This window comes from Bos taurus, unplaced genomic scaffold (genome assembly GCF_002263795.3).
Source record: "Bos taurus isolate L1 Dominette 01449 registration number 42190680 breed Hereford unplaced genomic scaffold, ARS-UCD2.0 Leftover_ScbfJmS_2217, whole genome shotgun sequence".
NCBI lineage: Eukaryota > Metazoa > Chordata > Mammalia > Artiodactyla > Bovidae > Bos > Bos taurus.
The window spans coordinates 187870-254491 of record NW_020191298.1 but is presented as its reverse complement, the minus strand read 5'-3'; the positions used below and the strand labels follow the sequence as shown (position 1 = coordinate 254491).

Below are 66622 nucleotides of genomic sequence, written 5' to 3'. Positions count from 1 at the left end.
GGGCACCCTTGTCTTGTTCCTGACTTTAGAGGAAATGCTTTCAATTTTTCACCATTGAGGATAATGTTTGCTGTGGGTTTGTCATATATAGCTTTTATTATGTTGAGGTATGTTCCTTCTATTCCTGCTTTCTGGAGAGTTTTTATCATAAATGGATGTTGAATTTTGTCAAAGGCTTTCTCTGCATCTATTGAGATAATCATATGGTTTTTATTTTTCAATTTGTTAATGTGGTGTATTACATTGATTGATTTGCGGATATTGAAGAATCCTTGCATCCCTGGGATAAAGCCCACTTGGTCATGGTGTATGATCTTTTTAATGTGTTGTTGGATTCTGATTGCTAGAATTTTGTTAAGGATTTTTGCATCTATGTTCATCAGTGATATTGGCCTGTAGTTTTCTTTTTTTGTGGATCTTTGTCAGGTTTTGGTATTAGGGTGATGGTGGCCTCATAGAATGAGTTTGGAAGTTTACCTTCCTCTGCAATTTTCTGGAAGAGTTTGAGCAGGATAGGTGTTAGCTCTTCTCTAAATTTTTGGTAGAATTCAGCTGTGAAGCCGTCTGGACCTGGGCTTTTGTTTGCTGGAAGATTTTGATTACAGTTTCAATTTCCGTGCTTGTGATGGGTCTGTTAAGATTTTCTATTTCTTCCTGGTCCAGTTTTGGAAAGTTGTACTTTTCTAAGAATTTGTCCATTTCTTCCACGTTGTCCATTTTATTGGCATATAATTGTTGATAGTAGTCTCTTATGATCCTTTGTATTTCTGTGTTGTCTGTTGTGATCTCTCCATTTTCATTTCTAATTTTATTGATTTGATTTTTCTCCCTTTGGTTTCTTTGATGGAGTTCTGGCTAATGGTTTGTCAATTTTATTTATTTACCTCTCAAAGAACCAGCTTTTGGTTTTGTTGATTTTTGCTATGGTCTCTTTTGTTTCTTTTGCATTTATTTCTGCCTCTAGACTTTTTAAGATTTCCTTCCTTCTACTAAACCCTGGGGCCTTCATTTCTTCCTTTTCTAGTTGCTTTTAGGATGTAGAGTTAGGTTATTTTATTTGATTGTTTTCTTGTTTTTCCATTTGGGAATTTTGTATGGCCTGTACTGGCTATGGAGAGCGTGTGTGCCCCTTAGGACTAGCTTTTAACAGTGTCCCACAGGTTTCGGGTTGTGTGTGTTGTCATTTTCATGTCCTTTCTATGCAAATTTGATTTCTTTTTTTGATTTCCTTCTGTGGATTTGTTTATTGAGCAGCGTGTTGTTCAGCTTCCATATGTTGGATTTTTAATTAGTTTTTTCCCTAGCCTGTAATTGAGATCTAATCTTACTGCAGTTGTGGTTCAGAAGAAGATGCTTGGGATGATTTCTATTTTTTTGAATTTACCAAGGCTAGATTTATGGCCCAGGATGTGATCTATCCTGTAGAAGGTTCCATGTGTGCTTGAGAAAAAAGGTGAAATTCATTGTTTTTGGATGAAATGTCCTATAGATATCAATTAGGTCTAACTGGTGTATTGTATCATTTAAAGTTTGTGTTTCCTTGTTAATTTTCTGTTTAGTTGATCTATCCATAGGTGTGAGTGGGGTATTCAAGTCTCCAACTATTATTGTGTTATTGTTAATTTCTCCTTTCATACTTGTTAGCATTTGTCATACATATTGCGGCTCTCCCGTGTTGGGTGCATATATATTTATAATTGTTATATCTTCTTCTTGGATTGATCCTTTGATCATTATGTAGTGACTATCTTTGTCTCTTTTCACAGCCTTTGTTTTAAAGTCTATTTTATCTGGTATGAGTATTGCTACTCCTGCTTTCTTTTGGTCCCTATTTGCATGGAAAATCTTTTTCCAGCCCTTCATTTTTAGTCTGTATGTGTCCCCTGTTTTGAGGTATGTCTCTTGTAGACAACATATATAGGGGTCTTGTTTTTGTATCCATTCAGCCAGTCTTTGTTTTTTGGTTGGGGCATTCAACCCATTTACATTTAAGGCAATTACTGGTAAGTATGATCCCATTGCCATTTACTTTATTGTTTTGGGTTTGAATTTATACACCGTTTTTGTGTTTCCTGTCTAGAGAATATCCTTTAGTATTTGTTGGAGAGCTGGTTTGGTGGTGCAGAATTCTCTCAGCTTTTGCTTGTCTGAAAAGCTTTTGATTTCTCCTTCATATTTGAATGAGATCCTTGCTGGGTACAATAATCTGGGCTGTAGGTTATTTTCTTTCATCATTTTAAGTATGTCTTGCCATTCCCTCCTGGCTTGAAGTGTTTCTATTGAAAGATCAGCTGTTCTCCTTATGGGAATTCCCTTGTGTGTTATTTGTTGTTTTTCCCTTGCTGCTTTTAATATTTGTTCTTTGTGTTTGATCTTTGTTAATTTGATTAATATGTGTCTTGGGGTGTTTTACCTTGGGTTTGTCCTGTTTGGGACTCTCTGGGTTTCTTGGAGTTGGGTTATTATTTCCTTCCCCATTTTAGGGAAGTTTTCAACTATTATCTCCTCAAGTATTTTCTCGTGGTCTTTCTTTTTGTCCTCTTCTTCTGGGACCCCTATGATTCGAATGTTGTAGCATTTAATATTGTCTTGGAGGTCTCTGAGATTGTCCACATTTCTTTTAATTTGTTTTTCTTTTATCCTCTCTGATTCATTTATTTCTACCATTCTATCTTCTAATTCACTAATCCTATCTTCTGCCTCTGTTATTCTACTATTTGTTGCCTCCAGAGTGTCTTTAATTTCATTTATTGCATTATTCATTATATATTGACTCTTTTTTATTTCTTCTAGGTCCTTGTTAAACCTTTCTTGCATCTTCTCAATCGTTGTCTCCAGGCTATTTATCTGTGATTCCATTTTGATTTCAAGATTTTGGATCAATTTCACTATAATCGTTCGGAATTCTTTATGAGGTAGATTCCCTATCTCTTCCTCTTTTGTTTGGTTTGGTGGGCATTTATCCTGTTCCTTTATCTGCTGAGTATTCCTCTGTCTCTTCTTGTTTAAATTGCTGAGTTTGGGGTGTCCTTTCTGTATTCTGGCAGTTTGTGGAGTTCTCTTTATTGTGGCATTTCCTCACTGTGTGTGGGTTTGTACAGGTGGCTTGTCAAGGTTTCCTGGTTAGGGAAGCTTGTGTCGGTGTTCTGGTGGGTGGAGCTGTATTTCTTCTCTCTGGAGTGCAATGAAGTGTCCAGTTATGAGTTATGAGATGTCTATGGTTTTGGGGTGACGTTGGGCAGCCTGTATCTTGGAGCTCAGGGCTGTGTTCCTTTGTTGCTGGAGAATTTGCTTGGTATGTCTTGCCCTGGAACTCGTTGGCCTTTGTGTGGTGCTTGGTTTCAGTGTAGGTATGGAGGCGTTTGACGAGTTCCTGTCAATTAATGTTCCTTGGAGTCAGAAGCTCCCTGGAGTCAGGGTTTGGACTTAAGCTTCCTCCTTACTGTAAAAACTTATTTTTACAGTAGTTTCAAAACTTCTTCTTCTATACAGCACCATTGATAAAACATCTAGGTTAAAGAAGAAAAGTTTCTGTACTGTGAGGGTCACCCAGAGAGGTTCACAGCGTTACATGGAGAAGAGAAGAGGGAGGAGGGAGTTAGAGGTGACCCGAATGAGATGAGGTGGAATCAATAGTGGAGAGAGTGGGCTAGCCAGTAATCACTTCCTTATGTGCACTCCACAACTGGACCACTCAGAGATGTTCACAGAGTTATACAGAGAAGAGAAGAAGGAGGAAGGAGACAGAGGTGGCCAGGAGGATAAAAGGGTGGAATGAAAAGAAGGGAGACAGTTCCAGCCAGTAATCAGTTCCCTAAGTGTTCTCCACCTTCTGGAACACACAGAAATTCCCAGAGTTTGGTAGAGTAGAGAGGAGTTAGGGAGGAGACACAGGCGACCTGGTGGAAAAAAAGGAGAGTCCAAAGGGAGAGAGAGCAGTCAAGCCAGTAATCTTGCTCCCTAGTGAAAAATGGGTACTGAAGATTGGGTTCTTAAAGGTACAAAATTGGTAACAAATACATAAAAGCAAAAATTAAAAATCTAGAGCAGAGTTTGGAATTTCAAAAATACGATGTTAAAGTAAATAAGAAGGAAAAGAAAGAGAGAAAAAATGAACAAACAAAAACAAACAAGGTCGCAAAAATTATAAAGAAAATATAGGTACAAAATTGATAACTAATACCAAAAAGCAAAAGTTAAAAATCTAGAGTAGAGTTTGGAATTTCAAAAATACAATGTTAAAAAAAAAAAAAAAAAAGAAAAAGAAAGAGAGGGAGAAAAAAAAAAAAGTAACAAAGTCGCAAAAATTATAAAGAAAATACAGGTACAAAAATGATATCAAATACCAAAAAGCATAAATTAAAAATCTAGAGTAGAGTTTGGAATTTCAGATATACAATGTTATATAAAAGAAAAAGAGAAAGAAATAGAGAAAAAAAAAAGTCACAGAAAATATAAAAAAAAAAAACTCTAGGTACAAAATTGATAACAAATACCAAAAAGCTAAAATTAAAAATCTAGAGTAGAGTTTGGAATTTCAAAAATACAATGTTAAAAAAAGAAGAAGAAGAAAAAAAAACAAGGTCAAAAAATTATAAAAAAAATATATATGTATGAAGTTTGCTGTAAAAAAAAAATAGGATCTTTTTCTTTTGCAAAGTTAATAGGTTATAAAAGTGAAAATTAAAGGAATAATAGAGGACTTAAATATTTTTTTAATTAAAAAATAGTAAGAAACAATGATCGTAAAAATAGTAAAAATATATCTAGGACTTTCTCTGGTTTTGTTGTTAATATTGTGGGTTCAGTTTGTTTTTGGCTAGTTCCTTTGTCCGACTTATATTTCTCAGGTCTATAGGCCCCTTCCTATGTAGTTGGTAGTAACCACAGGGTTTTAATCTATTGCCTATAGCTTCCAAGGTGGTTCCCTCTATTATAGCTTCTTCTGTTTGCTGGTCTCTTCAGTGTCTGGTTTCTGCCCTGACACAAAGGGGACAGTGGAGGACACTTTTTTTTTTAAGGCTCACTTGTTCAGTCACGCTGTGGGGAGGGAGGGATGCTGCAAACAAATAACACTGGCGTGTGCTCGCAGTGCCTCAGCCACACTGGATCTGCCCCTGCTCACGGTGCGTGTAGCCTCCCTGCCCACACTGCTCAGGCTCTAGGTTGCTCCGCCGGGAACTATCCGTGGCCGGCCCTGGGCTGCCTGCACCTCCCAGGTCCAAGCCGCTCAGGTTCAGGCACTCGGGTAGTCCTCAGAAACACAGACTCAGTTGGGCCTGCATTTTGTGCCCTTCCCAGGTCCGAGCAGCTCATGTGATGACGTGTTTGGCGAGCGCGATTGCTGCGACTTATTGCCTCCCTGCCGCTCAGTTATCTAGGTGTACAACTGGCCCACCTTCTCAGGCAGATGTTGACCATCCAGACCCCCAAGAAGTTTTAGTTAGCAAAGAAGCCTGCTTACAGTTTTATAGATAATGTCTCTCTGGGGCTGTGATTGCCCCCTTCTGGTTCTGGCTGCCTGTCACCGGAGGGGGAAGGTCTGCAGCTGGTATCTCTGTTCAGTTCTTTGTTCCATGTGCGGGCTTGGTGGTGTCTTAGGTTAGGGCTGGCTTTTCAGGTGGTAGATATCCCACATTCTGGTTTCCTAGCCCAAATTATTTTGCTCAGATAGTGCTCAGGGTATTCAGGCCAGATTCTTACTCTAAGCGATACAGCCCACGCCGCGCCTCCCTGCCCAGCCCCCACTTGCTAATGGTGTGTGCAGGCGTCTGCGCTGCTTCTCTGCTGGGGGAGTTACCACAGGGCTTGCAATCTGTGGGTTTTAATTGTTTATTTATTTTTCCTCCCTGTTATGTTGCCCTCTGTGCTTCCAAAGCTCGGCACAGATTCGGCAGTGAGAAGGTTTCCTGGTGTTTGGAAACTTCTCTCTTTTTAAGACTCCCTTCCTGGGACGGAACTCCATCCCTCCCTCTTTTGTCTCTTTTTTTGTCTTTTATATTTTTTCCTACCTCCTTTCAAAGACTTGGGTTGCTTTTCTGGGTGCCTGATGTCCTCTGCCGGCATTCAGAAGTTGTTTTTGTGGAGTTTACTTAGCATTTAAATGTTCTTTTGATGAATTTGTGGGGGAGAAAGTGTTCTCCCCATCCTACTCCTACGCCATCTTGGCTCCTCCCCTAATTTTTTTTTTTTAACAATTGATTGTGATGTTAGCTGTTGGTTTGTCATAAATAACCTTCATTATTTTGAAGTATTTTTTCCCCATATCAAGTTTATTGAGAGCTTTTATCATGAGTGGATATTGAATTTTGTCAGATGCTTTTTCTGCATCTCCTGAAGTAACTATGTGGTTTTTATCTTTCATTCTGTTGTTCCGGTGTATCACATTGATTTATCTGAGGATACTGAATCATCCTTGCATGCCTGGAATAAATCCTAGATGATCATGATGTATGATTACAAAGGGTCTTAAAAATAGCTCTAGTTCACTTGCTTATTGTTTCATTCTGTTGGGGTCTTAAATATTTCTGTACAGTTGCTGTCTTAATAATAGATTCAATAAATAATGCAAAAACAAAAACAAGCTAAACTCATGTCATCAGTGTGCAAACAAAAAATAAAAAGACAGCAGTATTAAGTGTGTATTAAGCAATATTAAGCAGTATTAATTTAGAATCTATTTAAAGACATGATCTCTTCAGTATTTTGATGTTGCCATTACAGGAAGAAAGACAGCTCCTTACACTGACTCAGTCTGAGGGTCAATATTTCAACAAGGCAAAATCTCCTTCTGTCTCAGGAAATCACTGGTTCAAGATGAAGACTTGGTTACTTATTTCAGTGCTCTGATTGATGTTCATAGGTGATGAACATGAATTTTTAAGAAGCTATATATATTTTTTCTGGGTAACTTTTTTCTATGGCCACAAAGGGGCAATGCTGCTTCAGAGATTACTGTAATGCTTGTCCCACAAACACATATTCTTCAAGTAGCCATAAAGGATCCCTTAAAAATCTACTAAATTATTATCTCCTATTATGGTTCCATTTACATCTATCAATCATGTATGAATGTATGTATGTTTCTATCTATTCATCCCTCTACCTAGGTAGTATCTATATATATTGTAGTCTAATAGTTTGAAAATATGGGTTTTAAAATCAACACTTCTCTTAATGATACATGTTGTCCTCAAGGATACGGCCACATTTAGCTTCTCTGATATAAATATATACCACACTGAGTTAATCTGTGCCTAGAGTTCATGTCCTCCATCTTTATGGGAAATGTAGTAGTGGTGTAAGTTCCAGTTCAAGTATCACCTCCATTAAAATTGTTATCTGGCTGAGTTGAGAAGCAGAGTTTATTGCTTTTTTCTTTGTCATATCTTAGAGATACACATTTCTCCTTAGTAGCTTTTATCTGATTGTACTTGAGTACTGGGCCTCAGTTGACTGAAGATGGGAACTATCTCTTTCCTTCTTGAGATACAAGTATTGAATATTAAGTAGTCACTTAGCTGCTGCTGCTGCTAAGTCACTTCAGTCGTGTCTGACTCTGTGAGACCCCATAGACTGCAGCCCACCAGGCTCCCCCGTCCCTGGGATTCTCCAGGCAAGAACACTGGAGTGGGTTGCCATTTCCTTTTCCAATGCATGAAAGTGAAAAGTGAAACTGAAGTCTCTCAGTCGTCTGACTCTTCATGACCCCATGGACAGCAGCCTCCAGGGTCCTCCGCCCATGGGATTTTCCAGGCAAGAGTACTGGAGTGGGGTGCAATTGCCTTCTCTGAGTCACTTAGCAGCACTCATTAAATATATATTGAGATTTCATTCATGAATGAATAAATGAAAAAGAAAACATATCAGAAGTCTAACAAACAATAAAAGTTCCCCTTTGAATGATGGAGTAGATGAGATTAGACTGAGGAATGAGAATTTTTATTATTTCTCCTGTTGGACTGTAATGATGTTTTCTTTGATTGAGATGACATCATATACAGAGACAAAATTCTGGGCACAAAAACATGTGCTCCTTATTTATTTTAACTTTACAAATAGATGTGGAAACAGTGTCAGAGTTTATTTTTGGGGGCTCCGAAATCACTGCAGATGGTGACTGCAGCCATGAAATTAAAAGATGCTTACTCCTTGGAAGAAAAGTTATGAGCAACCTAGACAGAATTTTAAAAATCAGAGCCATTAACTTGCCAACAAAGGTCTGTCTAGCCAAGACTGTGGTTTTCCTGGTAGTCATGTATGGATGTGAGAGTTGGACTATAAAGAAAGCTGAGCACCCAAGAATTGATGCTTTTGAACTGTGGTGTTAGTGAAGACTCTTGAGAGTCCATTGGACTTCAAGGAGATCCAACCAGTCCATTCTAAAGGAAATCAGTCCTGAATTCCTGATGTTGAAGCTAAAACTCCAATACTTTGGCCACCTGATGCAAAGAATTGACTCATTTGAAAAGATCCTGATGCTGGGAAAGATTGAAGGCAGGAGGAAAAGGAGACAACAGAGGATGAGGTGGTTGGATGGTATCACCGACTCAATGGACATGAGTTTGAGTGAATTCCAGAAGTTGGTGATGGACAGGGAGGCCTGGTGTGCTGCAGTCCATGGGGTCACAATGAGATGGACATGACTGAGTGACTGAACTGATATCTTCAATAGACTTTGATTTGTATTTGTAATTAAAAAAAAGAGAAATGCTCATCTTGTGATTTCATGGGAGTCCCTCTCTTCTCCATTGTAAAATAATGTAATCCCTGTTAAGATATCAAGTTTTCCTGCTACATCATTTTTAACCTTCTTGGAAATGTGAAGGAAAAGATGAGGAATAGAGGAGAGAAATTCTAAACTAATCATATTCCATGTATAAGGAGGGGATTTCTGCTTTTCAATGAAAGTAATTTTCAGCAAGTCTAAGATAGAGAAAATTGAGAAGTGCTTGCCATGAAAAAAATAGCTTTAGTTGAAAGTACTTTTGAGAAGGTGGGGCCTCTTGAAAGAATTAAAATTCATGTGAATCTTAAGTCAGAGTTCTAGCTGGCTGAGGAGACGAGAAGAAGAACCAGAGCTGTCATTGAACTTTGGTGCCAGGAACAATGGACAAGATATTGGAAGCATCATTCTTAATTCTGTGTCTTCAAGTAGACTGTGAGTTATGATGGAGAAACCCTAGGATATTTCATAATTTGGGGGAATGAGAAAATTGGAGTATTGACAAATTCATGCAGATAGAAACTTTAAGAAGGAAATATCAGTTTGTGGACCTAATGACTTTTTATCTCTTTAAGCAGGGGTGAGTGGACAACAGAAGGAAAAAAGTGACCAAGAGCAGGTGAAACAGAGCCCTCAACCTTTGACAGTCCAGGAAGGAGAGATTTCCATTCTGAACTGTAGTTATGAGAAGAGTGCATGTGACTAATTCCCATGGTACCAGCAATATCCTGGTAAAGGCCCTGCATTCTTGATAGCCATACGTTCAGTTGTGAATGAAATGAAGGATGGAAGACTCACAGTTTTTCTCAATACGAGTGCAAAACAGCTCTCATTGCACATTGCAACTTGCCAGCCTGGAGACTCAGCCACCTACTTCTGTGCAGCAAGTGCACAGTGCTCCCCAGACACCTGCAGCCTGTACCCAAACCTGCAGCCGAGGCTCCAGACACATCCTGAAGTGCAGATGAAATATACACACAGACACACACGGTTTGTTTGTGCATAAAAAGTCTTAATATAAGAAAATTGAAATTATACATTATTTATTCTTTCACCAAAATGGAGTTGATATAGAAAATCAACTGTGAAAAGATATCTCTAAAAACTCCCAAACATTTGGAAATTTGGCACTAAATTTAAAACAACTCATATGTATGTTTAAGAAGCAGTTACAATGACTATTAAAAAGTATTTGAAAGAAAATATAGAGAGAACACAAACATATACATATGTATGAGGCACAGCTAAAATAATACATAGAAGGAAATTTATCTTTTTTAAGTACTTTGTAAAGTGCTGTACTCAATATGCCAGCAAATTTGGAAAACTCAGCAGTGGCCACAGGACTGGAAAAGATCAGTTTTCATTCCAATCCCAAAGAAAGGCAATGCCAAAGAATGCTCAAACTACCGCACAATTGCACTCATCTCACACGCTAGTGAAGTAATGCTTAAAATTCTCCAAGCCAGGCTTTAGCAATACATGAAACGTGAACTCCCAGATGTTCAAGCTGGTTTTAGAAAAGACAGAGGAACCAGAGATCAAATTGCCAACATTCATTGGATCATCAAAAAAGCAAGAGAGTTCCAGAAAAACATCTATTTCTGCTTTATTGACTATGCCAAAGCCTTTGACAGTGTGGATCACAATAAACTGTGGAAAATTCTTCAAGAGATGGGAATACCAGACCACCTGACCTGCCTCTTGAGAAACCCGTATGCAGCTCAGGAAGCAACAGTTAGAACTGGACATGGAACAACAGACTGGTTCCAAATAGGAAAAGGAGTACGTAAAGGCTGTATATTGTCACCCTGCTTATTTAACTTCTATGAAGAGTACATCATGAGAAACGCTGGACTGGAGGAAGCACAAGCTGGAATCCAGATTGCCGGGAGAAATATCAATAACCTCAGATATACAGATGACACCACCCTTATGGCAGAAAGTGAAGAAGAACTAAAGAGCCTCTTGATGAAAGTGAAAGAGGAGAGTGAAAAAGTTGGCTTAAAGCTCAACATTCAGAAAATGAAGATCATGGCATCCAGTCCCATCACTTCATGGCAAATAGATGGGGAAAGAGTGGAAACAGTGCTGACTTTATTTTTTGGGCTCCAAAATCACTGCAGATGGTGAGTGTAGCTATGAAATTAAAAGGTGCTTTCTCCTTGGAAGGAAAGTTATGACCAATCTAGACAGCATGTTGAAAAGCAGAGACATTAATTTGCCAACAAAGGTTCATCTAGTCAAGGCTATGGTTTTTCCAGTGGTCATGTATGGATGTGAGAGTTGGACTACAAAGAAAGCTGAGCACTGAAGAATTGATGCTTTTGAACAGTGGTGTAGGGGAAGACTCTTGAGAGTCCCTTGGACTGCAAGGAGGTCCAACCAGTCCATCCTAAAGGAGATCAGTTCTGGGTGTTCATTGGAAGGACTGATGTTGAAGCTGAAACTCCAATACTTTGGCCACCTGATGTGAAGAGCTAACCCATTTGGGAAGACCCTGATGCTGGGAAGGATTGAGGGCGGGAGGAGAAGGGGACAACAGAGGATGAGATGGTTAGATGGCGTCACTGACTCCATGGACATGGATTTGGGTGGACTCTGAATTGGTGATGGACAGGGAGGCCTGGTGCGCTGCAGTTCATGGGGTCACAAGGAGTTGGATATGACTGAGTGACTGTACTGAACTGAACTGAATACCAAAGAAAAATGGTTGAAAAAAATTATCTAACCTTTCAACAAAAGAAGAGAAAAAGAACAAATAAAACCCAATATAATCTAAAAGAAGGATAAAATTAAAAATTCAGATTGGTGAACTCTAAAGCAAACAATAGAAATAACCATTAAATATAGTTAATTTTCTTAATATGAGTAGTAACACTGATCTATTCCTAGCTTGAATCATCAAGGGAATAATAAATATAATAAAAGAAAACATGTATTATACACATGAAAAAATCATATGCAGATTTGCAGTGTGAAAATGGTAATAAAGCAATATAATTAATAAATTTTTGCCACTGAGTAACACCATAGAAGTAGACTCACAAAGGGAGAAAGCTGGTTAATAAAATTGATCTGTTTTTAGGTAGAAGTATCAAGGGAAAAAAAGCAAAAGCATAAATTATGAATATAAGGAATGAAAAAGGAAACCATGCTACAGATGCTAAAAGGATAATTAAAAAATCATTGGCAAATTCATGTCACTGAGATAAGAGCATAGAAGTCAACCCATACAAGTGGGGAAAATTGATTTTTTTGACAAAAGTGCAAAGACATTTGAACAGAGGACAGTTTTATCAGGAAATGATACTGGGACAATTGGATATTTATACACAAATAATTGGAACTTGACCTAAATCTCACACCTTATATAAAACATTGAATTCAGTCTCAAAATGGATCATATATTCAAATGTAAAACTATAAATATTTTAGAAGAAGCCAGAAGAGAAAATCTTTATAAAGTAAGGTTAGGCAAAAAAAATTTTTTGACAGGACACCAAAAGCACAATCCATAAAAATAACTTAGATTTCATTAAAATGAAAAACGATTGCTCTGTGAAAGTTACTATTAAAAGAATGAAAAAGACAAACCACTGAATGGCAGGAAATGTTTGCAGACTATATTTCCACCAAAAGAGTGGTATTCAGAACAACATCAATAGCAGTTAGGGAAATGTAAATTAGAGACACAATGAGATAGCACTCCACAACTGTCATAAAGGCTAAAACTAAAAGTACTGACAATACCAAGTTCTGGCAACGATGCAGAGAAATTGGATCACTCATGCATTGCTGGTGGGTAAATGGTACAGTCATTCTAGAAGACGGTACATCAGTTTCATATAAAATTAAATATCCACTTTCCTTACAACTCACCAATCACACTTGTGGTATAATGCCTGAGAAATAAAAAACTTATGTTCATACAAAAATCTGTAGATGAATATTCATGGTAGCTCTATTTGTGATGGCCCCAAACTGGAAATATCTTCACTGGGTAAACTGATGAATAAACAGACATATTATTTATAGATCTTCCTCAACTTATGATGGAGTTACATTCTAATAAACATTTGTAAGTTGAAAATATTGTATTAAGGAGAAAAAAGCATTTACTACATCTAACCCTCTGAACATCTTATTTTAGCTTTATTATGCTCAACAGTTACATTAATTTACAGTTGGGAAAAATCGTCTAACACAAAGTTTATTTTATAGTAAAGTATAGAAAAATCTCATGTAATTTATTGACTGCTGAGCTGAGAGTGAAAAACAGAAAGGTTGTATGGGTACAGAAAGGTTGTTTATATCCTGATTCTGGGGCTGACTAGAAGCTCAGCTCACCCCCAGCATCACCTGAGAATATCATGCTGCATGGTGCTAGCCCAGGAAAACATCAAAATTCAAAGTATGCTCTCAACCGAATGCATATGGCTTTCTCACCACCAGAAAGTCAATAAGCACAAGTCAAACCATCCTTAGTTGAGAAAAGTCTGTAGTGATTAAAAGGAACAGACTACTGAGACATGCAATAAGCTACACTGATCTCAAGAGTGTTATGCTGAGTGGAAAAAAGTCTATCTCAGAAGGCTGCTTGATGTATAACACATTGGATAGTATGGTTATGATCCATAATGATTCCACACATAAGGTATGATTCTGCTTACATGACATTCTTAAAAGGAAAAATATAGAAATGAAAGGGAGATCAGTAGTTGCCAGGGGTGATCAGGGATTGCAGGGGTGAGAACGTGTGCAAAGGGACAATTTTTAGAGTGATGGAAGTTCTGTATTGTGATTTCTGTGACAGTTACAGGAACCCACACATGTGATAAAATTTTATAGAGTTATGCATCAAAAAAAGTGCCTGTAAAATCAGAGTAAGTTCTGTGTTTTGATAAAAATTTATCAATATCAATTTATTTATATTTATATCTGTAATTATTCTGTTTATATATATATATATATATATATATATATATATTCATTTTATCATGCTACTGCATAGGCTGCTGTGGGCATCCATGGTCTCTTCTTAGTTATAAATAATTGCTAACCAGGGCATCAGCTGCCTGTCAGCACTCCGAGGTGAAATGAGACAGGGGAGTAGACATCTCAACTAAATATACACTTTTACTCCTGCATCACTAGTTATCTTGTCCTAAAATTAAAGGATTGGCACTGTTTTAGAGAACTTGTCTGTACTTTCCTTTCTATTTGTCTATTTGCTTTTGACTATTTTATGTTAATTCTTCCATTAAAACAAAGAAACCAGATGGAAGATTGACAGTTATATTCTACATGATCTTGTAACAGTATACAGAACTTCAGTCACCAGCTTCTGTGGTATTGACAGGTACTAAGTGTCTGCAGCCTGTAGATACCAAGTTTGGCAGGAGTGCATTATAACATTGTGTCACAGAAAGATCTGGCATGCTTCTATTGACTTTATTTTACAAAGAGAAAAATAACGAGCCACTAACAAGTGAGACTGAACTCTTTGGGCCAATGACATAGAAAACGTGACATGAGGACAACTCTAAGACACATGATCTAAGAAGTATGATTCTAGTTTAGGAGGCAGCAGGTCTGAATCCCCTGATCCTTCTCAGAGTCTAATAAGTAAGACTCAATGTCAGCCTTACAGCTGGAAGACTCCACAAAATACTTTTGTGCAGTCTGGGAACTCACAGTACTTGAAATAATGGGAAAAGCTGTACAAAAATATTTTATTCCTGTTATAATTTCATAAAAACATAGATAACAGAATAGATTCTGAAAGTCAGAGGGACTGATTTGTTAGTGTTGATCTTAAAGTAATGTATGTACAGGAAAACCTAACTAGAGCCCTAGAACCCAGCAAACAAGAGATATATTAACTATTTCAATAAGACTGCCTTTCATTAAGAAAGCTGAAGGTATATGAGTTTCTTAAAAGAGTCATTAGACTCTGGATGGAGGAAAGGAGGCATAGGCTAAACGATGACTGTAAATAGATTATAAGGGTTCATAAAACTAAATTATGTTTTAAATGGGCTGGTAAAGTTATTCTGCTGAATAATTACCAATGTATGTCAACTTGTTTATTCTTCAGTTCTCCTCAACTCAAACCTTTCATGAGGATTACTTTTTTCAGGTCCCTTTCAGATATGCATAGGTCATTAGTGACCAGGTAATTCATGACCAGAGAAAGACAAGTAGACAAAATAAAGGTTTGTGGTGAGTCAGACTTTTTCTCATCTGTGCACAGACCACGTGGTCTATAAACATGATGACTCCTACTTCCTGTTGGGGGGAGTCACACAGGTACTGGGTACTATGTATATGTGCTGCCAGGCATTCAAAGACATTGAACTCTCAGCTTGAGGCAGAACTGAGCACATTTGTGCGGGGGAATCCATGCCTCATGCCACTCTCCAGTCAGCTCTGGGTGTTCCTGGCCGTCACCTTCTCTGGTAGGGATGTTTCCAAGCATGGGTCTGAGTGTCTGGGGTGAAAGGCCTGCACACAGACCCGTGGAGCTTCACAGGGACTTGGGGAGAAAAGGAGGGTTGGGGAAAAGCATATTTATTATGATTTCAATTTGGATTTTCTTTGGGTGCCAAATTAGCCTAATTCCTACATTATTTTGTTCACTACTTCAGCTCGGTTTTCTGTTTTTTTCCACAGGATCTGGTGTGGCCCAGAAAGTTATTCAAGACCAGCCATACATAACCAGTCAAATAGGGCAATCTGTCATTCTGAAATGTCAGTATGAATTAAGTCACAGTGGGTACACGCACTACTTTTTTTGGTACAAGCAGCTTCCCAGTGGAGAGATGACTTTCCTTATTCGTCAGGAATCTCTTGGCCCAAATGCAAGGAATGGCCGCTACTCTGTAAACCTTCAGAAAGCACAGAACTCCATCAGCCTTACCATTTCAGCCTTACAGCTGGAAGACTCTGCAAAGTACTTTTGTGCAGTCCGGGAACTCACAGTGCTTGAAGTAATGGGAAAAGCTGTACAAAAACCCCAGAGTGTAATAAGAGAGAGCCCTCCTGCTGCAGGACCCCAGCTGAAATGCACACCTGCAGACCTCAGACAAGAAATGGTAATCCTGTGGTTACTTCATCTGTGGTCTGGATCAGAGGATTTAATTCTAAACAAAAACTCCTTCCATGTCTTTTGGAAACAGGTGTTCAGAGTAACTTTCTACTAATACATTCTTGGTGTTGAATTTTTGACTTTCAAACAATTATACGGAACATGTGTTGTCTAAAGTTGAATACTTGCCCCATAATACATCAAAGAGGCAGCTTCACCTAAAGACCCTCATGTGACAAACATGGGTCTAGTCATAGTTATCTGGAATCATCATGAAAATCATTTCCTTAGTCCTTTCCTCTTAGACTTTGTGTCACTGAAGTTACAATCAGAAAAGCAGAACCACTAATGGTGTCGAATAGGAGATCAGTTATTGAGATTAGAATTCAGGCTATTGCTAGAGCTGGAGGAGTCTATACAAAGCTGTTATCTTTGTATCTGGTGTTGAGACTGAATTCTCTGGTAGCCAGCAAGAGTAACATTTGAGGGATAGTTGGGTGCAGACAAAAGCATGGAGGAACTGTGACTCATAAGGACATACTAGAACCATGAGGATAATAGAACCTGCATAACACACTAAAACTTGTCTCTTACCTCCTTTAGTGTCTCACAAGAATGAGGGACCTTGAGAAGAGTGTCACCTGCTGTTACATGCATACTTGGCCCAGGATAAACAGAAGATTTGGAGATCTGGTGCGAAGTGGAAGAGTTGTGTGTCATCAATAAGATGATGCAGTTGATCAGCAGCAACATGTGTGAGTTGCCACAGTGCCTGGAGCCCTGCACCAACCAGCAGAATATAAAAATATGGCTACTTCATGACAAGTATCTTCCAAATTGATTTCTAGATAGTTAGGTTGGGGCAGTACAAAGTTACTGCAATAGCTTAACTATTTAATTGATTTGTTAACTAGGCATCCATCAGTACCTCTTTTAACAACACAACTTTGTCATAAAGTCATCAGGAAAACTATTCTTCCTGCTGATATGATGCAATAACTCCTCATGCAACCAATATAAGTTAACTCCCTCCTGCAAAGATTATACCAAGTTCATTTATCCATTTTTTGGATGATGTTCTTTTCTCTTCTAGCTGAATCACACTCTTGCATTGAATCCTGAATCTTAATAACTGAGATACAATGAGATATAAGATTAACTTAAATTAGCACATTTTATTGGAGAAGGCAATGGCACCCTACTCCAGTACTCTTGCCTGGAAAATCCCATGGAACAAGGTACCTAGCAGTCTGCAGTCCATAGGGTCGCTAAGAGTCGGACACGACTGAGCAACTTCACTTTCACTTTTCATTTTCATGCATTGGAGAAGGACATGGCAACCCACTCAGTGTTCTTGCCTGGAGAACCCCAGGGACGGGGGAGCCTGGTGGGCTGCCGTCTATGGGGTCGCACAGAGTCCGACATGACTGAAGCGATTTAGCAGCAGCAGCAGCACATTTTATGTTACTACAGGCAAGCAAATGAGACAGGGGATTTAAAAATAATTAATGTATACATATCAATAACCTCAGATATGCAGATGACACCACCCTTATGGCAGAAAGTGAAGAGGAACTAAAAAGCCTCTTGATGAAGGTGAAAGAGAAGAGTGAAAAAGTTGGCTTAAATCTCAACATTCAGAAAATGAAGATCATGGCATCTGGTCCCATCACTTCATGGGCAATAGATGGGGAAATAGTGGAAACAGTGTCAGACTTTATTTTTTTTTTGCCTCCAAAATCACTGCAAATGGTGACTGCAGCCATGAAATTAAAAGATGCTTACTCCTTGGAAGAAAAGTTATGACCAACCTAGATAGCATATTCAAAAGCAGATACATTACTTTGCCAACAAAGGTCTCTCTAGTCAAGGCTATGGTTTTTCCAGTAGTCATGTATGGATGTGAGAGTTGGACTGTGAAGAAAGCTGAGCACCTAAAAATTGATGCTTTTGAACTGTGGTGTTGGAGAAGACTCTTGAGAGTCCCTTGGACTACAAGGAGGTTCAACCAGTGCATTCTGAAGGAGATCAGCCCTGGCATTTCTTTGGAAGGAATGATGTTAAAGCTGAAACTCCAGTACTTTGGCCACCTCATGTGAAGAGTTGACTCACTGGAAAAGACTCTGATGCTGGGAGGGACTGGGGGCAGGAGGAGAAGGGGATGACAGAGGATGAGATGGCTGGATGGCATCACTGACTCGATGGACGTGAGTCTGAGTGAACTCCGGGAGTTGGTGATGGACAGGGAGGCCTGGCGTGCTGCGGTTCATGGGGTAGCAAAGAGTCGACATGACTGCGTGACTAAACTGAACTGAACTGAACATGACCATAGAGTTATTATAAAATGTACGTACAATCGTATCACTTCCTGTTCATCTTTGGGTAATGAGGAACCATTAGAAGATATAAAGATAAAATTCTATATTAAGATATAAAGACAATGTACAGTTTTCCCCTAAATTAGTTCCAGTTTTGTCATTCCCTCTTTTCCACCACATACTCCCTAATGTACATCTACCACTTTAAAATTCTAACCATTTATAGACATATTAAGCTCTTTCCTAATTCAGAGACTTTACAGATGCTGTCCTCTTTGGCTAGAACGAATTTTTCATGTAATTGTGAAAATGAACATGTGTATTAATTATTCATGATCAGTTCAGGCCACACTGTTTCTTATCTAAAATCTCATAGGATAATAATTGTAACAGTTTATTATAAATATTCTTCTATCTGGTCCTCTTTTAAAACTGCTTTGACAAGAATATTAGCGAATAAGGGCTATCTTATACATGTATTCTGCAGAGTCATTTCCTACTAAGCATCTTGAGATCCCTTTTTGTCCATAGACCAAAGCAAAGCTAGGTCTCTTTCTCTTCGTTTAACAAATTTCTATTTCTCACCCCAAGATCCAGAGATAACATACAGTAAATATAATGGTGTGAGTTGGGAAAGGGCAACCTTCTCCAGTGGGTGACTATTCTGTCTTGGTTTGCATCCTTCTGTGTGAACTGCAGCAGGGCTCTTGATCTGCATGAAGATCAGGGAACTTTAAAAGCAACCCCAAGTGCTCTCCAGACCCCTTGCTCTTTTAGGATGGGGCAGAAGCCTTCGTTAACATAGCATTGCTAGATTTGTCTTCATTTTGGTGTCCAAATCCCACATGCCTGAGAAGAAAAACTTGTCCCAACAGTGTGCATTTCAAAAAACTTTGTTATCTCATGGTATTTTCATTTTCCAGCCATCCTAAACTTGCTTCTCTCTCTCTTTCCATATTATGCAGTAATTCAGATTCAGATTCACTTTTGACTCTGAAAGAAATGCTGAGATTTCTGTCATTCATATATTTTCATGACAATTCTGCAAAGACATTAAAAACCCTATAGTGGGATGGACAGCTGGCTCCCAAATGATAAGCCCACATCCTAATCACAGAAACTGTGAATGTGACTTATTTGGACAAAGAGACTTTGTAAAAGTAAACAAAGTTAAGGATAGAAAGATAAGGTCATCCTGGACTATTCAGGTAGGGCCTAAATCCAGTGACAATTTTTCTTTTAAGAAACACACAGGTGAGAAAGCCTTGTGAGGTCTTCTCGATGGAGGAGGAGGTTGGAGGTATACAGTCACAAGTGAAGGAACACTTGGAGTCACCTAAAGCTAGAAGAGGCACTGAAGAACTCCCTTCTAGAACATTCAGAAGGAGTATGTTTCTGTTGACACCTTGTCTCAGACTTCTGGCCTCTAGATTGGTTTAGTCGCTAAAACTCTTGCAGCCCCATGGACTGTAGCCCACCAGACTCCTCTGTCCATGGGATTTTCCAGGCAAGAATACTGAGTGGGTTGCCATTTCCTTATCCAGGGAATCTTCCCAACCCAGAGACTGAACCCAGGCCTCCTGCACTGCAGGCAGATTCTTTACCAACTGAGCTACCAAGGAAGCCCTTCCAGATTGTAAGGGAACCACTTTTTTTTTAAGAGCCATCAAATCTGTGATAACTTGTTATGACAGACTGGAGTTTTAACACAATTTTCCAAAAGCAACATTTCTAAATAGCTACAAGCAACTCCAGATTACTGTCATGGAAGGGTGTTTTTAAACTGATCTTTGGAATATTTTGAGTTCAAGCTCTCACACATGCAGACACATCCATTTATTTGTTATACTACAAATACTTGAATATCTACTATTTATCAGGTATTCAAGTAGTTTCTGGGGACATGGTGATGTTAATATACAAACATTAAGTGCATACCACATATCTAGGCCTTTAATTGTGACACCAAACAGGCAAAGTTCCTTGTTTTCATAGACCCTACATTGTAGAGAATCACCATTCAGTGGAATTTTATGAGATGGTGGAAACGCCCTATATCTGCACTATTTGATAGTCTCTGGTCAGGTGTGGGTACTTAGCCCTTGTTACATGGCCAGTATGATTGAGGAACTAAAATTTTAATAGTATTTAAGTTCAATTAATTTAAATTTAAGTAGCCTCATGTGGCCAGTAGCTGCTGTATAGGAGAGCTCAGTTCTTGAAGGTGATCCAGTACACACCCTCTAGATCATGAGGCCAGCCCCCTCATTTAACAGATCATACTATGGGCTGCTAAGTGCTGTGATAAGCGACAAATTCTGTGGAGCCATACAAATGTATTCTATCTGAGAGTTTTGCTTAAGGAAGTCTTAGAGAAAGTCATATCTGATAGATAAGGCTTCCTGTAAAATTATACTGATTTTTAAAAATCACTGGTATGTGGTACAATAACACAGTGGGACAATAAATATGAGCTCCAAGTTGTAAAATTCACAACCAGAATAATCTGTATAACAGAAAAATAGGTACTTATTATCTTCCATTTCATAATCTTAGGTTGTCTAACAATAAATTATGAGTTTTTTCTATACCTCTTCAACTGTCTATAATCTAATGCATTCTATTAGTACATGCAGAGACACACATGTATGATTCTGATGAAACTGGAAATGCGAAATGATACATTTTATTTCCTCCTGATGCCTTCAGTTCAGTTCAGTTCAGTTGCTCAGTCATGTCCGACTCTTTGTGACCCCATGGACTGCAGTGTGCCAGTCTTCCCTGTCCATCACCAACACATGGAGCTTACTCAAACTCATGTCCATCGAGTTGGTGATGCCATCTAACCATCTCATCCTCTGTCATCCCCTTCTCTTCCCACCTTCAATCTTTCCCAGCATCAAGGTCTTTTCCAATGAGTTAGCTCTTCCCATCAGGTGGCCAAAGTATTGGAGTTTCAGCTTCAGCATCAGTCCTTCCAATGACTATTTAGGACTGATTTCCTTTAGGATGGACTGGTTGGATCTCCTTGCAGTCCAAAGGATGCTCAAGAGTCTTCTCCAACACCACAATTCAAAAGCATCAATTCTTTGGCACTCAGCTTTCTTTATAGTTCAACTCTCACATCTATACATGACTACTGGAAAAACCATAGCTTTGACTAGATGGACCTTTGTTGGCAAAGTAATGTCTCTGCTTTTTAATATGCTGTCTAGGTTGGTCATAGCTTTGCTTCCAAGGAGCAAAGGTCTTTTAATTTCATGGCTGCAGACACCATCTGCAGTGATTTTGGAGCCCCCTAAAATAGTCTCTCAATGTTTCCATTGTTTCCCCTGATGCCCTAGTTTTAAATTTTAAAAATCCCATTTTAAAAGGCGAATTTTTCCTTCCTAAACAATATCAGCTTGAGTAAACTCTTTCTTTTCAAGCTTTGACAAACATACATACCACTTAAACTAGAAAGCATTCTGTGAAGAATTGTTTATAAAGTCAGCAATTTTAGATCCAGCCACAGGGGAGCAGCATCGGCAAACCCGCCCTGCTTTTTAAGATGTGTGAGTAAAATAGGGGTAAGTCTGATTGGCTGTCTCAAATGGCAGTCACTCCTTTCTCTTTTCTTTGCAGAAGGCAGTGTAGACCACAGAAACGTGTGTGGGGCTGGAAAAGCTTGTACAAGGGAAACCCTTTAGGAGCAGGCAGATTCAGCAACTCTTCCTGACAAGGGAGAAGAGGGAAATGCTGCTCATAGCACCAGTGTTGATCTTATGGATGGTAATACCACGTGAGTTTGGGATTTCCCTGATTGCTTCCAGGGAATTCTGCACAGTGAAATATTATCTGCAGGAAACTATAGGAATGAGGTTTTATTTTTATTTATTTATTTTTAAATTTTATTTTATTTTTAAACTTTACAATATTGTATTAGTTTTGCCAAATATCGAGATGAATCCGCCACAGGTATACCCGCATTCCCCATCCTGAACCCTCCTCCCTCCTCCCTCCCCAACCCTCCCTCTGGGTCGTCCCAGTGCACCAGCCCCAAGCATCCAGTACCGTGTATCGAACCTGGACTGGCGACTCGTTTCATACATGATATTATACATGTTTCAATGCTATTCTCCCAAATCTCCCCACCCTCTCCCTCTCCCACAGAGTCCATAAGACTGATCTATACATCGGTGTCTCTTTTGCAGTCTCGTACACAGGAATGAGGTTTTATGATAGAGAGCAGGATGTTGAGAAAAACTCAGAAACTAAAAAGTGGAAAGATGGAGGGAGTTGGGCAGGGAGACATGGAAAGGAGAAAAATACACAAGAAGAACGAGAGAGACCGTTGGAGCTGGGAGAACAGACATCTGATTCGACTTTCTCTGATACTTCTCACTGTTTTCTCAACAGAAGTGAACGGACAACAGATAAGTCAAATTCCTCAATTCTTGCCTCTACAAGAAGGAGAGAACTTCACCACGTACTGCAATTCCTCAAGCACTGTTTACAGATTACAGTGGTATAAGCAGAGGCCTGGGGGAAGTCCTGTCCTCTTGATGATATTAGCTAAGGATGGAGAAGTGAAGACGGAGCAGAGACTGACAGGTCGGCTTGGAGAGACCAGAAAGCACGGCTCCCTCCACCTCGTGGCTGCCCAGCTCTCAGATGTAGGAACCTACTTCTGTGCAGGGCACAGCACTCTGGAAGCACCTGCTGTCTGTCCCCAAACCTCACTGTGGGCTCCAGGGGTCGCTCCTCTACATCTCTCCTCAGGGCAGGGGCCAGAGAAAGCTGAAGTCACGATATCTATGAAGAAACTGAATTTTCAATAATAAAAAAAAATCCCTGGACTCAGACAGTATTACTAGATAATTCTACCAATCTTTTGAAGTATTAGCATGAATTATACACTATTTCTTACAAAAAAAAAAAAGGAGAAAAGAATTCATCACTCATTTTATGAAGTTAGAGTTACCCTGAAATTAAAATCAGACAAAGATCATAACAGAAAACTGCGGAGAAACATATTTAATGAATATAGACATAAAGTTTCTTAAAAATACTAGCAAGTAAAATTTATCTATATTAACAGAGTAATATAGCAAGCACAAATGAATTTTTTCAAGGATGCAAATTACTTCAATTTGAAAATAAGTTGATGAAATTCACCATATCAACAGGATAAAAGAAGAAAAATTACATCATATTAATCTATGTAGAATAAACTTTTGCCAAAATTCAACAGTCAACTATGGTGAAGACTTTGAGAAACATAGGCATAGTGGGGAATTTCCTCCATAGCTAGCAGTACGCTTACTAACAAAAGACTGTGTATTCCCTAAGACTGGGAACAAGGCAAGCACATCCACTTTCATCCCTCTCCTTCAGCACAGAGCTAAATGTCAGAACCAGTGCAATAAAGAAAGCAGATATAAAGACAGTCTTGGACCAGAAAAGAAGTTAAAATGCCAGGAAATATGATTATCTATATAGAAAATCTCAAAGAACATACCCCCCAAAACTCTCAGACCTATTGAGTTCAACACCATAGGAAATAAGATAAATGTATGTAATCAATTTTATTTCTACATATTAGCGATGGACATGTGGACCTCAAAATGAAAAGTATAATATCATTTGTAATGACTTGAAAAAAGACCCTGAGTGGTCTTTTTTGTACAGAAAACATGTACGGAATTTTTAAGCTGAAAACTACAAAACACTGATTAAAGAAATTAAGACAGATGAAGAGACATCATGAGTTTGCAAACTGGAAGTTTCAAAGCAGTAAACATGACAAGTCTCTCCAAATTAATTTATATACACATTATAAAACTCCTGTTAAAATCCATCTGGATTTAAAAAAACAAATACAGGCAAGATTATCCTAAAATTTATATGAACAGGGAGAGATCCTGGAATGATTTTTAAAATCTTGAAGAAATAAGAAGTCAGAACAATCAGTCAATCTGATTTCAGGCTAGAGTCATCGAGGTTATTTGGTACTGGTGCAGGGATAAACACACAGTTCAGTGGAAATGAACAGAGAACCCATAAATAGATCCACACAAATATACCCAACTGACCTTTTCTGGCAAAGCGCCAAATAAATTCAATAGAGGAAGGATAACCCTCTCAACAGATAGTGTTGGAGAAAGTTGAAATCCATTGGTAGGAAAAATTAACCTTGATTCAGGTCTCACACTTCATACATACATTCTTTAAAATGGATCACAGACTTAAATGTAAAATGTTAAATTATAAAAAAATTTTAGGGAAAAATACAGGACAAAAATTTGATATGTGTATGGGCCAAGAGCCTTTGGACTTGACAACAAAACAACAGTCTATAAAATTTTTTAAAAATGACAAACTAGACTTCAAAATTAAGATCTTTTGCCCTGAAAAACAACTGTAAGAGCATGAAAAGACAAGCTACCAACTGTGAAGAACAATTATTTGGAAACCATATATTCCACAAGGAATAATATATAGAATATATAAATAACTCTCAAAGCTAAACAGTATTTAAATAGGGAAAACATTTCACTTAGACCATGGGCAAAGAGCTATTTCACTACAGAACTATACAGATAGCAAATAAGCATATAAAATATATATTCAACATCATAAATCATTGAAGAAATACAATTAAAACCACAATAAGATATCACTAAGAGTGCAGTCTAGTGTGTGTGTGGTAGCAGCACAAGGTGGGGGCTTCCCAGGTGGCTGAGACGGTTCTGCCTGCAGTGTGGGAGACTTGAGTTAGATCCTGGGTCTGGAAGATCCTCTGGAGAAGGGAATGACAACCAACTCCAGTATTCTTACCTGGAGAACTCGACGAACAGAGGGGCCTGGCAAACTACAGTCCACGGGGCTGCAAAGAGTTGGACAAAACTGAGTGACTCAGGGAGGAGAGAAGGAGCACAAGGTGGATTTAATTTACATTTGTTGACGAGTAATGGTGTTGACATCTGCTGGATCATCGAAAAAGCAAGAGAGTTGCAGAAAAACATCTATTTCTGCTTTATTGACTATGTCAAAGCCTTTGAATGTGTGTATCACAATAAACTGTGGAAAATTCTGAAAGAGATGGGAATACCAGACCATCTGACCTGCCTCTTGAGAAACCTATATGCACGTCAGGAAGCAACAGTTAGAACTGGACATGGAACAACAGACTGGTTCCAAATAGGAAAAGGAGTATGTCAAGGCTGTATATTGTCACCGTGCTTATTTAACTTATATGCAGAGTGCATCATGAAAAATGCTGGGCTGGAATCAAGATTACTGGGAGAAATATCAATAACCTCAGATATGCAGATGACACCACCCTTATGGCAGAAAGTGAAGAGGAACTAAAAAGCCTCTTGATGAAAGTGAAAGTGGAGAGGGAAAAAGTTGGCTTAAAGCTCAACATTCAGAAAATGAAGATCATGGCATCTAGTCCCATCACTTCCTGGGAAATAGATGGGGAAACAGTGGAAATAGTGTCAGACTTTAGTTTTTTGGGCTCCAAAATCACTGCAGATGGTGATTGCAGCCATGAAATTAAAAGACGCTTACTCCTTGGAAGGGAAGTTATGACCAACCTAGATAGCATATTCAAAAGCAGAGACATTACTTTGCCAACAAAGGTCCATCTAGACAAGGCTATGGTTTTTCCAGTGGTCATGTATGGATGTGAGAGTTGGACTGTGAAGAAAGCTGAATGCAGAAGAATTGATGCTTTTGAACTGTGGTATTGGAGAAGACTCTTGAGAGTCCCTTTGACTGCAAGGAGGTCCAACCAGTCCATCCTAAAGGAGATCTGTCCTGGGTGTTCATTGGAAGGCCTGATGCTAAAGCTGAAACTCCAATATTTTGGCACCTCATGGGAAGAGTTGACTCATTGGAAAAGATCCTGATGCTGGGAGGGATTGGGGGCAGGAGGAGAAGGGGACAACAGAGGATGAGATGGTTGGATGGCATCACTGACTTGATGGACATGAGTTTGAGTGAACTCTGGGAGTTGGTGATGGACAGGGAGGCCTGGCATGGTGTAATTCATGGGGTCGCAAAGAGTCAGACATGACAGAGACTGAACTGAACTGAACTGAACTGAATGGTGTTGAACACATTTTCCTAAGCTTATTGGTCATTTGGGTGATTTCTTTTGAGGAGTACTACTTTGCATCATTTGCTTATGTATTTTTAGGTTGTAGATTATTTATTTTTAACATTTTAGAATGCATAGGTATGTTTGTTATTCTGTATTCAAGTTGTTTATCAGATACGTGCATGCATATGCACTCAGTCCACTTCAGTCATATCCTACTCTTTGCCACCCTATGGACAGTAGCCTGCCAGGCTTCTGTGTCCATGGGGATTCTCCAGGCAAGAATACTGGAGTGGGTTGTCATGCCCTCCTCCAGGGGATCTTCCCAAGCCAGGGATTGAACCCACGTCTCCTGTATCTCCTGCATTTCAGGCAGATTCTTTACCCACTGAGCCACCTGGGAAGCCTTTATCAGATATGCTATGCTAAGTCACGTCAGTCGTGTCCGACTCTGTGCGACCCCATAGACGGCAGCCCACCAGGCTCCCCCATCCCTGGGATTCTCCAGGCAAGAACACTGGAGTGGGTTGCCATCTCCTTCTCCAATGCATGAAAGTGAAAAGTGAAAGTGAAGTTGCTCAGTTGTGTCCGACTCTTAGCGACCCCATGGATTGCAGCCTACCAGGCTCCTCCATCCATGGGATTTTCCAGGCAAGAGTACTGGAGTGGGGTGCCATTGCCTTCTCCAAATTTCATATTATACAAGTATAAATTTTCTACTTCATTATCCACACCAAATCAGGCTCTAAAAACAGACCTTATTGGACTGGAATGTGTATGTTTTAACAGATCAGAAACTGCAAAGCACTTATGCACTATAACACAAATATTTTAACCCAGTCTATAATTTGTGTTTTCATTCTCTAGGTGGTGTGTTTTGAGAACAGATATATTTAATTTTGAAAGAGTGAAATTTAATATTTTTCCTTTTCTGATTGAGTTTGTATGTGTGCTTTGGAAGGAATCTAAGCTGTCAAACTTATAAAGAAATTCTCCTGTATTTTTAAGAAGTTTTATAGTTTCATTGATCACATTTAGGTCATGTATCCATCTAGAGTTAAGTTTTTTTATGTTATGAGGAAGGAGTCAAGATACTTTCAAAAGATGCAAATAGCCAGTTGCCAGAAATGCAATTAAAACCACAATAAGATATCACTGAGAGCACATGCTAGTGTTTGTGTGGTAGCAGCACAAGGTGGGGGCTTCCCAGGTGGCTGAGATGGTAAAGAGTCTGCTTGCTATGTGGGAGACCTGGGTTCAATCCCTGGGTCAGGAAGATCCCCTGGAGAAGGGCATGGCAACCCACTCCAGTATTTTGGCCTGGAGAATCACATGGACAGAGGAGACTGACTAGTTACAGTTCATAGCATCACAAAGAATCAGACATGACTGAGCAACTGACACTAGCTGTTATCCCAGAAAGACCATCTTTTCCCCCATAGAGTTGCATAGACAGTTTTGGAGAAAATCAATTGGTGATGTATACATATGGACCTAATTTGGATTTGATCCTGCTTATTCATCTTTATTTTATCCTCTTTCCAACAGAACATTCTATCCTAATTACTGGGGCTTCATATACATTTTGATATCTGGAAATGCAATTCAAACTTTCTTCTTTTTCAAGGTTTATTTTAGGTCTTTGAATTTCCACCAAACTTACAGACTTAGCTTCTCAACGTCTACCAAAAAACATTGCTAGTAGTTAGATTGGGCTTGTGTTGAATTTATGGATTCATTTGGGACGATTTACATCTTGATATATGGAGTATTATGTTATTCCATTTTATGCAGATCCTGACTATTTTTTTTTTTTTGGTAGAGAACTGTATACCTTGTGTTAAATTAATTCCCATGTATTTAATAAATGAAATTTAAATTTCACTTTCTAATGATTTCACTAGTATCTAGAAATAAAATTTATATTTGTGTTTAGTGACTGTATTGGAGAAGGCAATGGCACCCCACTCCAGTACTCTTGCCTGGAAAATCCCATGAATGGAGGAGCCTGGTGGGCTGCAGTCCATAGGGTCGCTAAGAGTTGGACACGACTGAGCGACTTCACTTTCACTTTTCACTTTCATGCTTTGGAGAAGGAAATGGCAACCCACTCCAGTGTTCTTGCCTGGAGAATCCCAGGGACGGGGGATCCTGGTGGGCTGCCGTCTTTGGGGTCGCACAGAGTCGGACACGACTGAAGCGACTTAGCAGCAGCAGCAGTGACTGTATTAATTCCCCTATTAATTCTAAGTCTGTAGTTTGCTTATTGACTCCTTTGCATCTTTTACATGCACCTATGAATAAAAATGGTTTATTTCTCCCTTTTCAGACTTAATACATCTTATTGCCTTTCCTGGCTTGTTGCCAGGCCCTTCAGGAAGACAGTGAATAGAAGCAGTGATAGTCTACCTGTCTTGTTTGTGATCCTTTAGAGACTAATATTGATTTTTGATATTTTCATTGATATTATTTATTAGATTCAGGAATTTCTCTTCCATTTCTGGACTGTTGAAAGTATTCATTATACAGAGGTATTAACCTTTTGTCAAGTCATCTGGATTTTCTGAAAGTAAGTTATGGACATTATTTTAGTTTTCATCAAGCAAAGGAAGATAACTTCACCTCATATGGCCTTAGAGATATAATCCTATAAAATTAAGAATTCTGAAAAAAGCCAATAGGCAAGAAAACATTTTTAGATTCCTCATGGTCATGCAGAGTATTTTTTGTTTTTCAGTATTGTTTAAAAGACGCTTGGTAGTGGTTTTTACCATCTTCTAAGAACAAAGGCAAAGAACCTAACAAACAAAAAAAATGTACTAGTAATTGCTTTTGTTCTACTTTTTGCTAATATAATGAAAGTGAAAATGAAGTCGCTCAGGCCTGTGTGACTCTTTGCGACCGCATGGACTATAGCCTACCAGGCTCCTCCCTCCATGGGATTCTCCAGGCAAGAGTACTGGAATAGGTTGCCATTTACCTTCTCCAGGGGATCTTTCTGACCCAGGGATCGAACCTGGGTCTCCCACATTCCAGGCAGACACTAAACTAATACATTCATACTTACTTTAAATAATTCATTTTTATTTGTTCTTATATTTTCATTAGTAGTGCTTGTTGGCTTACATGTGTGTGTGTGTGTGTGTGTGTGATTTGCCACAGAACAGGCTCCCAGTGAATACTTATGAATATTTGTTAAATGAATGAAGCCTGATTACCATGATGTTTACTCCCATGTCTTAAATATAATTTTCCTCCATCTTAGATTTTGAATGTTTTTTCCCTATTGTTGAACTTGCCCATAATTATAACCCTTTATTATCCTGTTAGAGTCTTTTTAACATGCTTTCCATAAAATTGGAAGATTGTTTTCAGAATAGTGGCTCAGCACAATTTCTTTCTTTCACTAAATTCAGGAATAAAGATTCAACTATTCACTCAGGAAACATTCTTGAGTTTCCAGACTGTAACAACCTCTCTTATAAATGCTTGAATTATGTGGACTTTTGAAGTAATCTTTAAATATGGGAAAGTTAAAGACAAATGGAAAAATGAAAGAGATGTCAACAATGAAGAATCATAATAGGGGTTTTACTGACATAAAACAATGAAAAATAATTTATGGCTAAGCAAACACAGGTGAGTACAAAGGTTTTACAACTTAGATTTTTTTTTTCTTTTGAACTTTTGGTTTTGTACTGAGGTATAGCTGATTAACAATGTTGTGATAGTTTCCAGTGAACAGTGAGGGGCTCAGGCATGCATGTACATGTATCCATTCTCCCCCAGTTCCCCTCCCATCCACATAATGTTGAGCAGAGTTCCATGTACTACAATAGGTCCTTGTTGGTAATCCGTTTGAAATATAGCAGTGTATACACGACCATCCCAAATTCCCTAACTATCCTTTTCTCCTTATGACAACCATAAGTTTGTTTTCTAAGTCTGTGAGTCTCATTCTATTTTGTAAGTAAGTTCATTTGTATCATTTCTTTTTAGATTTCACATATAAGGGATGCCATATGATATTTCTCCTTCTCTGTCTGACTTACTTCACTCAGTATGAAACTCTCTAGGTCCATCCATGTTGCTACAGATGGCATTATTTCATTCCTTTTAATGGCTGGGCAATATTTCATTGTAGATATACACCACATCTTCTTTATACACTCCTCTGTCAATGAACAATTAGGTTACTTCTTTTACCTTCAAATTTGAGCTTTCCATTCTGAAGCCTGTCTTTTCACCTTGCTTATAATTTCCTTTGTTGTGCAGAAGCTTTTAAGTTTAATTAGGTCCCGTTTGTTTATTTTTGCTTTTATTTCCAATATTCTGGGAGGTGGGTCACAGAGGATCCTGCTGTGATGTATATCGGAGAGTGTTTTGCCTATGTTCTCCTCTAGCAGTTTTATAGTTTCTGGTCTTACGTTTAGATCTTTAATCCATTTTGAGTTTATTTTTGTGTTAGAAAGTGCTCTAGTTTCATTCTTTTACAAGTGGTTGACCAGTTTTCCCAGCACCACTTGTTAAACAGATTGTCTTTAATCCATTGTATATTCTTGCCTCCTTTGTCAAAGATAGGGTGTCCATATGTGCATGGATTTATCTCTGGGCTTTCTATTTTGTTCCATTGATCTATATTTCTGTCTTTCTGGCAGTACTATACTGTCTTGATGACTGTGGCTTTGTAGTAGAACCTGAAGTCAGGCAGCTTGATTCCTCCAGTTCCATTCTTCTTTCTCAAGATTGCTTTGGCTATTCGAGGTTTTTTGTATTTCCATACAAATTGTGAAATTATTTGTTCTAGCTCTGTGAAGAATACCGTTAGTAGCTTGATAGGGATTGCATTGAATCTATAAATTGCTTTGGGTAGTATACTCATTTTCACTATATTGATTCTCCCAATCCATGAACATGGTATATTTCTCCATCTATTAGTGTCCTCTTTGATTTCTTTCACCAGTGTTTTATAGTTTTCTATATATAGGTCTTTAGTTTCTTTAGGTAGATATATTCCTAAGTATTTTATTCTTTTCATTGCAATGGTGAATGGAATTGTTTCCTTAATTTCTCTTTCTATTTTCTCATTATTACTGTATAGGAATTCAAGGGATTTCTGTGTGTTGATTTTATATCCTGCAGCTTTACTATATTCATTGATTAGTTCTAGTAATTTTCTGGTGGAATCTTTAGGGTTTTCTATGTAGAGGATCATGTTATCTGCAAACAGTGAGAGTTTTACTTCTTTTCCAATTTGGATTCCTTGTATTTCTTTTTCTGCTCTGATTGCTGTGGCCAAAACTTCCAAAACTATGTTGAATAGTAATGGTGAAAGTGGGCACCCTTGTCTTGTTCCTGACTTTAGAGGAAATGCTTTCCATTTGTCACCATTGAGGATAATGTTTGCTGTGGGTTTGTCATACACAGCTTTTATTATGTTGAGGTATGTTCCTTCTATTCCTGTTTTCTGGAGAGTTTTTATCATAAATGGATGTTGAATTTTGTCAAAGGCTTTCTCTTCATGTATTGAGATAATCATATGGTTTTTATTTTTCAATTTGTTAATGTGGTGTATTACATTGATTGATTTGTGGATATTGAAGAATCCTTGCATCCCTGGGATAAAGCCCATTTGGTCATGGTGTATGAGAAAATAATAGCAAATTAAGCAACTGACAAACAACAAATCTCAAAAATATACAAGCAACTCCTACAGTTCAATTCCAGAAAAATAAATGACCCAGTCAAAAAATGGGCCAAAGAACTAAATAGACATTTCTCCAAAGAAGACATACAGATGGCTAACAAACACATGAAAAGATGCTCAACATCACTCATTATCAGAGAAATGCAAATCAAGACCACTATGAGGTACCATTTCACGCCAGTCAGAATGGCTGCGATCCAAAAGTCTACAAGCAATAAATGCTGGAGAGAGAGTGGAGAAAAGGGAACCCTCTTACACTGTTGGTGGGAATGCAAACTAGTACAGCCACTATGGAGAACAGTGTGGAGATTCCTTAAAAAACTGGAAATAGAACTGCCTTATGATCCAGCAATCCCACTGCTGGGCATACACACTGAGGAAACCAGAAGGGAAAGAGACATGTATACCCCAATGTTCATCGCAGCACTGTTTATAATAGCCAGGACATGGCTAGATGTCCATCAGCAGATGAATGGATAAGAAAGCAGTGGTACATATACACAATGGAGTATTCCTTAGCCATTAAAAAGAATACATTTGAATCAGTTCTAATGAGGTGGATGAAACTGGAGCCTATTATACAGAGTGAAGTAAGCCAGAAAGAAAAACACCAATACAGTATACTAACGCATATATATGGAATTTAGAAAAATGGTAACAATAACCCTGTATACAAGACAGCAAAAGAGACACTGATGTATAGAACAGTCTTTTGGACTCTGTGGGAGACGGAGAGGGATGATTTGGGAGAATGGCATTGAAACATGTATAATATCATATATGAAATGAGTCACCAGTCCAGGTTCGATGCACGATACTGGCTGCTTGGGGCTGGTGCACTGGAATGACCCAGAGGGACGGTATGGAGAGGGAGGTGGGAGGAGGGTTCAGGATGGGGAACACATGTATACCTGTGGTGGATTCATTTTGATATATGGCAAAACCAATACAATATTGTAAAGTTAAAAAATAAAATAAAATAAAATAAAAATTGAGCTTTCCAAAAGGTTGCATGCTCAGAAGTGTTCGAGTTTGGGAAATCCCATAGGCAGAGGAGCCTGGTGGTCTACAGTCTATAAGGATACTGGAGTGGGTTGTCATTTCCTTCTACAGGGTATCTTCCTGCTCCCGGGATCGAACCCATGTCTCCTGCATCTCCTACACCGGCAGGCAGATTCTTACTGCTGCCATCTGGGAAGCCCCCATTTAAGAGATTATATAGTAGTACTATAGTGCTCAGTTGTGTCCAACTTTTTGAGACCCCATGAACTGTTGTAGACTCTGGCTCCTCTTTCCATAGCATTCTTCAGACAAGAATACTGGAGTGCATTGCCACTTCCTCCTCCAGGGGATCTTCCCAACTCAGAGGCTAAACCTGCATCTCCTGCATCTTCTCCATTGGCAGGCAGACTCTTTACCACTGAGCCATACTTGTGGACTTTTGGCCTGGGTTTAGTTCTGCAGTTCATTTACTCAGTCACTGGAGGGGGCTGCTTCAACTGAAAACAGCTGTCCTTTCTGGGAGAAGGAAAGGGAAAAGTGTTTTCTATTGATGTGACAAAGAAAAAGGAAAAATGATATACTTCCATTCTCTCTCTCTTTTTTGAATGTTTAAATATTCATTTTCATGTTAAAAAGAACGAATTGCCCTGTAGTTAGAATACCTTTATGCTGAACTACAAAGTCACTTTTATTTCTGAAATAGTTCCAGGAAAAAAAAAAAAGAAAAGAAAGAAAGAAAAAAGGAAATAGAAATCCAAAAGTAAGGAAGAATAAGATCAAAATGTTCTGGTAGATTCCATCCACAGTCCCAACAGAAGCCATTCCCTCTAAAGGCTGCATCTCTCATTCAGTGAATTTCGTGATATCAGGTTCTGATGTTTCCCCACCATCAATTTAGATATTTCTGAGCAGGCTGTCTCTACATTTAAAAGCTACAGCTTTGCATGTTTTTATTTGAAAAGGTATTTATTCCAACACACCTTTCAGTGTTTTAGTATATTGCCTGTATTGCATACAAAAAATATCTGCTATCCATGTTTGAGCATAACTTTTCCACCACCCATACTGTTCCTTTACATAACGGGTGACACGCAATATATTACACACAGTACAATTTTGAGGGAGGAGATGGTTATTGGGTTTATAGACCACCTATCTTGCCATTTGCAGAGACTAGAATGGAGAACTGAGGCTGTTTTTGAGTTGATGAGAGTAGATAGGTGATGAAGGAAGGATTCAGATGGAACCACCCTCTGTGGTCAGTGGAGTTGGAATGAGTGATCTTCCCTGACAGAGACTTTACTATGGTCCCAACATCCCAACATTGGGAAGATGTTATTCTCTTTTGACAACTTGTACTTTATAATCCCCGGGCTGAGTGTCTGTGGTCAAGGATTTTGGATATCTTAGCCCAACAGCCTAAGCCCTTTCCATGTACCTTCCTGAACACTACTTTCTCTGTTTCCCTCCTCTGATTATCTTTTCCCTTCCCTATTCTTATGCTTTTATCCCTTCCTTTGACTTTTTCTATCACTTACATCCACCTTACATTCCATTCCTACTTGTTTGCATTCCTTCCTGTCTTTTCTCTCTGCTTTAGCATCCTTGGTGCACAGCACCTACAAGCAAGGGCATAGAGAACGTGAGGATTAAAGATCACTTTTCAAGAAGAATGAGGTGAGCACCATCTGAGTCATCAGTTACTATATCAAGAACAGATGCATTGAGAAATGTTTACCTAGATGGTGGTAGACACGTGATTCCAAAGACCTTTACAGGAGCCCAGAACTCCAGGTTGTATAGCTTTCGTCTCAACATTATTCATATTTTCTGTCCTCCATAGATCATCACTGACTGCTTTGGAGTTTCACATACATTTTCTGGAATGTGGGTGGAAATTTTCATCTCCTTACAACACAGAGCTCAGTACAGTTTTCTGGTATTAATTAATGTTTTCCATAAGCTTCATAATGTCTTTAAGGAACCAAATGATAGAACAATGGCTCTGGATAGATGGATCATTGTGATTGGTAAAAGTCATTGTAAAAGTCATTGTTCCTTTTACAGAGCCAGACTTTAAACTTCACAGAGTATGGCAGCAGACACCATGTGAGTTGGGGATGTCTCTCCTTCTTTGGAGGACACGACTAAAACAGGGGAGGAAGAGCTAGACAAAGAACTGCTTGATCATTGGCTAACAGATCCTGGCAACAACACACTGATACCTGCTCTGGTTCTAAGTCTCTACCAGTTGTAGTTCTTTCTGTTTTGTAAAACAAGCCTAGGAGCAGTCACAAGTCTGAGCTCTGAGCCCATGGTCCTGGTTTCTCCTTGAAGTATGAGGCTGGTGACTGTAGTAACCGTGTTTCTGACCTTGGGTAAGTGTTCTGTGTCTACAAGGGATGACTTGAGGTCAAAGGGCCGTGAAGTGTTATTTGCTCTCTACTCTCCCTGTGCTCTATTTAGCATTATAACAATGGAAATGAGAACTGATCTATGCATTTGCTAGGGAGCACAAACTTCTACATGACAGGTTAAATCATAGCCATGGTCCCAGAAGAGCACTTAGCAGTAACAAGTTTGTAAGAAATCCCTGGGTTTAGTGAGCAAAGGACCCATGAGATAAAGGCTATAGAATAGAGACTCAGATTCTTGCCATGTGTCTCTGAACTCTATATAATAAACACCAATGATATTTTGCAAGACATAGATAAAAACACTGGAATAGGGGGTAGGTTCAGACAGTTATGGGAATGTTATAGGCTTGATCCACAGAATTACACTGATTTGTGGTCAGGGGCTAATTTTATTTTCTTGACCCTTTAGGGACTGTGGTTGATGCTAAGACCACACAGCCCAACTCCATGGATTGTGCTGAAGGAGAAAATGTAAACCTGCCTTGTAACCACTCTACAATTCGTGGAGATGAATATATACATTGGTATCAGCAAAATCACAATCAGAGTCCACAGTATGTCATTCATGGCTTACGAGGCACAGTGAACAGCAGCATGGCCTCTCTGACCATAGCTTCAGACAGAAAGTCCAGCACCTTGGTCCTGCCCCAGGTCACCCTGAGAGACACCGCTGTGTACTACTGCATCCTGAGAGAGGCACACTGGGACAGACGGGGCTGCACCTGTGCAGTATCTCTGGTAGGAAGAAGGGGGGACACAGTGGGGGAGCAGTCATGAGAGCAAATCTAGAGTCATCTAGAAGGAGAGTCAGAGAGCAGTAAGAGATGAGGAAAATGAAGGGAAGGAGAAGGGAAGAAGATGGATAAAGAAAAGAAGAAAAGGACAAGGAATAAGCACCTAGTTTATTGAGGTAGCTGAGAAGAATTTTGAGGAATGTCAGAATCATAATTTTAGCATAGCAATAAAGTAACGAGGTGTTAATAATTTGTTATGGCTCCTCCTCATGTCAATACAATGTTGGTTTCAGTGTGCTAGTCCCAACATAAGAAGTGGGAAACATACAAATAATTCTTGTACCAAAGGCTTCTTTCATTTGGATCCAAGGCCAAGTCTAGACTCTGATGTGTTACAGTTGTTCCACTTATCAGAAACAAACTACTCTTTCTCTGAGAAAAATCTGAAATGTTATTGTTGCTAGTCTAGAACTTTCATATTTCCCATGAAGAAGTTTTTTGAAAGAAACAAAAATTAAGTGAATAATAATTTTTCACTTTCTAGGCAAGTCTGGAAACCCTGCTTTTATAAAGAGTTTTCATCATTTTTGATATTCCTTAAGCAGCACATGGGACTTCCCCTTTGGCTCAACAGTAAAGAATCTGCCTGCTGCAGAAGCTGCAGGAGAGAGACAAGGGTTCGATTCCAGGTTTGGGAAGATCCCCTGGAGGAGGACACAACAACCCACTCCAATATTCTTGACTGGGTCATCCCATGGACACAAGAGCCTGGCAGATTACAGACCTTAGAGTTGCAAAGAGTTGGACATGACTGAAGCAACTTAGCATGCAGGCATGCAAGCAGCATGTGGGGCTTACCCTGGTGGCTCAGTGGTAAAGAATCTGCCTGCCAATGCAGATTCAATCCCTGATTGGAGAACTAAGATCCCACATGCCTTGGAGCAACTAGGCTTACGTGTTGCTGCTACTGAAGCATCCTTGAACTGTCCATCTGAATGTTAGTGCCTGCAGATCACTTCACTTTCACTGCAGTGAAAATATACAAATCCTCCTCTTCCATCCCTTTTACCCCCAAATCTACTGACAGAGAATCGATATTATTTACAGAGTCTGAGATAAGAGCACAAACTAAAATTATCTTCATATGGTTTCAAAAATATTTATTTTTCTCTAAAATAGCTTTCTAAAATTAACAAGCAGAATACAAAACTAGTAATCAACACTTTAAAAAATGTATTTACAATAGAAATTTTATTTAAAATAATTTATTTTAAAATTAAAATTATAGATGCTTTAATAAAAATAAAACTATTAAAATTTAATTTTCAATGTCCAGCTAGTGGTTAAGATAACTAATATTGCTCTTTATGCAGCCCTAGTCTAAAATAAGTATATATAACTTTTAAAGTAATCAGTACCATTTTTACAGAATCCATATATATGCATTAATATGCGATATTTGTTTTTTTTTCTTTCTGACTTGCTTCACGTTGTTTAACAGGCTCTAGTTTCATCCACCTCACTAGAACTGTCTCAAGTGTGTTTTTTTATGGCTGAGTAATATTCCATTGTATATAGATACCACATGTATATAGGTACCACATGTATATAGGTACCACAACTTCTTTATCCATTCATCTGTTGATGGACCCTATTTGAAGGACAAACATAGAGATGCAGACATAGAGAACAGACTTTGGACACAGTAGGGGAAGCAGAGGGTGGGATGAATTGAGAATAGCATTGAAACATATACATTACCATATGCAAAAGAGATAGCTAGTGGGAAGTTGCTGTATGATGCAGAGAGCTCAACACGGTGCTCTGTGACAACTTAGAGGAATAGGGGGAAGGTTCAAAGGGAGGGGATGTATGTATACTTCTGGCTGATTCACATCATTGTATGGCAGAAGCCAACACAACATTGTAAAGTAATTATCCTCCAATTAAAAATAAATTAATTAAAAAATAAATTTAAAAATACTGTTTAATACAGCAAAGTATTCCAGCCAATAGGAGCAACTCCTGATACTGTGCTGATTCATGAGCACCCTTTAGAACCACAAATGAGAGCATAAGAGAAGCAATAGCTGGATCCTCAGCACTTCTGGGGAAAAAGCATTTCATTATGGAAGAATCTACTGCATCCATACCATGTGAGAGGAAGACGGGGCTATACAGTTAATTTTTGCTTTCTTTTCCCTAAAATTCACCCAAATTCCAAACCAGAGTCTGTGTTCTCTGGTATGTTCTCAGAAAGTATCCCTTAAGTCATAAAATAATGATCTTTCCGTTTCCTTCTCTCACTCTACCCCTGGCAGCACATTCTGAGTTGGCTGCGGCGGGAGGGTGGGGCATCTGGTCAGTGTCACCTGAGCAGGATTTGTTGGGTGAGCTGATTGGCTGCAGGAGCAGGAACAAACTTATGACACTCAGTCCCTCAGCGTTTAGTTAAGCGTCTTGCAGTGAAAATGTCCCAACAAGAAGAGGAAGCATCATGAAGAGGCTAGCAGGCACTGTGCTGGGGCTTTTGTTTGCCCAGGTTTGCTGTGAGTTGGGGCTGACCCACATGGGATCTGAAGGAATGAGGCGCTGCTCTATTGTTGGGGGAGGGAGAGGAGCTGACAAGTCCTGCAGACTTTTTATCCTTCTCATCATCTATGGGGATGGGGAGAGCACTTTCAGGGTTTACTAGGAGTTACAGTGACCCTCACCAGTGACTGTTTCTTTTTCCTCATCAGGTGTGCAAGGGGTGGATGTGGAGCAGAGTCCCCCAGCCCTGAGTCTCCAGGAGGGAGCCAGCTACACGCTTCAGTGTAATTTTTCCACTTCCTCACAGAGTGTGATTTGGTATCTTCAGAACTCTGGGGGCCACCTCATACAGCTGTTTTACATTCCTTCAGGGACAAAGCAGGATGGAAGATTAATGGCCACCACAGTCCCTAAAGAACGCCACAGCTCACTGCACATTTCCTCTTCACAGACCACAGACTCAGGCACTTACTTCTGTGCTGTGCAACACAGTGCTCCCCAGGCACCTGCAGCCTGAACTCAAACCTGCAGCGGAGGCTCCAGCCACACTTTGCTGTGTAGATGAAACACATACAAACAAACACACACACATCAGTGCATGCATAACAAGTCTTAATATATTTAATAAAACTGAAATTATACAGAATTTATTATTTGACCAAGATGGAAATGATATAGAAAATCAAGTGCAAAGAGATGTCTCTAGAAACTCCAAAATATTTGGATTATATGCACTAACTTTAAAATAACTCTAGGTTAAAGAAACAATTACAATGGCTATTAGAAAATATTTTGAAAGTAAATATTGTGAGAGCACATTATATAAAGATGTATGAGATGGAGCTCAAATAATACATAGAAGGAAATTTATCTTAAGTACTTATATTACTAAAGAAAGATGTTAAAAAACTGTTATGAGGACTCAGCAAAAAATGATAGAAAAGCAAATTAAACCCAACATAAAATGAAAGATGTAATAATAAAATGTTCAATTGGTGAAATATAAATAAAACTATAGTGATAACCATGAAATACAAATTTAATTTTGTTAAAATTATCAATAAAATAGATATATTACTAGGTATAATTATCAAGGGAAAAAAGACAAATTATTAATATAAATATAAGTAATAAAAAAGAGAACCATTCTACAAGCTCTATAATGTTATAAGTGTAATGAAAGAATATCATTAACAAGTTTATGTCACTGAGTAAATGTGTAAATGTCACACAGGAAAACTTATTTTTTGAAAAATGCAAAGACAGTTCAATAGAGGTAACAACATAGTCTTATGAGCAAATGAGGTTGGGATGATTGTATATTCTTAGGAAATAATTGAAAATTGACCTAAATATCACATCTTGTACAAAAGATTGTGTATAGTCTCAAAACAAACTATACATCCAACTATAAAATGTAATATTAAACCTTTTAGGAAAAACATAAGAGAATATCTTCATGACCTAGGGTTAGACAAAAAGATTTTTGACATAACACCAAAAACACAGTCCATACAACATAAATTACTTAGATTTCATCAAAAGTAAAAATTTTTGCTCTGTGAAAGACACTATTAAGAGAAGGAAAAAGATAAACCACAGAATGGCAGGAAATATTTGCAAAATAAATTTTCATCAAAAAACTATTTAGAATACAATGAACCGTTCTAAACTCAGCAGGAAGAAACAAGCAGTAAAGTTGAAACCTGGACAAAAGATTCAGACACTTTACGAAAGAGCTATGTGGTAAGGAAATAAGCATATAGAGATATGGTCAGTGTTATTAGTAGTTAGGGAAGTGCAAATGAAGCCACAAAGAAATACCACTTCACATCTATCATAAAGGCTAAAATTAAAAATACTGACAATACCAAATTCTGGCAAAGATGCAGAGAAATTGGATCACTCATACATTGCTGGTGGGTGAATGGTCCAGTCATTCTGGAAAACAGTCCAAGACTTTTGCATAAGCTTAAATACTCACTTACCTTACAACTCAGCAAAGCACACTCCTGGGTATTTATGCTTGAAAAATGAAAAACATTCACACAAAAATCTGTACCTGAATATTCATGGTAGCTATATTTGTGGTCACCAAAAACTGGAAATCAGCCAAGCATCTTTCACTGGGTAAATGCAACTGTAATACATCTTCTGTACAATGACATCTTACTTACAGATTTTTCTCAACTTTCAATAGAGTTGTGTCTGAATAAACCATTTTCAGTTGAGAATGTCATAGGTGGAAAATACATTTAATATGCCTAACCCAGCCTCCCTTGAAGGTGCTCAACATTTACATTAGCCTACAGATGGGAGAAATCATCTAACACAAAGTCTATTTTATACAAAAGTGTTGAAAATCTCATGTAATTTATTGAGTACTGTACTGAAAGTGAGGTTCCCAGGTGATGCTAGTGGTAAAGAACCTGCCTGCCAATGAGGGAGACACAAAAGACACAGGTTCAATCCCTGGATGGGGAAGATCCCCTGGAGGAGGACATGGCAGCCCAGTCCAGTATTCTTGCCTAGAGAATCCCATGGACAGAGGAGCCTGCTGGGCTACAGTCCAGAGTGTCACAAAGAGTCGGACACGACAGCAGCAACTTATCACACACACACTGAAAGTGAAAACCAGAATGGTTGTATGAGTACAGAATGAATCTAAGTGTGTCGGTTGTTTACACTCATAATTTCAGGCTGGCCAGGAGCTCAGCTCACTGCTGCCAGGAGCTCAGCTCACTGCTGCTTCCCAGAATCATCCAGAGTGGTCCAGTCATTCTGGAAAATATGCCACATGTTGCTAGGATCGAAAAATATCAAATTTAAAAATTCCAAGTATGGTTTCTACTGAATGCGTATTGCTTTCTTACCACTGGAAAGTAAAAAATAAAACTGAAATCAATACCATAAGTTGGTGACTGTAGCGATTAAAAGAAACAGACTACTGATACATTTAGTAGCCTAGATGGGCCTTCCTAGGTGAATCAGTGGTAAAGAATCTGCCTGAAATGCAGAAGACCTGGGTTTTATCCCTGGGTTGGGAAGATTCCGTGGAGAAGGAAATGGCAACTCAGTCCAGTATTTTTGCCTGGGAAACTCCATAGACAAAGGAGCCTGGTGGGCTACAGTATATGGGGTCATAAAAGAATCAGACAGGACTTAGTGACTAAACAAATATAGCCTAGATGGATCTCAGGATGCTATGCTGAATGAAAAAAAAGTCAATCTCAGAGGTGACATGGTGTATGATTACGCTTATTGGATTATTATGATTATATTCTCAAAAGGACAAAATACAGAGATGAAAAGATTATACTACTTTATAACCTCAGTAGTTACTGGGGTTATAAAGAATTGCAGGGATGGGGAGGGTATGCAAAGAGGGTTTCTTTAGAGAAATGGAACAATTCTGTGTCATGATTTTAGTGGTGGTACAAGAACCTATATATGTGATAAAACTTCATAGAGCTTCATATCAAAACCAAAGAGCACATATAAAAACTGATGGGTAATATTACAGTCTGTATTTTGTTAAAAAATTTTATCAGTATCAGTTTCCTAATATACATGTAATTATTATATTAATATATATCTATATTTTATAATATCATGCTGCTGCACAGGCTGCTGTGGTCATTCATGATCTCCTCTGCTTAGTTACAAGTAATTTCAAGCCCAGGCATTCATTGCCTATCAGCACTCAGAAGTGAAATGGGACAGAAGAGTAGATGTCTCAGATAAATACAACCTTTCCTTTCTGCTTCACTCATTCATGAGTTACTTTGATCTTAAATTATGTGAAATGGCACTGTTTTAGAACTTGTCTGTATTTTCTTTTCTACTTGCCTATTTGCTTTTGTTCTTTTATATTAATTCATCTCTTATAGCAATGAAACCAAATGGAAGATTGACAGCTGCATTCCACATGGACATGAAACAGTGCAGAGAACTTCAGTCACCAGCTTCTTTGGGGTTGACAGGTACTAAGTGTCTGCAGTCTGTAGATATTAAGTTTCATAGGAGTGCATTATAACATTACATCAGAGAAAACTCCAGCATGTCTATCTTAACTTTATTTTACAAAGAGAAATAATAAAGAGTGACTAACAAGTGAGATGGAATACTCTGGACCAATGAGACAGAAAATGTGACATGATAATTCTAGGACACATGATCTAATAAGTACAATTCTACATTTAGAGGTAACAGGATTGTTACCTCTGATCCCCCTCAAAGTCTAATGCATAAGAAGCAATATCAGATTTCAAAACAATATTTTATTCCTGTTATAATTTCATTTAAATACAAATCACTGAATAGGCTCTGAAATTCAGATGGACTGATTTTTAAAAAATCATTTCATGTTGAAGTAATTTTATTTATTGAAAAATCTGAGTAGAGCCCTGGAACTTAGTAAAAAAAGAAAAAAAAAAGAGAGAGAGAGAGATACATTAATTATTTTGGATAAGATTGCTTTTCACCAGAAGGCCTAAGATCTGTGAATATTTTAAAACAGTCACTAGATTCTGGATGGAGACAAGTAAGTAAAGGCTAATGAATGACTAATCAGTAGATTACAAGAATGTTTCATAGGCTACACAAAATTATATCTTAAACAGGATGGAAAAATCATTTTACTGAATAATTACCGATGTATGTCAACTTGTTTAATCTTCAGTTTCCCTCAGTTCAAACCTTTAATATTAATTGCTTTCTTCATGCCCCTTTTCAGGATCTGCCAAACATAATGACCAGGGAAAAATAGGTAGACAAAGTAAAGATTTGTGGTGAGCCAGACAGTAGTCATATACTTAAAGCTATGGTTTTTCCAGTAATCACGTATGGATGTGAGAGTTGGACCATAAAGAAAGTACCAAAGAATTGATGCTTTTGAACTGTAGCATTGGAGTAAACTCTTGAGAGCCCCTTGGGCTGCAAGGAGATCAAACCAGTCCCTCCTAAAGGAAATCAGTCCTGAATATTCATTGAAAAGATTGATACTGAAGTTGAAACTCCAATACTTTGACCACCTGATGCGAAAAACTGACTCATTTGCAAAGAGCCTGATGCTGGGGAAGATTGAAGGCAGGAGGAGAACAGGATGACAGAGGATGAGATGGTTGGATGGCATCACCAACTCAATGGACATGACTTTGAGTAAACTCTGGGAATTGGTAATGGACAGGGAAGCCTGGCATGCTGCAGTCCATGGGGTCACAAAGAGTTGGACAGGACTGAGTGACTGAACTGAACTGAGACTTTTTCCATCTGTGCACAGACCATGTGGTTGATCTACATGACAAACCCCACTTCCTGTCTTGGGGGAGAGTCACAAGGAACCCAGGTACGATGTATATGTGCTCTCAGGCACTTAAAGACACTGAACTCTCAGCTTGAGGCAGAATTAAACAGATTTGTGCAGGGGAGTCCATGCCTCATGCTGCTCTCCAGTCTGCTCTGGGTGTTCCTGGCCTTCACCTTCTCTGGTAGGGATGCTCTCAAGCATGGGTGCAAGTGTTCAGGGTGAAAGGCCTGCACACAGGCGTGTGGTGTTTCACCGGGACTTGGGGAGGAAAGGAGGACTGGAGAAAAGCAAGCATCTTAAGATTTCAGTTTAGTTTTTCTTTTTGGAGACCTAAATGAGTCTAATTCCTACACTATTTTATTCACTGCTTCATCTCTGTTTTCTGATTTTTTTCACAGGATCTGGTGTGGCCCAGAAAGTTACTCAAGACCAGCCAGACATAACCTGCAAGTGGGGCAATCAGTCACTCTGAACTGTCAGTATGAAGTCAGTTGGTACATGATCTCCTACTACATTTTTTAGTACAAGCAGCTTCCCAGTGGACAGATGACTTACCTCATTCGTCAGTATTCAGAAGATGGGAATGCAAGGGATGGCCGTTACTCTGTAAACTTCCAGAAAGCAGATACCTCCATCAGCCTCACCATTTCAGCCTTACAGCTGGAAGATACTGGAAAGTACTTCTGTGCTCTCTGTGAACTCACAGTGGTTGAAGTAATGGGACAAGCTGAACAAAAACCCCAGAGCTTAATAAGAGAGAGCCTCCCTGCTGCAGGACTCCAGCTGAAATGCACACCTGCAGATCCCAGCAAGAAATGGTAATCATGTGGTTGCTTCATCTGTGGTCTGGATCATAGAATTTAATTCTAAATAAAAGCTTCTTCCTTGTTATTTGATGTCCAGAGTAATTTTCTACTGTTAACATTCTCCTCTTGAATTTTTGACTTTAAATCAATCATACAGAACATGTGTAAAGTTGTCTAAACTTGCTCCATAAATAATTTAAAGTGACAGTTTCACTAAAATACACTCACATCACAAATCTGGGTATAGTTACTTGGAATCATCATAAAAATAATTTCCTTAGTCCTTTATTCTTAGTATTGTGTCACCGAAGGTACAATCAAAGAAGCAGAACCACCAGTGGTGTGGAATAAGAAATTAGTTATAAAGATTAGGACTCAAGTAATTGCTAGATCTGGTGGAAGAGTGTATACAAATCTGTTATCTTGGTATCTGATGTTGAGACTGAACTCATTGTTTGTCAGCTAGAGTAATATTTGAAGAAGAAAGTTGGATATAGACCAGAGCATGGACAAACTATGACTCATAAGGACAAACTAGAGCCACGAGGTAAATGGAAACCACCAAGACACACTAAAATTTGTCTGTTTCACCTTCTTCAGTCTCACAGTAGTGGGTGACCTTAGGAGAAGTGGGTGTCATTTGGTGTCATGCTACCTGCATACTCAGCCCAAAACAGAGAAGACCAGGAGGAGGTTTGGTGGGAAGTGAAGGAGTTGTGAATCAACAATAAGTTGAGCTATCAGATCAGCAGCAATATGAGTGAACAACCATAGTCCCTGGAGCCCTGTACCAACCCCCAAAACATAAAACCTATGGCTACTTCATCACAATCACCTTGCAAATGTTACACAAATTTCTTTTGTGGCCAATCCTAACCAAGAACAATACGGGAAGCACTTTCTGGGAAAGATATTTCCAGTTAGTTTGGATAGTACAAAGCTGCTACAGTACCCTCTTTGTTAACCTGGCATCCATCTGTACTCTCTTAACAACTTTCTCTATCCTCCACCATCTTCCAGAGGTTGCTCAAATTCACGTCCCTTGATTTGGTAATGCTATCTAACAATCTCATCCTCTGCTGCCCCCTTCTCCTTTTGTGTTCAATCTTTCCAAGCACCAGGGTCTTTCCCAAAGAGTGGCTCTTCTCATCAAGTGGCCAAATTACTGGAGTTTCAGCTTCAGCATCAGTCCTTCCAATGAATATTCAGGATTGATTTCCTTTAGGATTGGCTGGCTTGATCTCCTTGTAGTCCAAGGAACTCTCAAGAATCTTTTCCAACACCACAGTTCTTGCTAATATAATGCAGTAATTCCTCATTCAACCCAAAAGATTCTAACTTCATCCTGCAAAGATTATAGCAAGTTCATTTATCCATTTGGGAGTGAAGTTATTTTCTTTTCTAGCTAAGCCACATTCTCCCATTGAATCCTTTATCTTCGCTGCTGCTAAGTTGCTTCAGTTGTGTCCGACTCTGTGCGCCCCGATAGACGGCAGCCCACCAGGCTCCTCGTCCCTGGGATTCTCCAGGCAAGAACACTGGAGTGGATTGCCATTTTCCTTCTCCAATGCATGAAAGTGAAAAGTGAAAGTGAAGTCGCTCAGTCATGTCCGACTCTTAGCGACCCCATGGACTGCAGCCTACCAGGCTTCTCCATCCATGGGATTTTCCAGGCACTACTAAGCTATAATAAGATATAAGATTGACTTATATTAGCATATCTTACATTACTACATGTAAGCAAACGGGAGAGGGGAATTAAAATTGGTTAATGTAATACATAAATATATTTACATCAAAATGAAAAAAAATTCACATAAGTATTATTGTTCTCATTCCTGAAAATGACCACATGATTATAGCTGGTATTTATAACTACCTCTTCTACTACCCATCCCATAACCTCTTTGTTCATAGCAAGAATTTCCACTCACTGCCATACTTGACTTCCTACAAAACAATCTCCTTATTCAGGAGCAATGCTATGAGGAAAGCCATAAATTTGAATAAGGAATTCTGCAAGTCTACCACTCTGGTTTTGGCAGAAGATTGTGACTTTCACTGCAATGATTGAAGGCAAATGCAAAAATCTATTTAAGTGGAAACAATCTTGCCAATATCCATGGACACTTTCCATATTGTATTCTGGGAAACATCATTAAGAATGATACCTAACTTCACATCAGAAGCAATAGAAGCCACCAAGGTAAAATATTTTTAATTTTTAAATTTTTTTAATTTAATTTAATTTTTTAACTTGGCAATATTGTATTGGTTTTGCCACATATCAAAATGAATCCGACACAGATATACATGTATTCCCCATCCTGAACCCTCCTCCCACCTCCCTCTCCATACCGTCCCTCTGGGTCGTCCCAGTGCACCAGCCCCAAGCATCCAGTTGCGTGCATCAGACCTGGACTGGCAACTTGTTTCATATACGATATTATACATGTTTCAATGCCATTCTCCCAAATCATCCCACCCTCTCCCTCTCCCACAGAGTCCATAAGACTGTTCTATACATCAGTGTCTCTTTTGCTGTCTCATACACAGAGTTATTATTACCATCTTTCTAAATTCCATATATATGCGTTAGTATACTGTACTGGTGTTTTTCTTTCTGGTTTACTTCACTCTGTGTAATAGCCTCCAGTTTCATCCACCTCATTAGAACTGACTCAAATGCATTCTTTTTAATGGCTGAGTAATACTCCATTGTGTATATGTACCACTGCTTTCTTATCCATTCATCTGATGATGGACATCTAGGTTGCTTCCATGTCCTGGCTATTATAAACAGTGCTGCGATGTACATTGGGGTACATGTGTCTCTTTCAATTCTGGTTTCCTCGGTGTGTATGCCCAGCAGTGGGATACACATAAGGCAGTTCTATTTCCAGTTTTTTAAGGAATCTCCACACTGTTCTCCATAGTGGCTGTACTAGTTTGCATTCCCACCAACAGTGTAAGAGGGTTCCCTTTTCTCCACACCCTCTCCAGCATTTATTGCTTGTAGACTTTTGGATCGCAGCCATTCTGACTGGCGTGCAATGGTACCTCATAGTGGTTTTGATTTGCATTTCTCTGATAATGAGTGATGTTGAGCATCTTTTCATGTGTTTGTTAGCCATCTGTATGTCTTCTTTGGAGAAATGTCTATTTAGTTCTTTGGCCCATTTTTTGACTGGGTCATTTATTTTTCTGGAATTGAACTGTAGGAGTTGCTTGTATATTTTTGAGATTTGTTGTTTGTCAATTGCTTCATTTGCTATTATTTTCTCCCATTCTGAAGGCTGTCTTATCACCTTGCTTATAGTTTCCTTTGTTGTGCAGAAGCCTTTAAGTTTAATTAGGTCCCATTTGTTTATTTTTGCTTTTATTTCCAATATTCTGGGAGTTGGGTCATAGAGGATCCTGCTGTGATGTATGTCGGAGAGTGTTTTGCCTATGTTCTCCTCTAGGAGTTTAATAGTTTCTGGTCTCCTAGCAATCTTGATTCCAGCTTGTGCTGGAAGGGGATGACAGAGGATGAGATGGCTGGATGGCATCACTGACTCGATGGACGTGAGTCTGAGTGAACTCTGGGAGTTGGTGATGGACAGGGAGGCCTGGCGTGCTGTGATTCATGGGGTCATAAAGAGTCAGACACGACTGAGCGACTGAACTGAACTGAACTGAATAATCCTAATTGCAAGATAGAAATAAAATGAGAAGCATTAGCAATTTTTCATGGTTCTTTCTTGTGTCAATAAAATGTTCATTCCAGTGTGTTAGTCTTAACCTAGCAGTGAAAAAAATACAAATAATTCTCGTTGTTCCAAAGACTTTTTTCATGCCCGACTTTTTGCCAATTCAAGAACTGTAGCCCTTCAGGCTCCTCTGTCCATGGGATTTTCTAGGCAAGAATACTGGAGTGGGTTGCCATTTTCTTCTGCAGAAGATCTTCCCAATTCAGGGATCAAACATGATCCTTTGTCTCCTGCATTGGAGATGGATTCTTTACCACTGTGGCACCTGGGAAGTGGTCCAGTATTCTTTATAATGTCTATGTAGTACTCTGAAATATTCTATTATTAACTACTTTTCCATTAATAAATATTTGTTTCTGTTACTGTGCTATCATAAAGAGTGTTGTCTTTATACATCTTTGTAGATTGACTTTTGTATATATGGAGACATGTCTATTGTAATGCAATTTCTGAAACTGGAATGAGTGTTTGCCAAAAAAGGCGCATTTAAAAATTTTTTGATAAAGTGCCAATTTCCATTCAAGTGGTATAAACAGTTATACTTCAACCAACAGGGAGTGAGAAGGTGCAATTTGCATCTTCCAAAAATTGAGAATTATCAGCCTTTTTCATTTTAGCAATCCTAATATACTTTATGTATGGCATTTTACTGATCCCTAGTGCTTTTGAGCAATTTTTTTCTCTGTATATTGGCACTCTTTCATTCACCCTTGGTCATATGCTTATTCCTATCTTTTGACCATTTTTTCCATTCAGTTCAGTTCAGTTCAGTCGCTCAGTCATATCTGACTCTTTGCGACTCCATGAATTGCAGCACCCCAGGCCTCCTTGTCTATCACCAACTCCCAGAGTTCACTCAGACTCATGTCCATCGAGTCAGTGATGCCATCCAGCCATCTCATTCTCTGTTGTCCCCTTCTCCTCCTGCCCTCAATCCCTCCCAGCATCAGGGTCTTTTCCAATGAGTCAACTCTTCGCATGAGGTGGCCAAACTACTGGAGTTTCAGCTTTAGCATCATTCCTTCCAAAGAAATCCCAGGGCTGATCTTCAGAATGGACTGGTTGGATCTCCTTGCAGTCCAAGGGACTCTCAAGAGTCTTCTCCAACACCACAGTTCAAAAGCATCAATTCTTCGGTGCTCAGCTTTCTTCACAGTCCAACTCTCACATCCATACATGACCACTGGAAAAATCATAGCCTTGACTAGACGGACCTTTGTTGGCAAAGTAATGTCTCTGCTTTTTAATATGCTGTTTAGGTTGGTCATAACTTTCCTTCCAAGGAGTAAGAGGTTAGTTTTATTTGCTAGAATTATTTTGATATCTTACTTGATATTTCAATGTTTATATTTGTTTGTATGTTTTATTCTAACATAGTACCATTTATTTTTTAAATGATGTTGTCTTTAGTCTTATACTGTCAAATCTATCAAACATTTGTTTCTTTTTGGCTTTAAAATCACTGTTTTTTTAGAAAATCCTCAATGTATCTTTTAATCTTCATTACCATTTAGTGAGTTATTCTGAGACCTATGCTACCTATTAGAAAGCTAAGCCTCTAAGAGATTTTAAAAGTTGCCTATATTCAGTTAATATGTCTTATCCCAACTGTTACATTTATTTTTAAATCTGCTAATGTCAAGCTGCAAAATCTCGGCATTTGTTGTTCAATGCGGCCTCACTGGAAGCAATAAGCTCCAAAATAATGAGTCAATTGGAAAGTCAGTGGAATGAATCACAATGCCCATCACAGAAGGTGAAACAGTTCATGGAAAAATGTCAAGTGTTAGAATAAAAAGCATATGTTGTGACTCGAGAAAAGCAATAATCCTTAATTCTGTAAAGAAACATGCTAGTCCTCTAAATATCCAAATGGCAATAGAACGATGTGTTACTGATTGTAGCAAGATTCTGAAACATCCTGAGCTCCTTATTAGCCACACAATTTCCCCAGGAGAAAAGATTTAGAGGAAATTAGAGCACAGGACAGGAAAATAATAGAGAGGTGTTCCAGTCCTTGATATGAGCGGCATCACTGACGTAATATTCTTGGATCATCAAAAAGACAGAAATCTATCCTCCTGTGTAGAATGTGTTCAGTTCAGTTCAGTTCAGTCCCTCAGTCGTGTCCGAACCTTTGCGACCCCATGAATCGCAGCATGCCAGGCCTCCCGGTCCATCACCAACTCCTGGAGTTCACTCAAATTCACGTCCATCGAGTCGGTGATGCCATCCAGCCTTCTCATCCTCTGTCGTCCCCTTCTCCTCCTGTCCCCAATCCCTCCCAGCATCCGAGTCTTTTCAAATGAGTGGAGGAGGATAGATTTCTGTCTTTTTGATGATCCAAGAATATTATGTCAGTGATGCCGCTCACATCAAGGACTGGAATACCTCTCTATTATTTTCCTGTCCTGTGCTCTAATTTCCTCTAAATCTTTTCTCCTGGCGAAAATGTGTGGTGAATAAGGAGCTCAGGATGCTTCAGAATCTTGCTACAATCAGTAACACATCGGTCTATTGCCAGCTTCTCATGAGGTGGCCAAAGTACTGGAGTTTCAGCTTTAGCATACCTAAATGTAAATTGCTGTGTTTACCATGCTTTGGAAATTGCTTTGATTCATGAGTCAGAGATGAAGGAACAGATACTGTACTGAGGTCTTGGAAAGTGCAATGAGAGGTGCTGTAGCACTTTCCAAACACCAGAATATCCCTCCAGTCACTTTTTCACTCATTTCTTCCTCTTCACAGACATGGAGCTCACTTTCCTTTTCCTCACTTCACTATTCCTGAAACATATCTTTTCGTTTCTTTTGCTTATTGAAGTGTTCTCAGTTATCAGCCCAGTACCCAACATATAGTAGGTGTTCAATAAATATTTATTGAGTAAAGAAATATTCATGACTGATGTTACTAATAATTGCTAGGGATACAATAAAATATTGAAAGGGTGAGTTAGATTTTCTATAAAAATAGAAGAGACAGTCAACCTCATATGCATAATGAAGACAGGGTTATATTTGAAAATATTTATTTATTCATAAACTCATTAATCCTTTCCTTCTATTTCTGTTTCTTTTCCTTCCTCCCTCCCTCTCTCTTTTCCTTCTTTCCTCTCTTTACTCCTTTTTCCTATCATTATTAGTGCAGTAGGTCATATATGAAACTTCAGTTTATTCCAATACAAAATTATTTCTTCCATTAAAATTCCCAGTATGTTGTGTTTCTCATAAAGTGGTTGACATGATATATTTTGAAAGATTAAAATTATGTTTAACTAGAGTCCCCTGCAAAAAAGCAGGGAATTCTCCTGATTTTAGAAAAATAGATACAAAAATAGTTATTTAGATATCAACTGGTATTCTCATTGAGTTCATCTTCCATAACTATAAGCCAACAGAGGTGTTAAAAGTCCGTATGGTATTTCAGTAAACCCATGCCCATAGTAAATCCATGTCCAGTTACAACTGGACATATTAGAACTGGACATGGAACAACAGACTGGTTCCAAATATGAAAAGGAGTACGTCAAGGCTGTATATTGTCACCTTGCTTATTTAACTTCTATGCAGAGTACGTCATGAGAAACCCTGGGCTAGAAGAAGCACAAGCTGGAATCAAGATTGCTGGGAGAAATATCAATAACCTCAGATATGCAGATGACACCACCCTTATGGCAGAAAGTGAAGAGCAACTAAAAAGCCTCTTGATGAAAGTGAAAGAGGAGAGTGAAAAAGTTGGCTTAAAGCTCAACATTCAGAAAACTAAGATCATGGCATGTGGTCCCATCACTTCATGGGAAATAGATAGGGAAACAGTGGAAACAGTGTCAGACTTTATTTTTTTGGGCTCCAAAATCACTGCAGATGGTGATTGCAGCCATGAAATTAAAAGACGCTTACTCCTTGGAAGGAAAGTTATGACCAACCTAGATAGCATATTAAAGAGCAGAGACATTACTTTGCTGACAAAGGTCCGTCTAGTCAAGGCTATGGTTTTTCCAGTGGTCATGTATGGATGTGAGAGTTGGACTGTGAAGAAAGCTGAGCACTGAAGAATTTATGCTTTTGAACTGTGGTGTTGGAGAAGACTCTTGAGAGTCCCTTGGACTGCAAGGAGATCCAACCAGTCCATTCTAAAGGAAATCAGTCCTGGGTGTTCTTTGGAAGGAATGATGCTGAAGCTGAAACTCTAGTCCTTTGGCCAGCTCATGGGAAGAGTTGACTCATTGGAAAAGTCTCTGATGCTGGGAGGGATTGGAGGCAGAGGCAGGAGGAGAAGAGGACGACAGAAGATGAGATGGCTGGATGGCATCACTGACTCGATGGACATGAGTCTGGGTGAACTCCGGGAGTTGGTGATGGACAGGAAGGCCTGGCGTGCTGCGACTCATGGGGTCGCAAAGAGTCAGACACGACGCAGCGACTCAACTGAACTGAAGCTCTTTCCTTAATCTGAACCTTTGCAGATACTGTCCTCTTTGGTCAGAATGATTTTTCCCAAGTACTTGTTTAAAACACTTATATGGACTCAACCTTTACAGCCCAGGTCAAGCAACATTACTTCTTATGTGAAATCTCAGAGGAGAATATTGCTAACATTTAATTATAAATATTCTTGGATCTGGTCCCCTCTTAAGATGGTTTGACAGGAATATTTGCCACTGAGGGCCATTTTATATTTATATTCATTCAAACTGTTTCCTACGAGGCATGAAGAGATTCCTTTTAGTCCACAAACCAAAGCATGGTCAAGTTCTCTTCTTGTCATTTAGCAAATATCTCCTTCACAGCACAAGACCCAGAGATAGGCTTTAGCAAATACGATGGTGTGAGTTGGGAAAGGGCAACCTTCTCCAGTGGGTGACTATTCTGTCTTGGTTTACATCCTTCTGCGTAAACTGTGACAGGGGTCCTGATCTTCATGAAGACCAGGGAACTTTTAAAACATCCCCAAGTGCTGCTTCAGAACCTTTGCTCTTTTAGGGTGGGAGTGGAGCCTTCACCAACATAGCATTCCTAGGTTTGTCTTCATTTGGAGTTCAAATCCAACATGCCTGAAAAGGAAAAGTTATCCCAATCATGTGCATTTCAACTTTGTTAACTCATGGGATTTTCCTTTTCCATTACATCCTAAACCTGCTTCTCTTTCTGTTTCTATATATAAAGTCATTCAGATTCAGATTTACTTTTGACTTTAAAGAAGTTTTGAGATTTCTACTGTTTGTATAAATACATGGCAACACTTCAAAGACATTAAGGACCCTATAGTGGGTTGGAGGGTGGCCCCAAAAGATACATTCACATCCTAATCCACAGAAACTGTGAATGTGAACTTACTTAACAAAGAACCTTTTCAAATGTAATTAAGCAAAGGATGTCAAAATCTAATCATACTGGATTGTCTTGGTGGGGCCTCAATCCAGTGACAAGTATCCTTTTAAGAGACACACAGGTGAGAAGTGTGTGTCCTTGTGACAGGAAGTCCTTGTGAGGTCTTCTCAATGGAGGAGGAGGTTGGAGGTATACAGTCACAGGCAAAGGACCACATGGAACCACCAGAAGCCAGAAGAGGCATGGGAGGAGTCTCTTCTAGAACATTTGGAAGGAGTATGTTCCTGCTGACACCTTGTTGTCAGACCTCTGCCCTCCAGGTTGAAGGGAACCGATTCTTGTTTTTTGGAGCCATCAAATTCATGGTGATTTGTTGTGGGAGAACTAGGGCTACTGGGGCTCAGACAGTTTTCCAAAGGTAACATTTCTAAATAGCTACAAGCAACTCCTGACTGTTTACATTCATGGAAGGGCACTTTTAAATTGCTCTTTGGGACATTTGCATTCAAATTCTCACATATGCAAACATACACATTTATTTATCATTCAACAAATGTTTGAGTAACCACTATTTACCAGGTATTAGTGGATCAGCAATTTTTGATCCAGTCACGGAGGGGCAGCATCTGCAAACATAGACACTCCCTGGGGAAAATGGGCGGGTAATAAGGTAGTAAGTCTGATTGGCTGTTTCAAACTGTAGTCACTCCTTTCTATTTTCTTTCCAAAAGGCAGTATAGAATACATTTCTATAGATCTGGAAGAAGCTGATACAAGAGAAACCCTTTTAGGAGCAGGCAGATTCAGCAACTCTTTCTGAAGAGGAAGAAAAGGGAGATGCTACTGTTCGCACCAGTGTTGATCTTATGGATACAAATATCATGTGAGTTTGATTGCTCCCAGAAAATTCAGCACAGAGGAATCTTATATACAGGCAACTGTAGGAGTGGGATTTTCTGACTGAGAGCAGGATGTTGAGAAAAACATAAAAACTAAAACGTGGGAGATAGAGGGAGTTGGGGAAGGAGACATGGAAAGAAGGAGAAAATACACAAGAAGAATGAAAGACACCATTATAGCTGAGAGAATAAACATCTAATCAGACTTTCTCTGTTACTTCTCATTGCTTTTCTGAATAGAAATGAATGGACAACAGATAAAGCATTTTCGTGAATTCTTGCTTCTGCAAGAAGGAGAGAACTTCACCACGTACTGCAATTCCTCAAGCACCTTTTACAGTTTACAGTGGTATAAGCAGAGGCCTGGGGGCAGTCCTGTCCTCTTGATGATATTAGCTAAAGGTGGAGAAGTGAAGACACAGCGGAGATGGACAGGTCGGCTTGGAGAGTCCAAACAGCACAGCTTCCTGCACCTCACGGCTGCCCAGCTCTCAGATGCAGGAACCTACTTCTGTGCAGAGGCACAGTGCTCTGGTAGCACCTGCTGTCTGTCCCCAAACCTCACTGTGGGCTCCAGCGGTCGCTCCTCCTCATCTCTCCTCAGAGCAGGGGCCAGAGATAGCTGAATTTATGATGTCTATGAAAATTGAATTTTTAATTAAAAAAAATTCCCCAGACTCAGTGTTACTGAAGAATTCTGTCAAACATTGAATTATACACAATTTTTTGCAGAAAATATAAAGAAAATAATTCTTCACTCATTTTATAAGGCTAATATTACCCTGATACCCAAATCAGACAAAGACCATAAAGAACCAAAAACTACAGGGAAATGTCTTTTATCTTGGAGATAGACACAAATTTCTGAAAACATTTTAGCGAGTAAAATTCATTGATATATAAAATGAATAATATACTGAGCACAATTGTAATTTCTTTCAAGAGTGCAAGACACTTTAATATTGAAAATCAATGGATGGAATTTACCATATTAACATGGTAGAAAAGAAAAATCATATCATCATATTAATCTAGTCAGAAAAAAAGGATTTGCAAAAATTCAGTAGTCAGTTATGGTGAAAACTCTGAGCAACACAAGAAGATGAGGAATCTCCTCAATAGCTAATGGTATTCTTACTAGTAAAAAACTACGATTTTCTCTAATAAAGAGAACAAAACCAGAGTGTCCATTCTTGTCACTCCTTCCGTACAGGGCTAGATGTTGGAGCCAGTGCAATAAAGAAAGTAGATGTAACAATCTAATAGAGTTGAAAGAAAAAGTAAAACTGCCACAATTTGCTGGTAACATGATTATCTATGTAGAAAATCCAAAGAATATACCCCTAAAATTATATTAGGTAAATCCAAATTAAAATTAGAAAGAGAAAACACTTCACATCTATCATAAGGGCTAAAATGAAAATTACTGACAATACCAAATTCTGGCAAGGAAGCAGAGAAATCGGATCACTCATGCATTGCTGGTGGGTGAATGGCCCAGTCATTCTAGAAAACAATCCAAGAGTTTCACATAAACTTAAATATTCACTTACTGAACAACCCAGCAATCACACTACTGGGTATTTATGTTTGAGAAAGGAAAACTTTATGTTCACACAAAAATATGTACATTAGTATTTGAAATTAACCAGTGATCCTCACTGGATGAACAGATAAATATCCTATAGTACATTTACACAATGAGATACTATTTATACATCTTTCTCAACTTCAGTAGGGTTATTTTGCAATAAACCATTTTAAGTTGAAACAATAGAAAGCCAAAAGTTCATTTAATATGGGAAGGAAATCTAAAAAAGAGTGGAGATAAATATATACATGTATAACAGATTTCTTTTGCTGCATTGCAGAAACTAACATTGTAAAGAAACTATACTTCAATAAAAATAAAAATTTTAAAAATGATAACCCATCTAATATATTTAACCTAGCTTCCCTTGAAAGTGGAAGTCGCTCAGTCGTATCCGACTCATTGCAACCCTATGGGCTGTCTATGGAATTCTCCAGGCCAGACTAATGGAGTGAGTAGCCTTTCCCTTCTCCAGGGCATCTTCCCAATCCAGGGATCGAACACAGGTTTCCTGCATTTCAGGTGGATTCTTAACCAGCTGAGCCACAAGGGAAACCCAAGTATACTGGAGTGGGTAGCCTATCTCTTCTCCAGAGGAACTTCCTAAACCAGGAATCAAACCAGGGTCTTCTGCTTTGCAGCAAATTCTTTACCAACTCAGCTATCAGGGAAGTGGTAGCTTCCCTTAAATGTGGCCAATACTTACATTAGCCTACAGCTGGGAAAAAAATTGTCTCACACAGTCTATTTTAAAATGATGAAAATCTTATGAATGTGTTGAGTACTGTACTGAAAGTGAAATCAGAGTGGTTATATGGGTATGAAATGGCTGTAAATGTGTTGGTTGTTTACACTCATGATTTTGAGGCTGGCCAGGAGCTCAGCTCACTGCTGCTGCCCAGAATCACCAGGAAATATCGTACTGCATATTGCTAGCCCAGGAAAAGATAAAACTTCAATATTCCAAGTATGGTTTCTACTGAATGCATACCACTTTCTCACTACTGCAAAGTCAAAACTCCTAAACTGAATTATCCTAAATTAAGTTGGGGACAGTCTGTAGTGATTAAAAGGTAAAAATTATTGATATATGCAATAGTCTAGATGGATCTCTGGATGTTATGCTGAGTAAAAAACAATCTCAGAGGCTACATGGTATACGATTACACTTACTCAATTATTATGGTTGTATACATAGTGTGATTCTACTTATTCAACAGTCTCAACAGGACAAAATACAGAGATGAAAGGAGATCAGTAGTGACCTTGATTGTAAAGAAGTGCAGGCCTCAGGAAGGTGTGCAAAGAGGGTTTCTTTAGAGAGATGGAACAAATCTAAGTCATGATTTTAATGCTGGTAACAAGAGCCCATACATGTGATAGAGTTTCACAGAGCTATGCATCAAAACCAGAGTGCATATAAAACTGAGGTATCAGATCGCGATCTGTATTTTAATAAAATTTTGGCAATATAAATTTCCTGGTATGTATATGTGATTATTATATTAGCATATATATTTTAGAATATCAAGCCACTCCCCAGGCTGTTGTGGGCCTTTTTGGTCTCTTCTGCCTAGTTACAAATAATTGGAAACCAAGGCATCAGCAGTTTTCAAGGGTTGCAGAGGTGGGGATGGTTGGCAAAGCAAGTTCTTTAGGGTGGTGGAATGGTTCTGTATCTTAATTTTAGTGGTGGTAATAAGAATTTACAAATGTGATCAATTTCATAACTATGCATAAAAAGGTGGATATAAAACATGTGATAAATATAATATACTAACAGATATAATATATGTATTATCTTGGTGTTCCCCAGACTGCTCTGGGCATTTGTGGTCTCCCCTGCTTCCTTGTAAATAATTAGAAACCAGGACATCAGCTGCCTGTCACTCAGAGTTCATATGGGACAGAAGAATAGATGGTTCAACCTCATATACACTCTCCTCCCTGTATCACTCATTAATGAGTTCTTTTGAACTTAAATTCTAAGAACTGGCACCGTTTTCAAGACTGTGTCTAATACTTCCTTTTCTACTTGTTTGTTTGCTTTTGGTTCTTTTAAATGAATTTATCTATTAAAATGATGAAACCAAGTGGAAGATTGAGAGATACTTCATGATCATGTACAATATACAAAACTTCAATCATTAAGTTCTGTGGTATTGACATATACTAAGTGCTTAAACAGGATTGGAAAAGGTCAGTATTCATTCCAGTCCCAAAAAGGGTAATAGCAAAGATTGTTCAAATTATTATGCAATTGTGCTCATTTCACATACCAGTAAGATTATGCTTAAAATCCTTCAGCTAGCCTTCAGCAGTACGTGAACCAAGAAATTCCAGATATACAAACTGGGTTTCAGAGAGGCAGAGGAACCAGAGATCAAATTACCAACATTCATGGGATCATGGGGAATGCAAAGGGATTCCAGAAAAACATCTGTTTCATTTACTACACTAAAAACTTTGTGTGTATAACAACAAACTGGAAAATTCTTAAGGAGATGAAAATACCAGCCCACCTTACTTGTTTCCTGAGAAACCTGTATGCAGGTCAAGAAGCAACAGTTAGAACTGGACATGGAACAACCCACTGGTTCCAAATTGGGAAAGGAGTACGTCAAAGCTGTATTGTCAGTCCTCTTATTTAACTTATATGTGGAGTATAACATGCAAAATGCCGGGCTGGATGAATCACAAGCTGGAATCAAGATTGCTGGGAGAAATATCAAAAACCTTGGATATGCAGATGATACCACTCTAATGGGAGAAAGTGAAGAGGAACTAAAGGGCCTCTTGATGAGTGCGAAGGAGGAGAGTGAAAAAACTGACTTGAAACTCAACATTCAGAAATCTAAGATCATGGCATCTGATCCCATCACTTCATGGCAAATAGAAGGGGAAAAAATAGAAGTAATGACAGATTTTACTTTCTTGGGCTCCAAAATCCCTATGCATGGTGACTGAAGCCATGAAATTAAAAGATGCTTGCTCCTTGGAAGAAAAGATATGACAAACCAGCAGGTGGGCTAAGTCGCTTCAGTCCTGTCCAGCTCTGCATCCCTATGAACCGTAGCCCTCCAGTCTCCTCTGTTCATGAGATTTTCCAGGCAAGAATATTGGAGTGGGTTGCCATGCCCTCCTCCAGGGGATCTTCCTGACCCAGGGATAAAACCCACATCTCTTATGTCTCCTGAGTTTGCAGGCATTTTCTTAAACACTTGCACCCCAGAGAAGCTTAAGATGGCATATTAAAAAGCAGACACATCACTTTGCCGACAAAGGTCTGTATAATCAAAGCTATGGTTTTTCCAGTTGTCATGTGTGATGTGAGAATTGGACCATAAATAAGGCTGAATGCTGAAGAATTGATGCCTTTGAATTGTGGTGCTGGAGAAAGCTCTTGAGAGTCCCTTGGGCTGCAAGGAGGACAAACCAGTCAGTCCTAATAGAATCAACTGTGAATATTCACTGGAAGGACTGATGCTGAAGCTGAAGCTCCAATACTTTGGCCACCTGATGCGAAGAGCCAACTCATTGGAAAAACTCTGATTCTGGGAAAGATTGAGGGCAGGAGGAGAAAGGTACAGCAGAGGATGAGGTAGTTAGATAGCATCACCGACACAATGCACATGAATTAGAGCAACTTTGGGAGATACTGAAGTACAGTGTAGCCTCAGGTACTGCAGTCCGTGGGGTCACAAAGTTTGGACATGACTTAGTGACTGAACAACAATAAAAAAAGTGTTTAAAACCTGTAGATACCAAGTTTTGTAGGAGAACATTACAGCATTATGTCACAGAAAGATCTGGTATACTTATCTTTCAATTTATTTTACAAAGAGAAAAATAATGAGCCACTAACAAGTGAGACTGAACACTTTGGACCAATGACATAGAAAATGTGACATCAGGACAATGCCAGGACACATGGTCTAATAAATGCAATTCTATATGTGGAAGGGACAGGACTGAATATCCTGATCTTCCTCAAAGTCTAATAAATAAGACTCAATTTCAAATTTCAAAAGAATATTTTATTCCTGTATAATTTCATTCAAAATTTAAAACTGAATAGATGCTGAAAGTCAGATGAACTGATTTTTTGTGTCATTTCATGCTGAAGTAATTTTATTTATTGAAAAACCTAAATAGAGTCACAAAACTCAAGACAAAGACAGAGATATATTAATGATTTTGAATAAAATTTCCATTCACCAAGAAGCCTAAGATTTGCAAGTTTTTTAAAAGAGTCATTACATTCTAGATGGAGAAAAGTAAGAATAGGCTAAATGAACGACCTGTTAGTAGATTACAGAAAGTTTCATAGGCTATAGTAAATTATATCTTAAACAGGATGGCAAAACTATTTTGCTGAATAATTATCAATGTACGTCAACTTGTTTAATATTCAGTTCTCCTCTCTCAAATTTTAATACTGATTGCTTTTTTCATGCCTTCTTTCAGGATCTGCCTAATTTAATGACCAGGGAAAGACAAGCAGACAAAGTAAAGGTTTGTGGCGAGCCAGACTTTTTCCCATGTGTGCACAGACCACGTGGTCTATGAACATGACAACCCCCACTTCCTGTTGCGGGGAGTCACACAGGTACCGGGTAGTAGGTATATGTGCTGCCAGACACTCAAAGACACCGAACTCTCAGCTTGAGGCAGAACTAAGCACATTTGTGCAGGGAAATCCATGCCTCATGCCGCTCTCCAGTCCGCTCTGGGTGTTCATGGCCATCGCCTTCTCTGGTAGGGATGCTTCCAAACACAAGTGCGAGTGTTCAGGGTGAAAGGCCTGCACACAGGCACATGGAGCTTCACAGGGACTTGGGGAAGAAAGGAGGACTGGAGAAAAGCAAGAGTCTTAGGATTTCAGTTTGGTTTTTGGGGGTGTGATCTGAAATGAGTCTAATTCCTACACTATTTTATTCACTGCTTCATCTCTGTTTTCTGATTTTTTTTTTTCCCACAGGATCTGGTGTGGCCCAGAAAGTTACTCAAGACCAGTCAGATGTATCCAGCCAAGTGGGGCAGTCAGTCACCCTGAACTGTCGGTATGAAACAAGTTGGAGCGCTTACTACCTTTACTGGTACAAGCAACTTCCCAGTGGACAGATGACTTACGTTATTCGTCAGGGTTCAGAAGTGACAAATGCAAGGAAAGACCGCTACTCTGTAAACTTTAAGAAAGCAGATAAATCCATCAGCCTCACCATTTCAGCCTTACAACTGGAAGACTCTGCAAAGTACTTCTGTGCTCTCCGTGACTCACAGTGCTTGAAGTAATAGGAAAAGCTGTACAAAAACCCCGGAGCTTAGTAAGAGAGAGCCCCACTGCTGCAGGACCCCAGCTGAAATGCACACCCGCAGACCCCAGACAAGAAATGATAGTCCTGTGGTTATTTAAGTTGTGGTCTGGATCAGAAGATTTAGTTCCAGTTAAAGGCACCTTCTACGTTATTTGGAAACAGGTGTCCAGAGTAACTTTCTACTAATATATTCTCCTCTTGAATTTTTGACTTTAAATCAACTGTACAGAATATGTATAAAGTTGTCTAAATTTGAAAATGTGCCCCATAATATTTTAAACTGGCAGTTTTACTTCATCACAAAACTGGGTCTAGTTGTGTGGAATCACCATCAAAACTATTTCCTTAAACGTTTCCTCTTAGACTTTGTGTCAGGGCACAATCAGAAAAGCAGAACCATGGGTGATGTAGAATAAGAGATTAGTTCTAGGGATTAGAACTCAGGCAATGGCTATAGCTGGTGGATGAGTCTGTACAAAGTTGTTATCTTTATATCTGGTGTTGAGCCTGAATTCACTTTAAGTCAGCTTAGAGTAACACCTATGCTTTTAAACTGTGGTGTTGGATAAGACTCTTGAGAGTCCCTTGGACTGCAAGGAGATTCAACCAGTCCATCCTAAAGGAAATCAGTCCTGAATATTCACTGGAAGGACTGATGCTGAAGCTGAAATTCCAATACTTTGGCCACATGGTGCGAAGAACTGACTCATTGGAAAAGACCCTGAAACTGGGAAAGATTGAAGGTGGAAGGAGAAGGGGACAAAAGAGGATGAGATGGTTGGATGGCATCATTGACTCAATGGACATGAGTTTGAGTAAGCTCCATGAGTTGGTGATGGACACAGAGACCCGGTGTGCTGCAGTCCATGGGGTAGCAAAGAGTCGCACACAACTGAGCAACTGAACTGAACAAAACTGTACTGAGGGTAACATTTGTAAAGGAAAGTCTGATGGGGACAAAAGTATGGCCAAACCATGACAGACAAAGTCACACTTGAACTATGATGACAACTGGAACCCACAGACTTGTCTGTCCCTCACCTCCTTCAGTCTCACAATAGTGGGTGACCTTGAAGAGAAGTGGGTGTCATTTGCCATCATGCTACACACATACTTGGCCCAAGACAAAGAAGATGAGGAGGACATCTCACGGGAAGTGGAGGAGTTATGAGTCAACAATAAGATGAGCTAGTTCAGCAGCAGCAATTTGTAGAAAAAGCATTTGCCAAAATCCAATAGTCAACCATAGTGGAAACTCTAAGAAACACAGGAATAATGGAGAAGTCCTGAACAGCTCTTAGCATGTTTATTGGTAAAAGAATATACTTTTCCCTAAGGAAGGGAACAAAGGGAGAATATCCACTTTACTCACTCTCCTTCAGCACAGTGCTGGACGTTGTAGCCAGTGCAGTAAAGCAAATAAATATATAAACAATCTTTTAAGCCAGAAAGGCAGTCAAATCACCACTATTTTCTATCTATGTAGAAAATCCCAAAGAATATGCCCTCCAAAACTCCTACAACTCTTAAGTGGGTTCAGAAGGTCTCAGGATATATAAGGTAAACACACAAAATAAAATGCATTTTTATATACTATCAGTAAACATGTGGATACCTAAATTAAAAATATAATACTATTTACAATGGCTCAAGAAAGACCCTAAATCCTTAGGCATAAATTTAAGAAAACATGTACAGAACTTATACACAGAAAGCTACAAAACACTGCTACTTCCAAAAAATAAAAATAGCCAATTATTCTAGCTATTATCCTAGAAAGACCAACTTTCCCCCAGTGGAGCTGCATAGGCACTTTTAGAGAAAAAAAAATTGATGGCACATGTATTATGACCTCTTTTTGGACTCGATTCTGTTTATTGACTTCTTTATTTTATCCTCATACCAACAGACCATTCTATCTTAATTACTGGGGCTTCATACACATTTTGAAATCTGGAAATGCAAGTCATGTTTTCTTTGTCTTATTCAAGGCTTATTCTAGGTCTTTGCACTTCCACGTAAGGTATAGAATAGCTTCTACAAAAAGAGATTGAGGTAATTTGATTGGGATTGTGTTGAATTTATGAATTCATTTAGGACAATTGACATCTTAACATACGGAGTGTTTAGATCCATAACCTCTTTATTTATGTCCTCTCTAATTTCTTTCATTAATTTAGGTCCTCTCTAATTTCTTTTGTTAATGTTAAGATTTTTCTAGAGGACTTGCATTGTTGCTGTTGTTTAGTCTCTGTCCCGTCCAACTCTTCGCGACCCCATGGACTGTAGCCCGCCAGGCTCCTCTGTCCATGGGATTTCCCAGGCAAGAATATTGGAGTTGGTTGCCCCTCCATTCTCTAGGGGATCTTCCCAATGCAGGGGTATTTTCTACATGTACAAACGTATGATGTGTAAATAAAAATAGTCCACCTGGTTGGCAGGCAGACTCTCTACCACTGAGCCACCTGGGAAACAAGGCTACTTATAACAATTTTATCTTTTATTTTGTATAGCTTTTTTACCTTAATTGACCTAAATGCCCAGTATAAAATCCAGAGCTAGGACTAATTGGGTTAAGAAAAATGTGGATACAGGGAATTAATTATGCCCTGAAATAGCCAGAACAGAGCTAGGACACCTGTCAATATGAGAACAGATTTAGTTCAACAGCCAAACAGATGGTACCAACCTCTTGTTTGGGGTTTTGAAAACACTATTTCATTGAGCAGCCTTAGGAAATGGTCTTTCCTGACATTAGTGTCTGTAGGTGGCAAGGACTGGTCACCACTGAGTACCAGGCCATGATTTATGTTAGTTACCCCAGATCTCAAAAGTGAGGACATTTCTCATCTCCTATGTGATTTTTATCTCTCAAATCAAAACTATTCTAGAGTTATTGGAGAGGAATCAAGAAGAGGTCTTGCATACCTTATATTAAATTAGTTCCCAAGCATTTGATAAATGACATTTTAATTGCATTTTCTAATGCTTTTGCTAGCCTGGAGAATCCCAGGGATGGGGGAGTCTGGTGGGCTGCTGTCTATGGGGTCACACAGAGTCAGACACGACTAAAGTGACTTAGCAGTAGCAGTAGAAATAAAATTGATTTTTGTGTTTGGTGACTGTATCAATGCACTAATAGGTTCTAGCTCTTAAACAGCTTGTTTAGAGGTACTTTGTATTTTCTACATGTATAAACTTATGATCTGTAAATTAAAATAGTTCTGCTTGTCCTTTTCAAACTTAATGTATCTTATTTCCTTCCCTGGTTTGATCCGAGGCCCTCCATTAGGACAGTGAATAGAAGTAGTGAATAGAAGTACCTGTCTTGTTTGTGATCCTGTAGGGAGTAATATTGACTTTGATATTTTCATTGATACCCTTTATTAGATTTGGGAATTTCTCTTATATTTTTGGATTGTTGGGAGTATTCATCATGCAGAGATGTTAGCCTTTCGTCAAATTCTCTTGATTTTTTAAAAGTAAATTAAGTATATTATTTTGGTTTTCATCAAGCAAAGAAAGATAATGTCACCTCGTATGGTCAAGATATAATCTTCTAAAATTAAAAATTCTGAAAAGAGCCAATAGGCTAAAAAACTTGTTTTTAGATTCTCCATATTTTGGTTTCCATTTTTTGGGTTTTAGTTATTATTTAAAATGCCACTTTGAAATGTTTCATACAATCTTCTAAAAAAATAAGGTCAATGAAACCAAGAAACAAAAGCATTTGGTTTTTTTTTTCTACCTTTTGCTAATATAGTAAAATAATATATTCCTACATAGCTTAAATGAATTCATTTTTAATTGTTCCTATATTTTCAGTAGTAGTAGGTATTGAGTTGTGTGTGTGTGATCCTCCATGTAACAGACTACCAAAGAATATTTATGAATATTTGTTAAATATTTATATGGGAATAATATTTATTCCCATATCATCAGTTTAATTTTCCTCCATCCTAGACTTGTGATGTTTGTTATCCGTTCTTGAATTTTGTCCACAAATATAACCCTCTATTTATCCTGTTGGAGTCTTTGTTTAACTTGACTTCTATAGTATTGAAAGATTGCTTTTGGAATAATTTCAAGAGTTGTTCAGCATAACTTCATTCACTAAGTTCATGAATAACAACTCATCTACTCATTCAGAAAACAGATAACTCTTGAGTGCTTTATGTGTACCAACCTCTCTTTATAAACATTGAATAAACTTTAAATATAGGAAGATAAAAGACAAAAAAAAAAAAACTACAAAGAAGCCAACAACTGAGGGTGTGTGACAAAGAAAAGAGCCAGAAATAATGAAAAAAATTTGTGGAGTGGTTTAGAACTAAGAAAACACAGATGAAAACAGAGGTCATACAACTAAGATGTGTGTATCTCAGTTGTGTCCAACTCTTGGAACACCATGGACTGTAGCCCACCAGACTCTTCTGTGCATGGATTTACCCAGGCAGGATACTGGAGTGGGTTCAGTTCCATTCAGTTCAGTTGCTCAGTCGTGTCCAGCTCTTTGCAACCCCATGAACTGCAGCACGCCAGGCCTCCCTGTCCATCACCAACTACCAGAGTCCACCCAAACCCATGTCCATTGAGTCAGTGAAGCCATCCAACCATCTCATCCTCTGTTGTCCCCTTCTCCTCAGCCCTCAATCCTTCCCAGCATCAGGGCTTTTCAAATGAGTCAGCTCTTCGCATCAGGTGGCCAAAGTATTGTAGTTTCAGCTTCAACATCAGTCCTTCCAATGAACACCCAGGACTGATCTCCTTTAGGATGGACTTCTTGGATCTCCTTGCAGTAAGGGACTCTCAAGAGTCTACTCAGCTTTCTTTATAGTCCAATTCTCACATCCATACATGACTACTGGAAAAACCATAGCCTTGACTAGATGGACCTTTGTTGGTAAAGTAATATTTCTGCTTTGTAATATGCTATCTAGGTTGGTGATAACTTTCCTTCCAAGTAGTAAGCGTCTTTTAATTTCATGGCTGCAATCACCATCT

General features: G+C 38.8%; 3 protein-coding genes and 2 gene segments (V, D, J or C); all 5 read left to right on the top strand.

Moving 5' to 3' along the window:
* The first annotated feature begins 15079 nt into the window (after positions 1-15079).
* On the top strand, positions 15080-15965 carry LOC786297 (T cell receptor delta variable 1). Its single transcript, XM_015473076.3, has 2 exons — positions 15080-15186; positions 15401-15965. Exons 1-2 carry the CDS (start codon positions 15138-15140, stop codon positions 15928-15930), a joined length of 579 nt encoding a protein of 192 aa, XP_015328562.2. The 5' UTR covers positions 15080-15137; the 3' UTR covers positions 15931-15965.
* A 6407-nt stretch (positions 15966-22372) lies between these two features.
* Positions 22373-22953, top strand: LOC100299548 (T cell receptor alpha variable 25-like). The segment is given in 1 exon segment: positions 22373-22953. A coding segment is annotated over 1 exon segment (552 nt).
* Positions 22954-35015: 12062 nt separating this feature from the next.
* Positions 35016-36125, top strand: LOC100297248 (T cell receptor alpha variable 26-1). Its single transcript, XM_010809070.4, has 2 exons — positions 35016-35309; positions 35758-36125. The coding sequence occupies exons 1-2, from the start codon at positions 35270-35272 to the stop codon at positions 36123-36125; spliced, it is 408 nt and encodes a 135-aa protein (XP_010807372.1). The 5' UTR covers positions 35016-35269.
* A 2335-nt stretch (positions 36126-38460) lies between these two features.
* On the top strand, positions 38461-39182 carry LOC104969760 (T cell receptor alpha variable 22-like). The segment is given in 2 exon segments: positions 38461-38631; positions 38824-39182. Coding segments are annotated over 2 exon segments (360 nt in total).
* Positions 39183-60835: 21653 nt separating this feature from the next.
* Positions 60836-61792, top strand: LOC505306 (T cell receptor delta variable 1). The gene is made up of 2 exons (XM_002690604.7): positions 60836-61058; positions 61282-61792. Exons 1-2 carry the CDS (start codon positions 60842-60844, stop codon positions 61593-61595), a joined length of 531 nt encoding a protein of 176 aa, XP_002690650.7. The 5' UTR covers positions 60836-60841; the 3' UTR covers positions 61596-61792.
* Positions 61793-66622: the final 4830 nt, after the last annotated feature.

Excerpts from the sequence above, each read along its gene's own strand:
- LOC786297 (XM_015473076.3), top strand. The coding sequence starts at position 15,138 with ATGCCACTCTCCAGTCAGCTCTGGGTGTTCCTGGCCGTCACCTTCTCT. Across the intron at positions 15,187-15,400 it reads CCTGGCCGTCACCTTCTCTG|GATCTGGTGTGGCCCAGAAA; the intron begins GTAGGGATGTTT and ends TTTTTTCCACAG.
- LOC505306 (XM_002690604.7), top strand. The coding sequence starts at position 60,842 with ATGTGTGCACAGACCACGTGGTCTATGAACATGACAACCCCCACTTCC. Across the intron at positions 61,059-61,281 it reads CATGGCCATCGCCTTCTCTG|GATCTGGTGTGGCCCAGAAA; the intron begins GTAGGGATGCTT and ends TTTTTCCCACAG.
- LOC100297248 (XM_010809070.4), top strand. The coding sequence starts at position 35,270 with ATGAGGCTGGTGACTGTAGTAACCGTGTTTCTGACCTTGG. Across the intron at positions 35,310-35,757 it reads AACCGTGTTTCTGACCTTGG|GGACTGTGGTTGATGCTAAG; the intron begins GTAAGTGTTCTG and ends TTGACCCTTTAG.